Source organism: Perna viridis, chromosome 6, assembly GCF_037379345.1.
Source record: "Perna viridis isolate PV_CMFRI_1.1 ecotype Kerala chromosome 6, ASM3737934v1, whole genome shotgun sequence".
Classification (NCBI taxonomy): Eukaryota; Metazoa; Mollusca; class Bivalvia; order Mytilida; family Mytilidae; genus Perna; species Perna viridis.
The window spans coordinates 45,341,572-45,398,914 of NC_142450.1; the positions used below are offsets into that span (position 1 = coordinate 45,341,572).

General features: G+C 33.4%; 2 protein-coding genes and 2 pseudogenes across 3 annotated transcripts in view; 2 read left to right on the top strand and 2 right to left on the bottom strand.

Annotated features, from left to right (window-relative positions):
- Positions 1-926: 926 nt before the first annotated feature.
- On the bottom strand, positions 927-11,235 carry LOC148615234 (ficolin-1-like). Of its 2 annotated transcripts, none has more exons than XM_088586222.1 (5): positions 10,923-11,235; positions 9,726-9,850; positions 4,463-4,559; positions 2,871-3,026; positions 927-1,207 (listed from the first exon to the last, which is right to left on the bottom strand). In XM_088586222.1, exons 1-5 carry the CDS (start codon positions 11,215-11,217, stop codon positions 954-956), a joined length of 927 nt encoding a protein of 308 aa, XP_088442348.1. In that variant the 5' UTR covers positions 11,218-11,235; the 3' UTR covers positions 927-953. The 2 variants fall into 2 exon arrangements, with proteins under 2 accessions (XP_088442348.1, XP_088442347.1); XM_088586221.1 differs by having other exon boundaries at positions 2,862-3,026.
- A 13,127-nt stretch (positions 11,236-24,362) lies between these two features.
- On the top strand, positions 24,363-25,096 carry LOC148615235 (uncharacterized; annotated as a pseudogene).
- Positions 25,097-25,934: 838 nt separating this feature from the next.
- LOC148615236 (uncharacterized) lies at positions 25,935-26,556 on the top strand (annotated as a pseudogene).
- A 29,306-nt stretch (positions 26,557-55,862) lies between these two features.
- LOC148615237 (fibrinogen C domain-containing protein 1-like) overlaps positions 55,863-57,343 on the bottom strand; it is a 5,616-nt gene continuing 4,135 nt past the window's right edge. The window contains exon 5 of the mRNA XM_088586224.1: positions 55,863-57,002. Coding sequence (XP_088442350.1) covers positions 56,749-57,002 — 254 coding nt within the window. The 3' untranslated portion in view covers positions 55,863-56,748. The remainder of the gene's footprint in view (positions 57,003-57,343) is intronic.

Genomic DNA, 57,343 nt, shown 5'->3' on the forward strand with positions numbered 1-57,343 from the left:
TATTCCTTCTATCTTATGACTGATTGATTGTTGAGGTTTAACGCCTGAGCAGCAATATGTAGTTATATTCAGGCAATGAACATGAAATAGATAATAAAATGAACATGAAATGATGATGATGATGAAATGAAAAATTGAATGGGACATACGGATAATAGGATCGACGAATTTTGATTACAACTAGAAAAAGGGAGGGATGGGTAGGGTCGGGAAATTTAGCCTCCTGTGGCGGAGCGCAAAGGCTCCTACTTCTATCGAATACCACGGCAGAGTTCTTTATCATGCAAGGAACGTGGCATCTTTCCCAACACGGTGCACCACTATGGTTTGCGGTCAGGTTTTCCGTATTATATCCTGACAACCCAAGCATGTAACACGCCAGGGGAAACCCATTTCACCATCTGAGGCACACCATCCAGTTGCTCTCAGTGCAGTTTGAGCACTATTTAGTCGCCTTTTACGACAAGCTTAGTGCTGCTGTGGGCCTATTCTTTTGACATCCGGACCAGCACGGGCCCTTCAATCTTATGAGACTGTATTTATAGCTGATCTGATCCAAATAAGGAATAACTTTTAGCTAGGTCCTTTAATCTCAGTTTCTGATATATAGATGACGTATTATCGTTAAACATTCCTAGTTAAGGGATCGCATATACTTCATAGAACTTGAGATAAGGAATACTACAGACACTGTAAAGTCTGCCCATATCTTGACATACTCTTAGAGATCGACGGAAAAGGAAAACTATTAACCAAATCCTACGACAATCGCGATGATCTTTCATTCCGTACTGTCAACTTGTCTGTCATCAACAACAGATGTTTCACATGGACTGCACATATTGTCATATTACTAAATAAGAAAATACAGACGAGATTAAATGCTAAATATACTTATAATATTTTGTTTGAATTATTTACAATAGTAGTATTTATTCGTTTAGTTTTTAAGTTCATTTTCTATGTATCATCATCCTGCTTGATTTCAGTGAGTAGGAACCACCTTTGAAGCCACTCCAACAGATGCCTGTCCATTCCCGCATATTGTGTGTTCCAGTGTGAATATATTCTCCATTTAAGTTTCCACTATGACATGCATTATACCACCAACCCGATTTCCAATCAGTGGCACAATTCCAGGTTACAAGGTCGTTGTCACTGTCATGAGTAGAGAAGTTCATTTCAGTCAACCAAGCAATGGCGTCTCCTAAAATATAATTTAATTACTAAATACAAAAAACCTGCCGATCATTCTAAGAAACAATTCCATATTCAATCCTGAATATCAAAGATTCCAATAATTCGTAAATATCAATTCAATCTTATTTGTTTAGAAGAAAGATAAATTTATTTCATGCTGATTCTTAATGAAACAGGTAAACAATTCCCGAAATCGCGCATAAATAAAAACAAGATACAAAAGCACAAATATGCTTTGAGTCTATGAACATAAATATTTCCTTACAACTTAGGTTCACAGCTGGGTTGCATCGGTAGGGAAAACGTGCTTTTGCCATTTTGTATCGTGTTGTTTTGGTAAATGATAGACCATAAGAACTGGATCAAATATATCTTCATGTCTGAGGTGGATATATGATGCATCGATAGAAAAGTTTAACGGATAGAATGAACAAGCAATTCATTATTATTTTAACTGGATTCAATGTGTGTCTGCACAATGCATGCAATTATATGTTTATTTGTAAACATAGCTTTTTAGTACTATCTTTTTTTATTAAGGTAGCAAAAATAAATCAAACTTGGACAAAGTAACTTCCAAACAATGTAACTGTTAGTGTCTTATTTTATAATTATCTTTTTTGGTCGTTCCCTTCGCGGGACTCGAACTCGTACTGCTGTGACATCTATGGCATCGCAAATTTGACAGTTCTAACATCGTTGGGAATTTTCAGACCTTTCTATACGTTTATATATCTTCCCTGTATCAATTTGATCCAATGGAGCAGTGTAGCAAATAGAGTCGTCACATTATGAGACGTTGTGTAATATTGATTTGTTGTGACATGCAACATTAATTTGATCCTCTATCCTACATATTAACATCTAAATGAACTGTCCCTTACCACCATACATCGTGTACTAAGTTACAGCCCTAGATTAATCCTACAAGGAGGAATGACCCGGCCAGCGAAAGCTATATTTTCATAGCTGGCCGAGTGGTCTATGGCGCTGGACTTTGTGCAGACGGTGTTGCCATAGATGTCACAGCAGTACGAGTTCGAGTCCCGCGGAGGGAACGACCAAAAAATTGCATCGCAAATTTGACAGTTCTAACATCGTTGGGAATGTTTCAGACTTTCTATATATATATATATATATATATATATATATATATAGCCTAGCTGGCCGAGAGGTCTACGGCGCTAGGCTTTGTGCAGGCGGTGTTGGCATAGATGTCATAGCGTTCGATAAACGAGTTAACCGAGTGATAATTATTCGTAGGTAAATACAGAGCGCAAACATTAGCACATGATGCAACTGAATAGGACAACCTCTGATGATATAGAGTAAGACAATAGAGGATCTGTAACAGTATACAAATAGAGCCACACTAAGTATATAATACAAATAAGAAGTCTAATGGGGTGAGGCAATTCCACCATCTTATTGATAGTACGTTACTATGTAGATACATAGCATGCACGGCGAGGATCAACAAAGTATGTTAATACAAAGATGCATACATCTATAAACTACACCCCAAATCTAGAATCGATGCGAGGTTGCCAATTTGCGATGCAAATTTGGTCGGTAAACTATAATCTACGTTGCCAAATTATCAGGAGTATATGGATAAGTCTTTAAACAATCATACAAAGAAATGACTTTGTAATATATACCTGCAGTACCTGAGTAGCCACCGACAGTTAACTTATACTTGTCGTTTTCCCCTGCTACCACAAAGGTATCGTACAATGCATATCTATGATTTCCGTCAAAATCTTCTAGATCTATCCGAAGCATGTAATTATCGTTGGTTGTCAATGCTGAAATAGCATCATTTCCTACAATAAAAACAGTGACTAGGATATGTATATAGAACAAGCGAGGATTCAGAGTGACGCTACCTTCAATAAGTATTAATTATCTACAACAACAACAAAGAAATGTCGCTTGAACAAAATATAACTTGCCGTACACATTTATCAAAAACCAAACAAAATCATTTACATCAGTAATTTGTTGTTCACAAAGGATTGATATTTTTTTTCAATTTTCCTTTAAGTGTTTGAAACAGTAAACTTGAAAAGTATATTTAAATTTGTTTTTAGGGTCCAGAAGTTCTTTTTTTCTAGGATTTGCTTGAAATTAAGATTAATATTAAGGAAAAAGAAATTTTAAAATATGCTGAAAATACAACGTCTTTATTCAATGTAATGATTTGTATTTTTATTTAGATGTCAAAAATTTGTAGATACATATCGAAAATACCAGTTTAGTTAAGCGACAACAGCCTTTTAACTTCTAGCTTATACTAATATGTTTTGCTCAGTCAATAGACTCAACAGAAATGATTGCAATGCATGATTTATTGGAATATATTTTGATCTGATCCTAAAGAAAAAATATCGTTTAGCTAGATCCTTTAATCTCAGTTTCTGCTATATAGATGACGTATTATCTTTAAACAATCCTAATTTTGGGGATTTGATACATCACATCTACTACAAAAAACTTGAGATAAAGGATACTACAGACACTGTGAAGTCAGCCTCATATCTTGACATACACTTAGATTTTTCATTCAGAATTGTCAACTTTTCTTGCATCTGTGGGAACATCCCTTCAGCACCTGCGTATGGAGTGTTCATATCACAACTCATACGTTATGCCATAGCTTGCCAAAACTACGCAGACGTTTTGTATCGCGCTAGAATTCTAACAAATAGGCTTCCTGAACAGAGTTATGTTGCTACAAGATTGACTTCATCACTACAGAAGTTTTTATTATCGTCATCATGAACTCATGGATTTTTACGGTGTATCCATCTGTGCCATGAAAAGTGATTTGTTGAACGTGTCATAGTTTTCCTTTCCTTTTTCGTCTACCACGAACTTGAATTTTTATGGGCAGCTCGGCGGGTGTTTCTAGAAAAGCAGAGGACGCTTACCTTACCGGTGCACCTGGTCCATGCTCCCAATTCTTAGTGGAGTCCAAGTTGCTCGTTTGCTTTTGTTACTGTGTATGTATGATTTTAGTTACTTTATGTTCTTTGTTGTGTATGTCTGTTTTCCATGTCTAGTCTTTGTCCCTGCACGACATTCTTTTGATTGCGGCTATAACCTTGGTTCTCTTGGTTGCTCGTCGACATCTACATCTTAAATAAAACAATAACTTGTACTACACTTGAGAAACATATTTGCAAGTTTGGTAAACCAGATAATGTTCTTAATGTTTTATCAGTAGGTAGTCTGTCTTTATTTCAACACAATATTATACCTAGCCAACACTCTTCTGGACATGTCCCAAAACCTGATTTGTACGCATTCCAGTCTCTATCAAAATTCTCCGTACCATCTTTTCTTTGCTGTATTACCTGAAAAAAATTTCAACGACACACTCACGTATGTATATAAACTACTCAATTATATCATTTGGATAACAAATATATACATTCTGCAATTAAACGATTTTAATAGTCTATAACATAATTATTGTGGTTTACATTTTTTTGTTATTTGATTATTTGTTCATGATACCAGCTTGTTCTAAATGGAAAATTGAATTTGCATAAAAAATGCCTGTAGCAGCACACTTTATAGTCATGAAATAATTCTATCAACTTGAGAGGCCTGCATTGGTTTTCAAGGTCGTTGAACAGTCCCAATCATCAAATACTATTGCAGTTGCCATTGACTACAGCTTATCTGAACCTTTGACAAAGCCATGTAGTTCATATCTCGATTAATGTGATCTGTCTATAAATTTATGGATTTGAGCATGTTACAGTCATTCCTGGTTTCTTCAATGACAATTTGACATAATTGGGAAAGTGAAAGTAAGTCAATTTTTACCAAGCTAAATTTAATAAGTGGATTACAAAGTGAAATAGCTCAAAATCTAACTGGTGATGCCCATATGAGGAAGGGGTTTTCGAAAGAAAAAGTGCAAACAGTTTCAGGGGATGAAATAAAAATTTAAGATATTTTGCGTGAAATTTGATATTTTTAAACCTGACTTTATGAACTTTTCTGCAAATTTTCGCATATATTTCCATTTCAATTGTAACCCTATTTGCTGTGGGTAATTGTTTTCCGGAAAATTTTTACTGCATCCTGAAAGCCTTGGCTTGAACTATTTCTAGATATATAGATTTACAGCGGTTATAGCGGTAATCAAAAGAATTTAATCCAGGGACAAAGACAAGACATGGAAAACAGACATACTCAACAAAGAACACAAACAACCAAAATCATACTTACAAAGTAACAAAAGCAAATGAGCAACTCGGACTCCACTAAAAACTAGAAGCATGGGCCAGGTGCACCGGTAGGGTAAGCGTCCTCTGCTTTTCTAAAAACACCCGCCGAGTTGCTCATAAAAAGTGAAGTCCGGGGTAGACAAACGAGGAAAGGAAAACTATGACCCGTTGAATAAATCAGTTTTCATGGTGCAGATGGATACACCATAACAATCCACGAGTTCATGATGACGACAATTAAACTAGGCAGTTCTACAATACTGTGGAGTGCTGGCCAAGAGCCTATATATAGGCTTAGCAATGTTGTCTACATATTCAGCAAGTCGATTTTCTACAATAATGTCATTGAAGCCACAGTTCTGAACGCGATGATGCATGTGGTGCTTCACAGTGTAGACTGTACATATTAAAACAACTCCAAAAAAAATTCCTTGCATAATTTTGTTCTTACTTCTACTAGTCGTTATCTATTGATCAAATATTCAAATCTTTTATTTACTTCTCATTGTTTTTACCTTCAGTGAAATCTACTTATATCAACATGTATTCCTCACCTATTTCGTACATGGCAAAACAGAAAAAAAAACGTATAAAAAAGTAACAAAAAAAAAGCAAAACAGAAAAATAATGATAAATTTTAAACAATATAAATATATAATGTCAGCGACATGTATTTATCATTGATAAAATCGCAAATATTGCACAATGATTTCACTCAAAGTTGACATCGATTGCATGGAACATTTTGTCAACTGAACATATGACTACGAAAAATAATCTTCTCACATGTACTAGCGCCAAGTATTCACTAATTAGGGAAAAGAGAACATTGGCATGAAGGTTATTTATTTCCTAGAGGTTTTACAATATTTTTGTGGATTCCTTTCAATGTCCCGAATAAAATAATTAGTTTGTTTATCCATATAGTACGAACATTTTTACTTCTATTTGTTTTTTTTTAAACTGTACTTATTTAAGGAGAATGGATGTGAAATTCAACTTACTTCTTCTTAAATGTTTTAATAGCTTATTATATCCTTTTCAAATAAGTATCAGTGTAAATATGGCGGCTTGTGAAATATTATTGTGTGCTAACTATAGGTTTAAGTATTAAAAAGCTTTAATGTGGTAAATGAGATTATTTAGAAAATCGACAAGTTGAAAACACTTCTCGTGAAATGCCTAATTATATTCTTTTTACGGAACAAGTTCCGCACACTCGTGATCATATTTTTGTTATTCACTCTTTCCAATTAATTATCCCATAAGTAACATTGAAAAAATGTGGTGAGCGTGAACTTCTTGAGCGACAACGAACAAAAATAAATCAACAAAACGAAAGGACCTAATTAGCTGCATAAATTTGGATGAAGAATTCGTGAAAAATTAAGATTTCATGCCAATAAAATTATTCTTGAATTCCCAATTTTTGGGGGAATTGGGCGTTCGCCCGGATTTCCTTGATCCGCTCCTGAATGCATTATCTAACACGTTATACGTTTAGACGTTTTAATCATCTTCAATATGTATATTTAGATATGATACTCATAACTTCATTTTACTTTTTGCTAGTATTCAAAAGGAGATTAGTGTGCTTAAATTAAGCGCATTTTTGATTTAGTTACTTGTTTGCGGACACTTAGCATTCAGAAAGATCGAGGTTTGAAAATAAGAATTTTATTTTGAATTATTTTCGCACAAACATGTAATGTAGGCAGCTAGGAATTTAGACTAACAGACATGAACATGTCGTATTTACAGGACAATAGCAATTGTAAATGAAACGAAACTCTAAAGAGAAAATAGTGTAACAAAAAAAGCGTCCTCAAATCAAATAAAAAAAAACATAGAAAATGTTTTACTATGATCACGTCGATTCTAGGGAGAGCTTTAACTTTGCGCGTTTACTTTGTCGTAATTCAAATTATAATTTATATATATAAAAACGTCTAAATATGTTTGACATCACCAGAAGATTTTACATTTAATATTTCGGATAACTGATATCCTTCTACAGCATAAAACTCATGTAACTTTATGCGCATAAAAATCACAAAACTTTACGAGCATAAAACTCACAAAGTTCAAGATCAAAACAGATTCAGAAGCTGAATCACGTACGCTGTGGGTGATTGTACCTTTATCAAAGGCACACATAAGCAACTGGTAAGGAGCCTGAGTGAAAATAACAAAGGGGGTGTTTTATTGAAATTAAAAGTAAAAACTAACTGTGCAAAACAATTAAAAGTCAAAGTAGTGCGACGTATTGATTTATATCATGTAGTGCTGTACTAGCCTTAGACCAAGACCTAAAAATGAATTATTTTTTCTCGTTTATTCCATCTGGAAAAGTTGTTTGTAATTTCTTCATCCAAAAGCTTTCCCGAGATACTCTTTCACATTTTGACCATTTGTTAGTATGTTCTATGATCGTAACAACAATTTTGTGGAGATCCTGCTGGCCGTGTCCGGCGGATATATATATATACAACGTCTCAGAATGTAACGTATGGAAAGGTCCGAAAAATTCCAAACGATGTTAGAACTGTCAAATTTGCGATGCAAAGTTTTGGTCGTTTCCTCCGCGGGAGTCGAACTCGTACCGCCGTGACACCTATGGCAACACCGCCTGCACGAAGCCCAGCTCCCCAGATCTCTTCTGATGTATAAATTAATTTTCTATTGTCATAACTTGTATATCATTATTATATTCATAACTTGACGCGTCTTTCCATGAAGTTAAAGATTTGTTCTAAAGATGGCGTCTTTTTGGATCTAGCTGAATTTAACTGGATTAAGTTTCTTTCAGTCTTACTTATTTATTGGTCATATCTTGAATGTTCAATTTGTTATTTGTCCTTTTCTTCTAGTTTGTGTTCCTTATGTTTTGTTAACTTTTGAACAAGTTTTGATAAGAGCTCCGTACTATGAAAGCTGCATTATGTTTTTTTTCTTTAATTTTCTCCACGTAATCGGTATATGTATGCTTTCTACCCTATGATCTTCAAGAAAGCGTTTAATGAAAACAAGTCACCTGATCGTAATTATATTATATTCCGATTATCCAAATACTGATATGATAGTGGCGACCAAAAAACGAATATTATCGTCGCGGCTCGTGTATTATTTTTTAAAGAAATTTGAAAAAGTAAGATTAACACTAAAAAGGCCAAACTTTATTGCCTTGAATTTCTTTTTTGTACGATTGTATTCATTTGATTGGTTTATGACGAAGTCGTGATATGATTCCACACGATAGATACAGATACGAGATAACATAAAGGCAAAATGTGTCTTTTTTCATTATGGTCTTAATTGCGATGGAATTGCTCGATTTTTGAGATATCTACCAACATTCAGGACAATTAAGGCACTTAAATGACATTTTGACGCTTTGAATCATGAGGTGATAATGTTTTAACACGTTTAATGGAATTAAAAGCATATAAAAATGTAACGTCTTCACTGGAAAACGTTAAATGCAATTGTTATGACATTGATACCCTAATAACTTATATTTTACATACCAGTTGGAACTTAACTCACTCACATATGATATAAGCGCGTGAAAGTTCCTAATATTTCAAGGTGTTTAAACGAAATTTGACGTTAAAATGTCTCATAATATATTCTCATGGTAACAACCGCTCATCATTGTCCATTACACAAACAACGGACACAAAAAAATGGTTAAACCTAAACACCAATTAACCTTGAATCAGCATGGGGAATAAATGTAAAGTTGTGATAAAGCATTGCCACTGTAATGTGTAATTTATTGCAACATATAATACATAGTATATTCTCCTGATAACAACATTATTGTGTATTACACGAACAAAGGAAACAAAATACTACTTTTAAATAAACAACGATTAACCTAGAATCTGTAAAGGGAATATGAATAAAGTCATGATAAAATGGATAGCCGCACGACAACGCCGCTGTGACGTGTAATTTATTATAACATATAATACATAGTACATTTCAAATGAAACGCTAAAGCCACATACAGTAAAATACCAAATAAAATCTAACATAACCAATCAGTAGGCCAAAAACCCAAAATATTTTATGCGGGAAATTTAAGAACGGATAAAACCGTAACAACCAACCCAACACAAATGATGCAAATACCCAGGAGAAATTAATTTCATTCTAATTCAATACTTCAACCAAATGAATGAGTTTTAGCACGTTTAACAGGTTAGTTTTAATATGAACAGTTGTTCATACAGTTCAACCTCCATTGAGTTGTGTCTAAAATGTCATAATACTTACTGTCCATCCTCCACAGTATTCATCCATAACACAGAACACTGGTCCAACCTGTGTATTCAGCCAAATGGTGTGCGAACCACTGACATTTTCTGTCTCATCACAGTCTGCCGGATTTTGTTTTATTTCTGAAAAGAATAAGAAGTTGTGATTGACCCGAGAATTCATGATAAATGTCAGAAAACGAAGGGTAATAGCAAGTAACCGAACTGATAAAATCTAGTCAGAAGTGAAAAAAATATTCAAAGGGAAAGGCAATATCTGGGTAAAAAACCCGGAAGTTTGACATCATCGCAATAGCTATAGATACTTGATACAATTAAAACGAATATACACTGTACATTTTGTTCTAAATGTTAACTTATACTACAGAGAATGTTACTTTAGGCAATACCGTCAAGGGTGTTGGTATGAAATTAGGACACTGATATGATCCAAGCCAAAGGCAAGGGTCATATCTGTTTCTCTGGTCCATGATATGACCAGCGGACTTACGGAACATTGATGTATCCTTTCTGTTTTTGATGAGTCAGAATACCTGATGCAACTACTACAGTCCTCGTGTTTATCCACTCTGGATGATTCTTTACTAAAATAAGTTGTATCTTATAACTTTTGCTAGCTTACATCCGAAGATTATCACGTTTGAAAATATGGTGTGCAGTCAATATGGCGCACCTGTTAGATATTTGGAAATATGCTTCTAGCTCTTGCTCACATTATGTATTATGTACAAAAAGTAAAAATGCAAAGCAAGAACGATGTACCACTTAAGTACAATGTCTATTAGCGGTAGTTGGGTAAAAGGTGTGAATAATTTACCTATCATGGCCATCGGTTTTATAAATTACTACTTCACACAAGTATATATAATTGATTGGTTAATGGAGGATACAACGCTTCTATAAATTGTCTGATGCCGTGTTTTATAATTTTACTTTCCGTTTATAAATTAATAACTTTGTTTAAATCATTTGCATGATAATAAAACATATAAATAAAGCAAATAGAAGAGAATAGAAATGAAAATGTAGTGTTTCACTGTTGGCATCATTGACGGTGTAATATCTATTTTGTCAGATTTTTTTTTTGGAGTTGACTTAATTATGTATTGAATTAGAATTTTTGTTTGCTGTTACCCTTATTCAATAATCTCATTTAAAACCTGACTAAATTTTAAAAGAAAGATGTTTCTCTTACCTTTATATTTGGCAAATACTACACCGTTAGTATCAACAATCTGATTTGGTCGACAACAAGTGTCGATCATACACTGCTGTGAATCTTTATCGAAATAGCCGGCACAGCAACTTATATCGGAAGCACAAATCGCCGCGCATGCCATCAATGAGTAGGTTTTTACAGTTTTGATAGTTGTGTCTGATGAAAGAAATTTTTTATCCTTGAAAACTTTATAATCCTGTAAAAGTTTACTTTCTGCCTTTATCAAGGCCGATAAAATTAAAACATATATCATGTCTGTAATGCACGCCATGCATTCAATATTTTAACTTTCGAGACTTACTTCGAAATGAAATCAACTTTAAAACATTCTAATTCCTATTATAAATTGTCTCTCTGTGAAACATTTTAATTTTACTGTTCATTTATCGTAAAAGCGTGTTTCAATGATATAGATGAATGATTTGTAAGTTGAATTATAGTACTATCGGTTAATTTTGTAATATAATTGAATTATAAACACAAATTCGCTGTTCTTGAAAGCATATATTGTCTAATAATGTTTTTCGACTGCTTTATTCTACAAGCTATAAAAAACTAGAAAATGTCATGTATTCAAGTTATTAGTCAACATTCTTAGCTTTATCAAAAAATGATTGTTTTCTTTATTATATATATATATATCTACTCGTTAAGACGGATTAATCTGTTATTTTACCTTTGGTTCGTTGAAATCGATATCCTTATCCAAAATTGTATTTAGACTGTTATGCTTTTTATTTGGTTTGCTTTTGTTTGTTTATTTGCTTTGTTTTGTGTTTGAATGCTTTTGTTCATATTTATGTGTTTAAAAAATTAGGCGTTTTCGGAAAATTTATGAATTCTTTTGCATTATTCATCAAAGAGTAATCAAGGGAACCCAGGTTATAGCGGTAATCAAAAGAATGTAATCCAGAGAAAAAGACCAGACATGGAAAACAGACATACACAACAAAGAACATAAAGTAACTAAAATCATACATAGAAAGTAACAAAAGTAAATGAGCAACTCGGACTCCACTGAAAAACGTTCATTTCTACAAAGAATATTTATTTACACAGAATTTTCTGGATACATATAGCAAATTCATTATTAGACTTATCATATATTCTATCAATGCTTGAAATGCTAGATGGGTGATCGTTTTCTGTAGAGTATGACCATGTCTTAAAAAAAACATGTTGGCCAACCTTTCGGCAAACGTTGAGATTTGGTTAAGATGCAACACACTTAATAGTAATAAATTCAAAATTTTACTATTGTAGTATGGCGATGGAAATGATGGAGCACTTGTCCTGGAAAAAAACAAATTCTACAGACATCAGATATTGATCGGGAGGAGTCATTTTGAAGTTTGTACTTTTTGTTTCTGAGAGTGACACATATATTTGATAGTCGAAAGACGAAAATGAATTACAGTTGGATTTGCTATCGTAGACACAATTTGCTAAAAGTCTTGGAGGTATTTCTTAATTCTTTTTTCAATACAAACAACAATATGTATGTAGAATGTTATGGATGGATATGTTATTATTTAACCATTCTTCAGTATAAAAGATGTAAAACATGTTGATAAGATACATGTAACATGATACATAGGATATTTCTTTAAGTAGCAATGAATAATGGTATATTTATTAAATTTTCTTGTAAGCCTAGAGCTAAGAAAGTTATAATTGAAAGGATCTTTTGTGATTCATCAATTAACTTCTCGACTCCTTACACTACGTTGTCACGTGATTAACTGAAATCTCATTTAAAAGGATTTATTCGTTAATCTTTTGCTAATTTTGTTGTTCTAGATTACAAATCCACTTATTTTCCATAAACATCCCAGAAAGGTAAAGTAAGCTGCACTGGTTTACACATGCTTGATTTCCACATTGTTGACATATTTGTCACATTTGGAGGAGCTATTTTTTTAGCAACAAGTTGGCATTTCAATAGGCACTTATCATACTCCTCTACTAGCCGACTTGGTTTTACATCCACACGAAACTGCATTTCTACAAAATCTCGTAAAGAATAAAAATATATAGGATGATAAATAGATATATTGACTATGATGATGGGGTATTGTCCTTTTACAATCCTTCCTTTTTTAAATCGTTATCTTCAATATATCCACCGGAGTTCGTTATAACAAAGACTACAGAAACAGCTTGTTCACCATCTTGTTGGGACCCACATCTCCAAATCGATAACATTGGCCATCGGTCATCCCAGTAATAAGTTTTATGATAGAAGAAAGGATTTTACTCTTGAAATTATAAATTTTCCCTACCTTTGCAGAAATGTGCCTTCAGCACATGGATATGGTGTACATTTCACAATGATTCGCTACGCTTGAGCAAGTACTAACAACTATGATCTTCTTGAACACCGTAAATATCTGTGTATAAGACTCATCAGTCAGGGGTATGAGGAAATGTGCATCAAAAGGTCTCGTACTAAATTCGTTTTTAGATATCAGTCCTTGGTTAAAAATACTCATTTTCTTCTAAACAATGAGTATTGATTGCTTTTTGTAACTTATTCTTTGTGCTGATGAGACCACTAATTTACCGACATCTTAGCACATGTAGCATGCAAATCGATCTGTTGGTAGACACCACAGTAAAAAAAGATTTGTATGCAGTTCACAGACTAATTTCGATATTGAGGCACCAACTTAGTCAACGTCTACGACAAGGACAGTGCTACCGCACGTCGAATCGAATCCAATTGTCAGATTCAGTGAAAGATGGAGTAAAAATGGACGTTTCTTGTGATACAAATTCTGGCGGATCAGAAAGATCGAGGACCCTTACGGACAAGGGTGAGAATCTATATGACAAGAAAGTGACTGATGAATTAACACGCATATCAAAACAACGTGACAGCATCGAAGTGACAATTACTTTAATAGAAGAAAATCAAGCCAATGCAAGTGTGCAAGAATTAATAAACTTTCTTACACGGACAAAACATTGTGAAGTATGGAACAAAGAACAAGTTTTGAATATACACACGACAATTTCATAAATAATGTGCTCAAAGCGATCAAACGATTGAAAACACTTTCAGAAATGCAGAACTCAGGTGAAACAAGTTCACATGTGTCATCAAGATCTTTTAAGAAATTTCGGAGTTCCGAGATCGCCCGGGAAATGGCAAAGGCCTATGCAGCCAAGATGAGCTTAACAAAACAGAAAGCCGAATTGAAAAAGAGACAAACTTTACTTAACCAGCAACATGAGTTAGGAACAGCTTCCGCTAAAGCAAACGCAGCCTTTCAGAAAGTAGAAAAACATGCTGCTCTCGACCTTTTGTCGATACAGCAAAAGGTGACTGAGGCGGAAGCCGAGGCTAATTATCTCAGTTCTTTCGATGGATATTAACATGTGTCATCCCGGAGAAGCTCAATTTCATCTTCGCCAAAGGCCAATATGATGACTCTCCCCGTGCAGGTCCGCGTGTTAAAAGAATAGGCCTGCAGCAGAGCTTGTCGTAAAAGGCGACTAAATAGTGCTCAGAAACCTAGCCGGGGGCTAGGGCGCTCTGCCCACAAAGCAACTGGGATGTGTGCCCCAGGTGGTGGAATTGGGTACTCCTGGCGTGTTACATGCTGGGATTGTCAGGCTATAATACGGAAAACCTGACCGCAAACCATAGTGGTGCACCGTGTTGGGAAAGATGCCACGTTCCTCGCACGTTACAGAACCCAACTGTGGTATTCTCTCGGAGTAGGAACCATAGGGCTCCGCCACAGAAGGCTAAATTACCGACCCTACCCACCTCTCTCTATTTCCAGTGGCAATCAAAATTTGTCGACCCCATTGTCCTTGTGTCCCATCCCTTTTTCATTTCATCATCATTTCATGTTCATTTTATCATCAATTTCATGTTCATCTTCTGAATATAGCTGACATATTGCTGCTCGGACGTTAAACCCCAACAAACAAACAAACAAACATATGATTACTCTTATCAAAAACTGTGTCAATAAAATTCAGGATGTGCACACAAAGAATTCTGAACCCGATTTGAATGTGATCGTTACAAAGGACGATGCAACACAAATGTCTTCCGAACATATTCTGAAACAGACATTCAGAGATCCTAGCACCATCAAACCTTCTTCTGATACTCGTGTGTTTCTCTTGTCTAAATTGAATCCGAATGATCCCCGATATTTACCGTGTAATTCTTCAACTGAACATCTAAACTTGACTTCTGATTTCACCAAATATCTCTTGAAGAAAGATCTTTTGCTTATTTGCCTTCTGAATTTTAATGATAGACCAGGAAACATCTGCTTCATTGAAACAACATTTTCAGACAATAATGAAAGAATTAGATGTGAGCACATGGAAGACATTGATCTTCTTATCTAGTAGATAGGGAAAGATTTACAGAAAGTCGCACAAACTTTGAAAATGTCAAGTGTAAATAATCCGGAAAAAGGACTGCAACGAATCTGGAAACATCTTAATGAAAAATTTCGCCCACCGGAAATGCGCAAAGTTGCCTCATTTTCGAGAAAAGGCAAAAACTACGCAGCTTTGTTAGCCGATATACTTACAGAAATCGAATTCGTGAAGGAAGTCCCGAAATGTCAGCCTCTCTTAGAATACAATGATTCTACATCCAAGTAATTCCGATCGTGAACAAAGTACACGTGTATCTGCAGGAAAAATGGAATACGACGGTGAAGTACACGGACAAAAAATATGTTGAGTATCCACCTTTCAATGCGTTTGTAGGCTTTATCAGGAAACTAAGTAACACACACACAAAATAATCCGTGTTTAACCAACCCATAAGTTATCGAAAGGAAACCTCATTTCAACGAGAAAATGAGAAATCACGTAGGATAACTTCCATGAAGACGCATCTTTCTAGTCCTATTACCTATACAAAACAGGACAAGGCAAAGTTCGTTGATCAATCCGAGGAACAAGTAGTGAATTATCCAATGCACAATTCTAGTCACCCGTTGAGCCAGTGTAGAGCATTTAGACGAAAGACTTCGGAAAATAGAAGAAAATGTATCAAAGAAAAGGGGATATGTTATCGTTGTTGTTCGTCCGATTCCCACTTTCGATGTGCTTATACCATGCACATACTATGCGACATATGTGGAAATGACAAACATTCAACCGCATTTCATGTAGACTCAAATCCGCCATCTTCGGAATTTAACTTCAACTCTGCGACACAGCATGGCGGGGAGTCGCGATATCCAATTGAAACATCTTCAGCAGTGAACGTTAAAAAAATGTGTACTCAGATTTGCAAAGGCAAAATCAATGTAAAAACGTGTTTTAATACTATACATGTAAGGGAGTTCAGACAGGACAGCCCTGGCGAATTCCTCGCTTTATACGTAATAGTCGATGATCAAAGTAACCGCTATCTGGCATCATTGCATTTCCTTGAGTTCTTTGGCATTCGAAATGGATATACCGAATACACGTTGTATGGACAAAGTAGTCACTTCCGGTAGAAGAACGTCAAATTTTGTTGTTGAATTGCTTGATAGCAAAGTTTCAACTTTTGAGTGGAATCAAATTCCTGATTTAAGAAACGAGATACCGACACAATATGTAATCGATCCGGTTAAAAAATGTTAAAATTCAATAGCTGTTCGTTGCTAGTTGTACATGTCTGATTTACAAAATTATAAGTGTCTGACATAATTAACCATTATATCTACGATCAAATTATATCTTCACGAAAGCTTGTAACTCATAGATAACACTTAATGAACGTATCTATGATACTTTTTCTTTCATATATACCTTTTGAAAACGGATCAAAGTTCGTTCCCGTATTGGCCCTTAGCGTTGTTGTTTTCAACAAGAGAAAGTACTCTGCTACAAATACGTACGATGAGTATGCGATAAAATATGGAGTTAAATTACCTGACCGATTACCAATCCATAGAGATGTGAAAGTGACATAACTTCCCTCAAATGTTGATAAACATATACATGTACATTAAATTATTTCCCTTCAATAGGTATACTTTTACCATGCTCTAATAGAAACTAGTTAACTATACTGTATACACTCAGACTGCAGCTTGAGTTTAAAGAAAACTTTCTAAAAATTTGACATGTACAAATGTACATGATGCATATCAAATATTTTTCCAAGTATATTTTTGAAAAAAAATGATACGGTACAGTTACACAAGGACATACATGAATAGTTTCTAGAAAAGACTGTTGAGCATTGATACAAAACCACAACATTTGAATGTATCTTTAGCAATCATGCTTGTTAAACAATTTGCATAAGCTTTGAAAGCAATAATAAATGATGACATATGGTGCTAGTAGTTAAATGTTTATGATCTAAACATGGTGCAGCCTACCTGATTATAATAGGACATGTACATTCACATATAATTTTTAATAGTAAAACATTAAACGTTTGCAGGTTAAGTGGTAGCATAGTTCAGGAGAGACTCTGCATGACATTGCCCAATCTGTCACTGCTTCGTCTAGAAATAACCACAATATACCCGAACTAGTTGAAGATGAGGAATGCCCGGTTAAATTCTATGACTGGAAAAAGTTCTTAATGCAGTTTTTCAAGACACTAAACAGATATCACAATTTTCGTATAGAAAAGGAATTTCATAGGGCTGTGTTTGTAAAAGAGTATTGTGACTCTTTGGAAAAAGAATTCAAGTTGCTGAAGAAAAGAGTAGTCTAAGACTCATCTATGCCACCAGATACCAAAAGAAAGGTTTGGATCCAATGAGCCAGTGGTATCTACCAAGAAATCAGGCCAATTTGTTAAGCCAATTAGGACATTACATTCCAAAACCCACTGCTCCAAAGGTGGAAGTAACAATTACTGACCAATTTGACAGAACTAGGACATACAGTCACTGCAAAGAAACAGGGCACGAAAAGGAAAAATTGTTGTCCAAATGAAGCCCAAGTGACATGAGACAAACAATTTATGCATTTTGATAACTTTTTGAAAATTAAAAAAATGGATATAAATTTTTTGTAATGCAGAATCTAGCAAAACAAACTTTGCACAGTGTTTTGTATTAATTAAGCTGCATGAAAATGCAAAAAAAAGTGATTTTGTCCCAGATGCCTCCATAAACCTGACAATTTCGTGGCTGCTCATATATGATTAACATTCTGACGAGGGATCGGAGCTCGACCTTGAAACGTTGTGTCAACGATTTTTCAGTTAAAGAACGGTACGACTGTTTCACAACCTTAGACAAATCTAAAGGAGAAGTAAATATTTCCAGGAAATCGGTATTCGTGAGAAATGTCGAAGACGAAAAGCTGAGATTATCGGTAGAAGATTATTAATTCATCGCCTCCATGGAGAAAGATTCAGTAGGCTATTGAACAGCACCTCTTCTGTCATTAAACAACAACTACACGACAAGAAAGTTCGGGCAATAACACGTGCTAAAAGTCTTGATATCAATATGAAAAGGCATCCATCCGATAAAAAGTGAACATATGTTTGGATTCATGAAAGATATAATTAGTAACAAATAGGCTGCGATAGCTCCGATGATACCACATAGTATGGAAAAGTGGTATTTACCGATATTCGGAGTCTACCAATCTCGTATTTGCCTCTTCGGCAAAAAAGATGTGGTAAGACTCGTGGATACGCAGTGCCGCGACTTGAACTTTGCACCGCAGTATTAGCCTTGGAATTGACTCAGTACATTTCATATTAGTTAACAATAGATTTGACTAGGTTTCGATTCTATTCAGACAACAATGTTACTCTTAGATATTTAAACAATCAAAAAAGAAGGTTTTATCCCTTCGTCAGCAATAGAGCAGCTTACATTCGACAAGTAACATCACCTCAACAACAAACTTATGTAGCCTCAGACAGGAATAAGACATATGTGGCAACACGATCAATTTTAATATCGAACTTCAAAGGCAGTGCATAACTTTTTGATTCAATAACCGTGCGTCGAAATTATCAGGATCACAGCAATAAAAAACACCTTTTATGAGATAGAAAATGACAAAGAAATTTGGTCTACAGTCAAGTGTATGAAAACTTGAACAACTGGAACCTCTTTGCGTGGCACTCACATATTCAAGAAATTCTCAACATGAAAGCTATTGTTAGACTCAAAAAGTATGTAAAAAATTGAATTTTGAGTACAAAACCAAAAGAGTCTCATTCGGTACCCCGTATTTTCTGGGTGTAATCCATTCGTTTATAGACCAAACTTTCCATTTGTTTACTCAAGTATAATACAATTGTATAGACACCCGAAAATACAATTTTTCTGGAATTGTAATATAGAAACAACAAGTTCACACGATGTTTGTGGATCTGATCTCCATTTTATAAAGAGATGCTACTGGATTTCCGGATAATGATACAACATACAGTATTTTTTTAACTTCAAGAGCTCGCTCATAATTTTGAGTAATTAACATCAATGAATTGATGTGTATCTTACTTTAAGTACGAACATATCAATGGAACTACACCGCTGCAGCTAGCAAGTATCAAGTTCGGTAGGTTGTCAATCCGATAAAACGTTGAATCTAAATGAAGATAACTTGTCTCATGTGTCAGATAGAAACTTCACATAGTTCAATCAAAATTTAATTAAAACGTTGATGTTTTCTGCTTTAGGTGTTTCACAGAAAGAGTTAATAGAAGTTATAATGGTACCATATGAATTCATCGATAGTACGAAGAAGAAAGCCTTCTTGCATAAAAATGTATTTTTAAAACAATTAGTACAGCTCAACTGCAACTGATGACTAGGACGCAAAAAAGTTAACTATGCTTGGAAATTGTCCAACGAACTTATTACAAGTAATTTATCAATTTCTCATTAAGTGCGTAATTATTTCTGCTATCAATTTTATCATACGCGAATTGTTTTAATAATTCAAATAAATGGTAGAATAACAGAATACACTGGGAAGAACATTGTGCAACGTTTGTGGTTATACGGAGACATAATGACCACATCTGATCAAGAAGTTAATGATAAGTGCATCAAAATGTATAAATTTCAATAACATTGGATGTGTCAGTAGATTTTAAAGTTTGATAAATATTATTAAACTTGTTAAATGGTCCACAAGCACGTCCTTCAATACCACTCAGTGAATAAATCTTTCTGTCGGTGCCTAATGGTTTAAATATTCTTTGTTTTATGTCCGGTTCATCTCTTTGGCCAACTCAAAGGTAGCGGCACCCTTTGTCATTTTGAACATATTCTAGTAAGATAACATGAACTAATATAGACATACCTATAACACGGGGGATTTGTTTATACCATCTTATTAAATCATAGAGATGTATGTATTGTTAATCGCTTCATAGTGTTTAAAATGAAAATAATGTTTAAAATATATTTGGAAGACACTTTTGCATGCAATTTTTATGATAACATTACAAATAAAAGTTTCAAAGAAAAGGATATTGATAAGAACATTCTTTCCAAGGGGAGATAGGGGAAATCTTGCTATTGCAATATTCTGGGAATGTTACTCCTTTTTGCAAAACTACGAGAAAAGGTTTTCGTTGACTCTCGATATTTTTTCATGAAAGAGAGTCATATTATGCGTTTCTGTAAAAATAAATTCTTAGTATATACCGCACTTTTAGTAGTTTGTGAAAAAGGAAAATTCATTGTTGGGCTAAATTAGTTTTACCTCAAGAGTATTAAGTATGTTATTCAAGATCATCATTGAGAAACGTATGGAAAATGTAATGATCTACTTTACAAATCCTTTTACTTTCGTAAGTTAAAAAAATTGCGAGCATTTAACTTTTCGAGAAATTTCAGAATTAACTTCATTTGTAATACGTATCTTAATAATCTACACTGAAATATATAAAACTTAAACACATGAAAACATTGATTCTGGAATAATGAATTACTTTGAGAAAAAACCCCGTGAATTAATATTGATATGTAAGACTCAGAAGCATGTCCGGTTCCATAAGGTGTCCAATTTCACATGCATCCTAATATGAGGCAGCCGTAAACGTGTCCAATTTGATCGCTGAATTTGTACGATTTACAATTAATGAATATGGGCAAGATTGTAGAACAAGGCACGTTTGTGAGTTGTTATATATATATAAAGGTCTGAACAACTCCCAACGATGTTAGAACTGTCAAATTTACGATGCAAATTTTTGGTCGTTCCCTCCGCGGGACTAGAACTCGTACCGCTGTGACATCTATGGCAACACCGCCTGCACAAAGTCCAGCGCCCTAGACCACTCGGCCAGCTAGGCGAAAATGTAACGACTCTATTCCCACGAGGAGGAATGACCCGGCCAGCGAAATCTATATTCTTATATAACCTAGCTTGCCGAGTGGTCTAGGGCCCTGGACTTCGTGGGAACGACCAAAAATTTGCTTCGCAAATTTGACAGTTCTAACATCGTTGGGAATTTTTCAGACCTTTCGATACGTTTACATATCTTCCCTGCACCGGAAAATTCCCTAGACCTGGTGTTATAGACCTAAAGTCTAATGTAATATCTACATCAGCAATGCTAATCTTTTATCACTTCAATGATTGCCCTCATTCTTTATACTGATCATCGTTGGTATTTGCATTAGAAAGTTACTGTAGAAATTCTATTATAACCGGCTAGAAGTTTTTTTTTGCAGATATCACCTTAAATGAAGTCGTTATCTTATTCCAGGAACGTTTTTTACCCGAAAATATGGGGTATATTGCGATTTACGCCAATAAGAGCTGTTTTCCTTAAAGACAGCATTTTACAATATAATTAACAAATAGTTTATTTAACAATTGTTTACGTAAATATACTTTTTTTTCATATAAACATGAAAAAAAATCGATGATCATCCACAATGTCCATGTTTTATGTCAATGGTAATAGGTCTCGAAACTTGCTGCTCTCTACAGAAAGATTATAAAGAAAATACAATTTTTTGTTCGTAGTATTTTTTTTATATCTCATGAAAAATAGGAATGTATTTCTATATCATTTTGTTTGAAAAAAAAATTGCGCGTACAATATCAAAATGAAGATACCTTGAAATTAAATCTAATAATATCTTTGCCTTAAATGATCTAGCACAAATTATTAGTTCTGAATCGATAGAATGATATTATTGTGGAATCAATTCGGTGGTTTCGTAATTGTCCCCTGACATAAGATTATCAGTCGTTGGTATTGAATTATTTTGGCTAATTTGTTTTCATATATTGTTTTATTTATTAATTTGTTCTTTTCTTTAATTGATTTCAAAATCGATGAAAAAACAAAAACTGTTTTATATCATTTTTAACTCAGAGATGTCGAATATACGAATGAGGTGCAACTACTATGAAGGAAAAAAAATCATGGGCCTTTATGGAATCATATTTGTATCATTCGCTACGTGGTGTGCAAATATTTTCCGTTTAACTAAGAGATCTCGAATATACGAACGAGGTGCAACTACTATGAAGGAAAAAAAATCATAGGTTTTTATGGAATCATATTTGTATCATTCGCAACGTGGTGCGCAAATATTTTCCGTTTAACTAAGAGATCTCGAATATACGAACGAGGTGCAACTACTATGAAGGAAAAAAAATCATAGGCTTTTATGGAATCATATTTGTATCATTCGCTACGTGGTGTGTAAATATTTTCCTTTTAAAAGTTTGATATTATGACATAGGTTTTATTATGTAAACAATACGACTCTTGATGATCATAATAGCCCATAATTTAAATTTAACATACGTATAGAACAGAAAAAAAACTTGAAATGTACCAAACGCGGTAAGCAGAAACTGTACTCCTCCGATGGATTTTCCTACATAGTAAAACGTCAGAGCAACGACAAAATATGGTGATGGTGTAGTGTCAGAGGTAAAACCAATCGCTGTCCAGCAACAGTAAACCAGATAGATGACCAATTTACACCGGGTAGACGTAACCATCCATCAGCACCAGGCCATGTAGTTGCAGCAACCATTTCAAAACAATTAAATGCACCAATGCATTCACCAGATCATCAGTGATCGTTAAAACAGTCCTGTCAGCCAATCCAAACACAGACTTGCCTGATGCCAGCCGCCCCGCAATCAGCAACTTGAAAAGACAATGTAATCGTAGAAAGACCGTCCACCAGAACCCAGAGACCTTGACTTCGAGTTGGCGGAATACTTCCAAGTCAAAATTTTGGTATATGGACGGCACGTTCAAAGTCACCAAAAAGCCATTCCAGCAGCTATTCACAATCAACTGCTTTTTGTCAAGTGGAATCGCAACAATACACAAATAATTTCTATTGTCTGAAACATAAAATGCATTTTGCTTTAATATATCAGCACTGGCTACGGTCATATTTTTCAAATTATTTAGATGAATCTTAAAAGTAAGAGATAATTTGCCAGAAAATAACTGTGAAGGAGCGAACACTAACGTAGTAATCTACAAGTACCCTCTAAAAAATAACAATGCTGTATGTTAAACAATAGGTATTAAACGTGTCTGTGTGATATAACCCAGGTACGAAACATCCCACTTTGAAATTTACCTAAGTACGAAACGTCTCGATTGAGGTACGAAACGACCTGGTACGAAACTACCAGGTTACGAAACGTCCTGCACCCATCAATTTAATATCATATTCAAAACGATGAAAAGAAAAATATATAAGGATAATGGATAAATAATGGTGAATCTGTCAAAGAGACAACAAATCTACCAGGATGCTAGCTTAAGGTCATCCATCGGTTTTCAACAATGAACAACGAAGAAATCCTTACAGTACTGGGAAGGCTGCAACCGTCCCCAAAGCAACATAATACAAGTTACAGCGAAATATTTGCCTCTATATACTCAAGCAACAAGAGTAAACAGAAAGTGAAAACGAAACAAGATACACAAAAGCCAGAAATTCCTGACTTAGGACAGGTGCAAAAACATGCAATGGGGTAAAAGTACTTTTGGATTATCATCACTATCCCACTTTTAAAACTTGCCACTGTGGATAAAATATAACATAATTAAGCGGACTTAAAAATCAGTTCAAAAGGTCTTTCCGTAGTTAAAACATAAACCAAGAAACTGACCATATGTTACACAAATGCACAAACAAAAAACTACTAGCAATTGACTGACAAGCCAGTTTAAACACACAACAAAATATGTCTCCATCGTATGTAAAATCAATCCGTGTGGAATTGGGAACACAATGCATTATGAGTCATACAATAAATGAATTTATGTGCGGTATGCCGAATGAATTTGAAAGACTTTTAATGGGGATTTTGTATAAGTCGGATAACTATTGCCTATAACCGGTTTGGCTATTAGTATATAAGTTAACTGCACGGATTTTTTTTAGTTATTGAGAACTTGGTAGTGACCACACAATCGCACGTAATATATATGGGTAGAAGTTTATTTTCATCATGTCCGATATTGACCAAAACAATTTATTGAATGATATTGAACCTGAGGTTGCTTCACATGCTGGGGTTCCTGAAGATGAGATTTCCAATGCTGATTTGTTTCTCTGATGAAAAACTACTTTGGTAAACATTGTCGGATATCGAAAGAAATTTTACTGACACTACACGGGATTTAGCCCGTAAAGTCAAGAAGACAGAGAATAGTTTACAATATAAAGGAAATCAGGTACAGTTAAAAATTAATTCAGACAATTTAGACAATGTTAGTGGCGCTTTAGACAACTTGCATCACAATGAATATTCAAAGGCTGTTTCTTTATTGGAGGAGTCGGATAAGGTGCTTAAGGAGAGAAACAAATTTATTCGAATAGCGGAAAGTCAGAGGCAGGGTGAAAAACCGTTGACAAATGTCTTTCTGACGAGGTAGCTAGTAATTCAGAAGATGAGAAGAAGATGAAGGTAACAAAGGGTAGTAGTAGGAGTGGAAAGAAAAGACCTGCTGAACCTGAAGGTGGCCCATCTCCAGTTGCTCATGGAACTGGTTGGGGTGCAGTTGTTTCACAGCCGCCTTTTCGTATTGGCGGGGCATTGGACTCTAATCAAGGTTCGTCAAATCAAAAGCCAGAGACATCTGCTACAAGTGTAGGTTGTATGGGCATTGGGCCAAAGAATGCAAGAACGGAGGAAACAATAACTTCACTGCTTCAAGAGGATCCTTAAAGTGTATTTTTTAAAAACGATAAATCTGTATAATTCAAATTTTGTTGGGAAGGCTATACAGAATTTGTTAGATGCTAATTTGATCGGAGAAGAGTCAAACGCACCTTTTATTGTTAATCCTTTAACGGTATCTATAAGTCCATCAGGTAAAGGTCTTTGAGTTTAGATTTACGGCAAGTAAACAATCAGGTACGTTATTGTAAGGTTAAATTCGAGGATTGAAAAAGCTAGTCAGTTTTTAACTTCAACTTGTTTTGGGTTTGTTTTTTTTATCTTAAATCTGGTTATCATCATATAAGTATCTTTCGTTAGGCGTTAGCAGAGGATGAACAAGTATGCAACAAGCTATACAGGTGAAAGAGGACTTGCTTTTGTCGGAGTTTGTACCCAATAAAGATAAGTGTATTTGGAGGCCTGTATATAATTTAGTTTTGCTTGGATTTATATGGGATTTGAAGCTTTGTTTATTTCAATTGCATCCAGAGAAATTTGCAAATTTGGTAGATTTAGCAGGAGTCATTTTTGATCAACCTCACTGAGTGAAAATACGGTTGATTGCGAAATTTTGTGGTAAAATAATTTCTTTTACTCCGGTTATTTGAAATGTCACTCAGATCATGACTAGATGCACTTTTTCAGTGATTAACATTAGAGATGAGTGGGATCAATTTGTAGATTTGAATTTTTATTCAGGTTCTATACGAGAGATTTTGTTTTGGAGACAAAATATTGTAAGTTTAAAACCTGTGACAATCTTGCGAGAACACTCAGATTTTAAAGTGTTCATTGACACCAGTGATAGTGACAGGTTTTGTAGCTAATTCTGACTTAGTATCAGGAAAGTGTTTACTGATGCAAGTGATAGTGGCAAGTTTTCTAGCTAATTCTGATTATATCATACATAAGCAGTGGTTACAGCATGAAGCTATAAAAAGTTCTACTTGGAGAGAATTGAAAGCTGTTGAACTGTCTATAGATTACTTTAAGCATTTACTATCGAATAGTTTAGTTTTTCACAGATAACCACAATGCTGTGGGTATTATTCAGAAAGGTAGCAAGGTATCAGACTTGCAAACGTTGGCTTTGTCAATATTTAGCATTTGTGTTTCTTTTAACATTTCGTTATATCTACAATGGATCCCGAGAGTAGATAACAAAAAAGCAGATGCTTTGAGTATGATCGTCGATATTGACGATTGGGGTATTTCGTTTGAATTTTTCAACTTCATAGATATGGTATGGGGCCTTCATACAGTTGATAGATTTGCAAATATAAACAAATCGAAACTCGGGAGATTTAATTCTTTATTTTGGAATCCGGGTACGAGTGCAATTGATGCTTTTTACTTGTATTTGGAATGGGGATATTAATTGGTTAGTCCCTCCTGTTAATCTTGTTAGCAAATGCATCAATCATTTAGTAACTGCAAGGCATTAGGAACATTAATCTTTAATTTCAAAAAAAATATATAGAATATGCTTGGTTTGTCAGGGACGTTTTAGATTTTCACGAGATTGATAGAATCTTAGTCGCAAGCAATAATACGAATTCTATGTTCGCTAATGGGACATTTAACGGGATGTTATTAGCTGTTCGTTTGGATGCTTCTCAGATGACTTAATATACTGTTTATTATTTACAGATCGTGGATAAAGATAATTCACCACTGTGTGTTTTTTATGTACTGATACGCTGGACTGCCTTAAAGGTTGCTGGACCGTGGATGTGTTTAGAGGTCACTGAACCATATGTTTTAGTGTCACTGGATGTACATCTTATAACATGTTTTACGTATTTGCATTGTTTAATGTTGGTCACAGGACCATATAGAAATCATAACGGTATGTATTGATTCTACTTTAAATGTGTTATCTGGAGTGTTTATTTAATTACAGAAAATATTTTCAACTGGATTCTGGTCCGAAAACGAAAAAGTGGCACATTCTGAGCTCCGTATGCTTTTACATAATTTGCCAACAATTGTAACCGATGCTAGGGCTAAATCTTCAGTAGACACATATAGTGGTGGTTTTAAAACATTTTCCACATGGAAAGAAAAGTATCGTGAATAAACTTGTATTTTACCATGCAAAGAAATTTATGTTGCTCTTTATTTTAAAATTTAATAGAATGTGCATATCATTTTAGCATAATTGAGTCTGCATTTTATTGTATCAGATGGATGCACAACTTTGCTGGTGTAAACAATCTTGCGATTCAGATTTAATTTCTTCAATAGTTGATTCAGCAAGGAGAACACTTTCTACAGTTATCAAGAAAAAGGAACCTGATGTTATGATTAAAATGTTTGAAAATATAATACGGCCAATAGAACACTCAAAGATTTACGTCTACCTGCTCTCTGTTATTTAGCTTACACATGTTTTTTTACAGTATAATGAATTATGTAACATTAAAGCCAAACATATAAATTTTTTTTTGTGACGTTATATGGATATTTTTGTTGAAAGGAGCAATACAGATTTCTATATAAAGGGCAATCGTGTCTTCATATCAAAGTTAGAAAGTCCGCAATGTCCTGTTGCCTTACTTTCAAAGTATTTAGATATGAAGTCTGAAATGTATATTTTTAGATCGATTTCGTTTTTTAGGAGTCGTAATGTATTTTCATTAAGAAAGAAAGATATTTGTTTGTCGTACACTAGAGCAAGAAAAATCGTATCTATGGCATTAGCTAATTTTGGCTGTAGTATATCTGACTTTGGTTTGCATAGTTTTACAGCTGGAGGGGCAATAGCCGCCGATCAGAATGATATATCTGATAGATTATTTAAAATGCATGGTCGCTGGAAATAGATAGAGCCATAGATGGATATGTTTTAGAAAATTTACAAAAGCGTTTCTAAGAATCTTGGAATTTAGTTACATGTATATTTCTGTCTACTTTCTTTGTGCATCGAGGTGGTCACTGCGCCATTCAGTATCCAAATTTGTGTTTGCTTTATTGTATTTAGAAAGTAAAGGCTAATGTTGAGATGTACATAACATACCTGCATGTGCTGAATTATATACACGTATGTTCAAAAAAGATAAAGCTTCTTAGCACATAAATATTTTATGTTTGGTTAAACAAAGTGCATTAAAACATAAGGTCACAACCCATGTCATGTCGAAAACTGCCTTTAAATATTGTGTGTTAGTTTTTATGTGTAGACCCTATGAGCGAATCAATGTAAATACCATCATAAATATATAATTTATTTTATGATTTGACATCTCTATAATAGCTATATCCTTTACGAAAGAAAACACCCGCGCGTATTAATCGTTTACAGGTACATCTGTATTTGAGAATGAGTTCCCCGAACTACTTGAAAAATTTGTGAATGCTTTTACAAGTTTGTGTTATCGCAAACCTTAATGTAGTTATTGCTAGGTAATTAAAAGATTTCTTTCGTTTAGGTCCAAAACATTGTTACCAATTTGACCAAACAGAACTCATGTAAACACCATATGATAGAGACAAGGGGCAACAATGTAAAGTTAATAATAGAAAATGGAAAATCGTCCCTTTTTGTCGTAAATGTTTGCATCATGTTTAATATTATTGATATAAGAACAAAGAAAAAGAAAAAGACATTCTTTATACCATATTTGCAAAACATCTTGCAATCTTTACTTCAAAAGTAGTTTATTGGCGTTGATTTACCAATGTCATAATTACTGAGCTAAATCAAAAGACAACACACATCTTAAAGCCCTTATATATTGAAAGAAATGCTTTCTCCTCACTAGATTGCTATACTTTACTACAGTTCAGATATTGTTTCCCCATAAATAAATTCCCGATCGTCCCATATTTTAATTTTTGTGATTTATGCTGAGAAAAGATACTAACTCCCTTCCCAACGGCAAAAAATAAATACTTAACGTTTCAAACAGGACAATAAGTCCAAAATGTGGATTAACGTAGTCATGAATCATGAACGTTTCTTAATACACTGGAAAAAATAGTCAAACGGTTACACGTTTTTTGTGGTTTTTTGGTTCTTGTAATTCAATTAGTGTTAGATTTATATTTTATTTTGATGCTGCTAATGAAAGGTCACTCCTTCAGACAATTTCCAATTAATATGATTGATTTTTTTTTAATTTGTTTTTGTGTGTTTAATAACCACTGGGTTGATGCCACTGCTGATGGACCAGAGGTCCCCTAGGGTATTCTCCAATCCAGTATCCACACTTGTCTGAACCCGAAATATTTTAGATTTCATTTATCATATTTATTCAAATTTGCACTATTACAAATTCAAAATACTCGAAACACCGAAGCTTCATTCCTTATATTGCTTATGGTAGAACCTCAAAACACCGAAGTTGCATTCCTTATGTTGCTCATGGTAGAACCTCTCGGTTATAAATTTTGCTTCCTATTTCAATATTGTTGGTTGTAAGTACTTCTTGTAATCCATTGATTTTTGGATTAAGATCTTCCTTTATATTTTATTCTTATGCAGCAGATGAGAGGTGACTCCTTGAAATACGTGTACAACATATTGCAATTTGCAATGTATAAAAGAATAGTATTTTTGTATTTGGTAATGATACAAAATCGAATTCACAAAGGAATGCTACATTTCAACTGTAAATTGTAGTTGAATAATAAGATCAACGACATTAAGAATCCTAGAAATAACCAAGTTTGACAAGCAAAGAAAATTGAAATTTACACAGTATACAAAAATTTTCACTTGATGTGTTTATTTTTTGATTGAAGCCTCAGCTTAGGTATTTGTGTTACATGCTTTATATAAAGCTATCTATTGTCAAATTGTTAATAAAAAGACAATAAATTTCATTTGTTGCATCGAAGAAATTTTACAAAAAAATATTCGAAATACTGGCAATGACTTCTAGAAAAAAAAGAGCCGGTCAAAATGTTTATCGCTTGATTAAATGAACTTTTACTGTATTTTACTGCAATGTTAAAAAAATGTACATATATTTGAATAACATGTTTTTTTTATCTAATTGTTAATCTTACATACACAGCATATATCTATAGATGTATCTTGATTAATGTGTAAATGAAGATTGTATAATCTATTCATTCTAACTCTCTCAAAACTTTCAGACGGTTAAAATAGAAATAAACCATATTATATTGTCAAAGTTAAAGGCTACTGATAATTCTAAAGATTGAAAGTCACATCCTTAATGTTTGGCTATACTTTTGTTTAGATTTTATAGATGTTATATTTCAATTTACTTGTACCCTGAAGGTTATATGCTAGAAAATATCAGCTATCATGATTTTAATTGTGCTTTTGGATTAAAAGCTTTTAATGTTCTCAATATAAATCAAATAAATTTTATTTGTTAATATCTACGTCAATAAAATTTATTTATAGAAAAACATATTGCTTTAATACATTTACATAAAATGTCATAATAAAACATGCATATTAATCGTGAATATATAGAAAAGTGTTATATAATGAATAAACATATATTGCATAGAGAGTTTAAAGTATACACTTCCTTGTTTATTTTGCGTATTTGCGTTTTCTTTTTTAAAGAAGCTGAATCTTTCTCATTTTAATAATCATTAGACATGCCAAAAGGAGCACTTCTAGCGACTACCATTAGTATTATCATCCACATCGTTAATGCAACTGAGACATACAAACAGTGGTCTCCTCAGAATGTAAACAGTACAGACTTATCATGTCCAAGTACGTGTTTTGATATTCACCGTGATCTTGAAGACTGTTGTGTGTGTCTTGCTGTTCCTGCCTGGAAACTTGATATTCAGAACAAAGTTCTTCTAAAGCTTGACTAGTATACTAGACGCGATGGTACAGCATATATTTTGAACGAAGATAAGCCACAATCTAGACTGGTTCACCAAAACGGTTTTCTGTGGAGTTTGCCAAAAAATCTATGTTACTTCAATATTGTAGAAATTGCTTTACAACATAATTTCATTCTTGATATCGGAAACATTTCATGTCTTTCATTTCTAGACGCATTAGATTTAAGTTTTAATTTGATTTCGTTTGTTGGAAATACCACCTTTTTGAACCTTAATAACAATTTCATAACAGTTATAGAACCGTTTACCCTGGCAGGAACTACTTTATCTCTAATAAAAACTGACTTTCGTTTCAACTTATCGACTGAATTAGACATCAGAAATGCTGTTCCAGAACACAATTTTTGTGAATATAATTTGTCTAACAATAAGATAGAAACAATAGTAAACAAAGCAAACTTCAAGCTTGACAAAGAGAAGGTGTATCATGGAGGTGTTGTAGATTTAGATTCAAACTTTCTAACCAAGTTTTTTTATTGGAAAAATCTAGGAATTTCAAATATTCTGACTCTTGGTAAGGTTATGCAATTTGGATTCCTTCTGCGAAATATGAAGTGGAGCTGTGATTGTCTAATGGAACAATTCCTTGAACTATCAGAAGACATCATGAATAGAATATGGCGATATCACTTTAATGTGACATGCTGGAATCCACATGAGTATCGTGGACTTTCTATTCCAGATTATTTCGTGAAAGGTGACCGTTTAGACTTATTGATATGCAATATATCAGCTTTTGATAAATGTCCTAGATATTGTTACTGCTACAATCAACCAAAAAATAAAAGGATAGTTGTGAACTGCACTGCATCAGGCTTGAACACCTTACCTATGTTCCTGACGGAGAAAACCTCACACTTATATTTAGGGATAGCAATATAAATGTGTTAGAGAACAGAGAATATTTCGACAGGGCTTACATGATCGATCTTTCTAATATTTCCATTCGTGAAATTCGTGACAACGCATTTCTGAAAATGAAAAACAACATTTTATTAGATCTTACAAAAAATAAACTCAGCGACTTACTCTGTGTATACAGGAATTTGCACCGTGTAGAACAGCAATAGGGATCATAATCATTAACTGTGACTGTAGTCACACTTGGCTGACGGATTTGGTAAAAACAGAAACGGGAAGAAGTGCAGTAATGTAACTAAGATTGTTTGTAAGATTGGGGACACAAAAACTTCTGTGGTTGACATAACCTGGGATACAACTTGCAAAGACAACGATCATCTCGAATTTCTGTATATATTATTTGTTGTTGTTTTTACTTTGGTTGTTGGCTTGTTCATAATGTCGTACATCTTTCGCTACGAAATATTCATTTTGAATAGAAAATTCACCAAGCGACATAATAAAAGAGTTCATCCAACTAGTCAGTATGAAGTATTTATCTTATAACATAAATTGCAGTAGAAACTACATTATTATTCTCTGTGATAGGTATTCGACTGCTAATGCACATTGGACGTCTATCGAATGGAACAATTACCGAACAAATAAAGAAAAGCAAATTATCATTTTGAATTATGACCAAGTTGGATCGTACCATGTATATGACGACAAAATCAAGCCATTCTTGCATTTAGGATCAGATATTGATTTTTCTAATAGAAATAACCAACTTTTACAAAATGTTCAGAGGAGGTTCTACATTCTAATTACAAACTTACTAATGCAAAATCTCAGTTCATGTTAAAGACGATGAAAAGAAAAGATGTATTTACGATTAATATTTGATGGTACAGAATTGAACGTGTATTTAAAACAATAACAATTTACAAAAATGAATATGTTTTACATGGTTCTGATTTGGACTTGTCCATATGTCTTAATGGCCAAATTACGAATCTGTAAAAGACGTTTTAAGTACAATGAATATCAATATTGTGTATTTTAACCTCTATACTCACAATTGTCAAAGAAGGTCTGCAGTCCTACCACAACACGTTACTCCCGTAGTGGTATTAATTCAATGTGGATCCTGAAAAATTCGAAAGATCTTTTGGAACCAATTAGTTCTAGACCATTATCTGAATATAATAGCATTAAAACCTATGATTTTTCAACACTGTATAATTCTATTCCCCATACTCCCGACTTAAAAAACATTATACATCGTTGTTATTCCAAAAAGATGGTACACCTAGATTCAAATAAATAGTTCTTGGTAGAGATTCCTCATACTTTGTAAGAAATAATTCAAAATCATCTTCCAAATAACAGAGGAAGATGTTTACTAAATGCTGGAATTTTTAATCGACAACGTATTTGTCCAGTGTGGTGGACGTGTTTTTCAACAAACGGTCGGCATTCCAATTAGAACAAATTGTGCTCCTTTACTTGCTGACCTATACTTCACTCTTATAAGGCTGACTTTATAGTTGATCTGATTAGAAAGAAAGAATATCGTTTGGCTAGATCCTTCAATCGCAGTTTCCGCTATATAGATTACGTGTTATCTTATACAAAAGAACTTGAGATAAAGGATACTACAGACATTGTGAAGTCAGCCTCATATCTTGACCTACACTTAGAAATCGATGGTAAAGGAAAACTATTGACCAAACTTAAAGACAAACGTGATGACTTTTCATTCAGAATTGTCAACTTTCCTTTCACATGTGAAAACATCCCTTCAGCACCTGCGTATGGAGTGTTCATATCACCACTCAAACGTTATGCCAGAGCTTGCCGAAACTACGCAGACTTTTTGTATCGCACTAGAACTTTAACAAATAGGATTCTGAAACAGGGTTATCTTTCTACAAGATTGAAGATATCCTACAGAAGTTTTATGGTCGTCATCATGAACTCGTGGATCGTTGTGGTGTATCCATCTGCACCATGAAAACTGATTTATTCAACGGGTCATAGTTTTCCTTTCCTCATTTGTCTACCCCGGACTTGACTATTTATGAGCAACCTCGGCGGGTGTTTCTAGAAAAGCAGAGGACACTTACCCTACCGGTGCACCTGGTCCATGATCCCAGTTTTTAGTGGTGTCCGAGTTGCTCATTTGCTTTTGTTACTTTGTATGTATGATTTTAGTTACTTTCTGTTCTTTGTTGTGTATGTCTGTTTTCCATGTCGGGTCTTTGTTCTTTGATTACATTCTTTTCATTACCGCTATAACCTTGGTTCCCTTGATAACCAGTTGCACTGGTAGGTGAAGCGTCCTCTGCTTTTTCTAGAAACACCTGCCGAGTTGCTCTCATAAAACGTCAAGTCCAGGGTAGACGAAAGAGCAAAGGTAAACTATGACACGTTGAACATATCAGTTTTCATAGTGCAGATGGATTCACCGTAACGATCCATGAATTCGTGATGACGACCATAAGCAATATAACCCTGTTCCAGAAGCCTACCTGTTAGAAGTCTAGCCGATACAAAAAGTCTGCAAGCTCTGGCATAACGTATGAGTTGTGATATGAACAGTCCATACGCAGGTGCTGAAGGGAGGTTGCCACAGATGACAAGAAAGGTGACAATTCTGAATGAGAAGTCATCAGGTTTGTCGTAAAGCTTGGTCAGTAGTTTACCCTTACCATCGATTGTTAAGTGTAGAACTGTTAACTCGTATTTTTTCATTAGAAAGTATAAATTCTAATTTGATTATTCAAAATTTACGCAATTTTGTAAATATGATTTCCTGGTATTGGCCTTATTCTTAGAGGTTTGTTCAAATAGGTACAGTTATCGTTATTCTTGCATTTGTTATTGATGTCACCAGTTAATTTATAAATATTCAGTAACCGCTTCAATCCAGCTAGTTATGGCTGGCTAGACATTCATCATTTAAAGAGGAATAATAAAAGCTGTATATAAAGTCGTATTCGTAACAAAATTGAATTAAAATTTCCATTTTCAATATAAAATAACTTTGTACCATATTGATATGTATTTATATAATCAATCTTAAATTTGTCTCATGTTGAAACCTATAAACATTTATTCACGGATTCGCATGATATTTTTTTTCCATTCAGGTTATTGATGCTTTTGTCGGATATATTTCTTTGAGTTAAGAATAGAATGTATTTTTATCAAACTGCAACTATTTAAAAGAAAATATTTATTACGGATGTCGAGTAACTGTAAATCGTAAATGTAATTTACATAGTAGGATCATTATGGTGAACGTAAAAGTGCAATTTTCCATGTGAAATGAATATGTTTTGTTTGTTTGTTTGTTTTTTTGTTGTTGTTGCTGTTTTGCCTGCTTTTGTCTTATCATGGTAATCATGACTTTATTCTATGGTTCAAATGTATTGTGACGGATGTTTTAAGGATTACACTGTAAGAAAGAAAGAGTACTTTATGATAGCGAAAACAACTTTGTCAATCAAGGTCGACTAATGCAGTCACATATAGTATTTACCTAGTATAAATTATAAATAAAAATAAGATACAGGTAGTGAAGTTCAGATAACATTCGATGCACACCTTTTACATATATGTAATCATTAAAACGACGCCTAATATAGCCATATTTTCATGTGACTTGTTTTGTCTTTGGAACATATACGTTTGAAATAGTACATGAGTATATTTTCACGAAGAATATTTATACGAACAAGGATTCTTAAATATATGATCGAAAGAGTTTATTTCAAGGATAAAGACTAAACGGAAAAAATATACACACAAACTACAAAAGACATGCAATAACCGAAATAACGTGTAAAAGCAAACTTTGGTAAGTAAGCAAAACGGACTCCACTAAAAACTGGAATTATGGACCAGGCGCATTGAACAACTATTTTTAAAGGCAGAATGGCAAATTACACTGTATACAAGTATCACCTCACTCTGATAACAGTTTAATCCCTTAACATTTCAATACTTTCATTCACATGATCCAGTTATATTTTTAGCATTCTCTAAAAAACTCTAAAAAATTGGATATATGGTTTAATAATTTAATTTCAGAAGTAAAACGGTTTCTTATACGGTTATCATCTCAAAGACCAAAATTTGTAAAGACTGTGACGTCATCATTTTTTATGATTTACTTGTTGAATTTTGGTACTTAAATCAAATTATAAGGAATATTTTTTTTTTCGTTTTCTAAAGTTATCACCCTTTTGTCTTTCTCCTTCTTCTTATTCGTAGAATGTGAAATATTTTTACCCCAGATCATTACATTAAGCGTTTCCCAAAGTAACTGGTCTGATGTATTTCTTTTGCAAATACATTCCATCTGAGAGTTTAAATGTGCCATTGAAATAAAAAGGCATTAATCCTTAACAGCCAGAATGTCCCTAATGTTTAAAATATAACGAGAATGGGTCTGGATATGGTGAATATCTAAAAAAGACAACAACTCCATCGGATAAACAAAACATCAGGTTAAGGACACTAATGGGTAGTTAATGAACGACGAGGAACCCTCACATCACAGGGTAGGCTACAGCCGGTCCCAAAACATCTTAAACTGGTACAGCGAAATAGTTTCACTTATAGACTCCAGTGACATAAGGGTCTTGACTTGGGTCAAGCGTAAAAATGATCCTCCCCTATTATATCTCACCACTGTTGAAAAAAATATTGCACAATTAAACACTCCAAAAATTCAGTTGAAAAAAGTTTTAATCACTTTATAATAACGATTTAGTCACACAGGAAATCATTAAAATTACAATTCAAAGTGAAACTTTTGTTTTATCTCATGTTATACCTACATTAGAATTATTTAAAAACTTGTTGTATCAATACAATTTCTTGATGTTGGTACATAGGATAAACAATTCTAATAATTTTCAAAGGACCTTCATGTATGCAATCTTAAAAAAATACTTTTTATGAGAGCAACTCGGCGGGTGTTTATAGAAAAAGCAGAGGACGCTTCACCTACCAGTGCACCTGGTCCATGCTCCAAAGTTTTTAGTAGAGTCCGAGTTGCTCATTTGCTTTTGTTACTTTGTATGTATGATTTTGCTTACTTTATGTTCTTTGTTGTGTATGTATGTTTTCCATGTCTGGTCTTTGTCCCTGGGTTGCATTCTTTCGATTGTCTCTATAACCTTGGTTCCATTGATTACTCTTTCTATTGTATTTTCCTTGCAAGTCTGAATCTTTTTAACAACTGCATTTCATTTATAGAACCACTTATCCTGACAGATAATACCTATACAATATCTGACCTTGGTTTTAACACACTGACTGCGTCAGTAATGCTGTTCCAAAACACATTGCCGTGAATATGATTTATCAAACAACCAAAATCGTAGTAATAGTAAAACCAAGCAAACATCAAGTTTATCTTAAAAATGTGTATAATGGTACTGTTGTGGAATTTCGTCTCTTGAATTGCTTAAAAACATAAAAAAATAAAGCATGGCAGGATTACTGAAATGTAACATGTTGGAATCTGCCCCAGTATCGTGGACTTTCTATTGATTATTTCTTGACCGATTGGATATGTTGATATACAATATATAATATATCAACTACAAATTAATGTCATAGATATTGTTAAAGCTACTATCAACCGAGAAATTAAGGGGTAGTTGTTAACTGTACCGCGCCATGCCCGAAGTCATTACCTGACTATGTTCTTGAGGGGGAAAACCTTACCTGAGTATATTCCTGACAGGGAAAATCTTATCCTTTTATTCAAGGTCAAATATATCAGACTGTTAAAGTACAGAGAATGCTTCGGTAGGTCTTCATTCAATATATTTCTGACAGAGGCTTCCTTAAAATGAACAACAACGTTTTACTAAATATTTCCAAAAAATGGACTCAAACACTTGTCACATGCAATTCAGAAATTTGATCCATGCATAACAGTAGCAGGAGACTTAATCATTATTTGTGATTGGAATCACATTTGGATGGCATATTACATCAGAACCGAAAAAGAGAACAAAGAAGGGCAGTAATGTAACAAAATGTTAATGACAGATTGAGAACACAACAATTACAGTCATTGGCATTAGTTCGGATACACATTTCGACGAATATCTACAAGTTCTGTAATGTTTTTACTTTCATTTCAAGTTGTTTTTTATCAACGTATAAATTAGGCATTCTTAGTAGAAAAAAATACAAGGACACAATGAAAGAACTCCTCAACAAACAGGACGGTATGATGTTTTATATACTTCATTGAAGATAACGACATAATGTACAAATTGGCAATGCGATTTCTAAACCATTTTCTATGTTCGATGGGATATAAATCATGTATACCATGCACTGACAAAGCAGTTTGGAGTCAAAAGCGTTGACTTACAAAATAAGTTGCAGTAGAAACATCGTAATATAATGTGACTAAGAATGCACTAATGCACAACGGACGTCTATCGAATGGAGAAATATTTAGAACAGTTGCTGTGATGGAGACATACTTGGAAGAATTCTGTGATGCAGACATATTTGGAATAGTGCCTGTGATGGAGACATATTTGTAAGAGTGATCAAGGGAACCAATATTCAAAAGAATGTACGAATAATCAAGGGAACCAAGGTTATAGTGGTAATAAAAAGAATGTAATCCAGGGACAAAGAACAGACATGGAAAACAGACATGCACAACAAAGGACATGAAGTAACTAAAATCATACATACAAAATAACAAATGCAAATGAGCAACTCGGACTCCACTAAAAACTGGGAGCCCCGGTAGGACAAGCGACCTCTTTTTTTTATAGAAACACACGCCGAGATGCTTATAATGAGTCAAGTCCGGGGTAGACAAAAGAGGAAAGGGAAACTATGACACTTTGAACAGTAAAGGTTTTTTTCAGCATCTATGTGTTTGGTGCAGTATCTAACGATTTGTTTTGTAAAGTTGTATCATAAATGCAGCTCTGAAACAACTTAAAAAAAACATAGTTGAACAGTGATATTTACTGCCATTCTTGTTTTTTTATTATCACATCTTTAAATTATCGAGTCTCACATAAAGTCTTATATTTTTACGAAATCAATCCAATCAGGGGTTAAATTCATTTTTTTTTATTTTCAACTCCTTCAACATCTTAACTGGTATATTTTAAATAGGTTTAAAACTTTTTTCAAATCAATTTAAACTAATTCCCAATCTTCCCCATTCAAAACCCGAATCCCTCATACAATATACCCATTCTCCACCCCCATTCCCTTCTCCTCATATACAAAAGTATGGGGAGTTTTTGTTTTTTGAAACAAAACTATTTTTATGATGCATTGTCAATTAACAACCCATTTTGGCAAATGGTTACCTTCAATATATCCAATAGAGCGTGTGATAAAGGAGATAACAGAAACAGCTTGTTCATCTTCTTTTTTTCTTTTTTTGAACCTATATCCCTTTTTCATCAGCGGTCATCTCAACACTAAGATTTATGATGAAAAATGACGCCCTTATTTTTAATTTGACGAATTTTTCTTACCCGTGCAGCAATATATCTTCATCTCCTGTATATGGTTTTTTAAATTTCAAATTTGATTCGCTACGCCAAAGAAAGTACTAATTACTCTTATTTCCTAAACGCCATAAATATCTGCGTAATAGACTACATAATTAATGGGGTATACGGAAATACGTCTCAAAAGGTCTCTTACCATCTCTTTAGATATCAAACCTTGGTTCCTCAGTTTCTTCTAAATTAATGAGTAATGAGTAATGAGTAATGAGCATGTAAATGCGTTTTAATAATTACCGGTATATTCACCCCGCAAATGAAGAGGTAGGTTAAGCACACAGTAAAACGTGGATTTAACCCACCATTTTATTTGTAATGCCTGTTCCATATCAGGACCACTGCCGTACCAGTTGCTCCGCCGGTGGTGTAATATCTATTTTGTCAGATTTGCTTTGAACTTGATTTGGTGGATCGGGTGAATGTTCGGTAATTTTGTTGTTGTCCTTATTCAGTAGTTAATGTAGTTAATTCTGATTTTACATTCATTATGTCGTCATTAATTTTCGCATCATAGTATTTGATATCTTTATGAATACTAAAATATACAGCGTCATTTCTCCGAGTATTGTACAAATTTCAATAAGCCGCCTGTAGTCAATGAACAACATTTTAATGAAAACAATTTGAGGCATAATACATATTGAAACACGTCTTGACCAAACCTCTATTTGACACGATATTTGTTAAGGTTTAACCTAGTGAATCTGGTGTGAAATGTCTTCAAAATATGTCTGGTTTGCAAAGGCTATCGGTTTTAACATATTTCGTTCTATAGCAGTAATTTGATTCCTATAACAGATTAATAATTGTTATCACATATTAGCTTACTTGCGATTGGGATATCAAACTATCTTAAACGTTATAACTGAAAACGATATCAACCGAGTTCCTCACCAAAACTATCTATTAACCGGCTTCCTTACAAAAACTTAAAACGATATCAACTGATTTCCGTACAAAATTATCTGTGATATAATTCGGCTTTCTTATCTATATCACCAACCTATATAAACCGATTTCTTTATTAAAACAACATGCGATATCAAGCGGCTTCCTTACAAAAATATACTACGATATCAACCGGCTTTCTTACTAATTTACTAACGATATTAATCGGCTTCCTTACAAAAAGCTACCTATGATATCAACCGACTTCCTTAAAAAATAATACCTACGATATCAACCGACTTCCTTAAAAAAATAATACCTACGATATCAATATACTTCCCTACAAAAACTACCGACGATATCAATCGGCTCATTTACAATAATTACAAACGATATCAAACGATATCAACGAACTTCCTTACAAATATTGAAGAGATCAATCTGTTTCCCTACAAAAACCAACATTATTAATTGACATCCTTACAAAATCTACCTACGATACTAAACGGCTATCTTACAAAAATTACAAACGATATATACTAACTTCCCTACAAAACTACCTACGATATCAACCGGTTTTCTTAACAAAAACTACTAACGATATCAATCGGCTTCCTTTAAAAAACTACCTACGATACTAACCTGTTTCCTTACAAAAACTAATAACGATATCAATTGGCTTCCTTAAAGAAACTGCGTACGATATCAAACGGTTTACATACAAAAACTACTATCGATATTAACCGGCGTCCTTTAAAAAACTACCTACGATATCAACCGGTTTCCTTACAAAGACTACTAATGATATCAATCATCTTCCTTAGAAAAACTACCGACGATATCAACCTGCTTCCTTACGAAAACTACAAACGATATCAATCGGCTTCCTTACAAAAACCACGAACGATATTGATCGGTTTCCTTGAAAAAATACCTACGATACCAATTGGTTCCTTTTGATTTTTAAACACGATATCAACCGGCTTCCTTACAAAATTTACAAACGATATCAATCGAATTCCTTACAAAAACTACTAAATCTGTCACTTGGCTTCTTTTCATATATTACGCTCAATTCCAAACAGTTTCCTTACAAAAATACTTACGATATCAGTCGGCTTATTCACAGAAATTACAAACGATATCAATCCCTTTCCTTACACAAAACTACTTACGAGACCAATTGTCTTCCTTACAAAGACTAAATAAGATATTAATCGGCTACTTTCAATAATGTAGTAATGTGATTCATTATCCCGCCGATATTCAAATTCAAAGTTAATGCATTAATGTCTTCCGTTGAAACAAAACTAGTTATTTGTGACTATGAGATTTTGAACCGTAAATCGAACATACTTTCTGTTTAGAATAATCAAGGGAACCAATGTTATTGCGGTAATAAAAGGAATGTAATCCAGGTACAAAGACCAGACATAGAAAATAGACATACACAACAAAGAAGATAAAGTAACTAAAATCATACATATAAAGTAACAAAAGTATGAATGAGCAACTCGAACTCCACTAAAAGGATTATATTACTTTAAATATGTCCAAACGCTCCGGAATAGACATTTGTAACAGAAAATGTGCTTCCTACTTATGTTTCTTCTAAAAATGATGAAGAAATAACTTGATTGTTAATAGATACCAGAGTTTAACATAAATCTTTCATAACAATTTTCGATTCTGCACAAACACACTGGATCTCTGTTCAAACGTCTACCAGGGAAACCGTCCATAAATTCCTTACCTAGCCATGTATTGAAGCATTAGTAACATATACTAGGAAGAAATGGCCATGAAGTTAACTTTAAAACATATCTATGATTGGCAGTATTGCTTGTCTTGACCGGGTGATTCTCAATAAGCTTTTAACAACAATCGTACACACGCATATCAAAGTTCTCCAATCGCATTTTTTTAAGAACTTTAGTTATTCGGAAAACACGAAACTCACTAATTAAGATATCGCGAATTTCAGTATCCTGTGCAGATTTTTCTCAAGGAGCAACATATCATCAGAAGCATTAGAACCATATATAAAGGAATATCTTAATCCAAAAATAAATTGTATACAAGAAGTATTCATAGCAAAACAAAAACGCAAACAAAAAAATGAAAACAGCATTGAGAAGTATTAATAAGTGAAGCGTTCATCCTTTTTTTTAATGCTCGTTTTCACTTTTACTGACCTAACTGATATATTATTTGTAACGAAAGAAATAAGCAATTACGAAACAAACTAAGACACCACAGTTTTAAATTAAAGGTTTTGTAATGAGGAACTGTTGAGTAAGAAAGCATATTATACTTCAGAATTGTCTTGCCCTCCCACAGTTTTACCAAAATATAGTCTTTATCGAAAATTTTTTCAAGCAAAATCCTAAAAAATTATCAAATACCATTAATAGATTTATTCTACAGATATGATTTTGAAATTATCTATTTTTCGATCCTTGTTTTCACGAATATAGATACATGTAGTCGACCCCAATTGAATTCATACGTAAAAACTAGTCATTTGCAGTATATCAAAGTTTGCTTATTTAGTATTTGATGTTACTATTAAAAATATTCGGTCAACTGGAATTGTAGTGTATTGGTGTTGTGTTATGCTTTACATCTCTTTTGAAAATTGTCACTAATGCAAAGCTTACACTAGCGACGCCCGTATTGTATTTGATAAAGTGAAATTCGAACATATAAAGAATTTAAAAATTGCTTAATACGGCTAATCTGCAACCGAAGACACCAGTTCTAGTTTATAAATACTGAATTATTTTCATAAATCGAAGAGCATCTTCACTAATCTTCTTAATCATCAGATTATTGCAAGACAGTGTTGGACGAAAAATATTAAAAATATTAACTTCACGCCATAATATTATGATCAGCACTGCATTATTGAGCGATGAAATGACAATATCATCAATACTGGAAAAAATATTCAACTATTTAAGAACATTATATGACCTTATATAGTTGTCAAGCCTCCAACATCTTTGCCTATTATAATGTTAGTAAAAGACCTTATCAACATTGATTTTGGCACAATGACAGTTTCAAGACAGCTTTTGATACTGGTCATGATAATGTTTGATGGAATAGATGGAAATAAAACTCCACAGAACTATTATATTTTTAAGGGTATGACATTAAACTTCACGAGTATAACAATTAAAACGGTAAACACTCGATCATTTTTTGTCATGTGCCATGATTGGTGCTAACGACAACTGTTGTGCAGGAAGTTTTGATGACAGTTTAAAAAGATGTATGATAGACGCTGATTGTTGCCCAAACAGGATGTGGATGGTAATTCAACTTGTATTTAGTAAAGCTTTCGGTAAGAAATTATGTATTCAATATTACAATTGTTATTCTTTTACATGAACAATTAAAAGGCAAGAAGGAGAACGGTTTAACGTAAAAGAAAAATAATATGAATTTCAACTTTGTTTTGTAGAGGATTGTTCTTTGACCGGATGTGAAAGCGGTGAGCGACAAATCTGGCTAGGAAAGACATGCATGACTGTTTATTGCGTGATGGATGAATACGGAGGAGGCTGGACTGTAAGATAAGCTACTATGATTTTAATCATGCTTGTTTCTTTTAACGAACTCGAACAACAACAAAGGTCAACATTTTTTTATACATTCAAAATGTCAACAAAACAGGGTCTTTCTTGGAAAATTACCAAACCTTCAATAAAACATGTAATTTTTGTAGTAAATATGGTAGCCGCATACAGGAAAATGATTTCGAAATCAAATTAGGTAGGTGTGACATACACGAGTTCCACTTGAAAGTCGTTAGAAGCGGTTGTAGGGTGGTACTCTATTGTATCGCTGAATCTCCAACTTTTTATATGGTACATCGTCAGATTTCAACCCGACATATCAATATCCAAATAAAAAAGAGGAGTGTTGCAGGGTCAGAGGAAATTAGAACTAGGGTTATATGAAAAATGTTAATTTCTGTTTACTATGGCAATTCAAACAAAATGTAAGAAATAAAAGTCTGTAGGCTTTTCAGCCATGAATCACACTTTGCATGATGGTTGTCTGGCGTCCTACTTAATTCTTACAATATAAAAATACATGCGTGTAATACAATGCTTGTATAGTCATAATCAAGAGATTGTTGTTATCTTCCCACGCTTAAGATTGAATTTGTTCATAACATTAAATTACAATTGTATAGTCAATGTTGAACAGTTTTAGTGATTAATAGATGAAGTTTCCAATTTCATACTTCAAAAATAAGGAACAACAGACCCTTTTATATGATACATCTTCAATGTAAGCTAGTATGCAGCAAACTAGAGTTAGGTTTTCATAGCCTGTTCACATTGTTCTATATTCTACATGCAATTAAGTAGCAGTGTTAATAAAAATCAAACAAGAGGTGATTCATGCATGCCAAAAACCCACCGAATTCAGTTTTATTTCTTGTGAAGAAACAGTTACTGATCACATAATAAGTCTAAGTTTTTCATTTAGTTGTTACACTTTTGAGATAAAAATACATGTATATAGATTACACATGACTTTGGCACTTTGCAAGAGTTATCGTTCTTGATCTGGTTGGATTTGGTTGATTTAAGTGGAAGATAAATATATGATTTTCTCAAAAGTTCAGATCTGGATACAGAAATAACTATCGTTATCTGAAAATATAGAATATCTAGACTGAAAAAACATCGTTTATTTGGTGGGTTTTGCTACACCATGAATCACTTTACCATTGGCCGCGTCTGAATTTTATGTGGACTGGTACTTAAAGATAACAATTGTTTAACAGCCTTATTCAGCGTCGCTTCGATGGATCTGTAGATTTTAATAAGGACTAGAATGCTTACAAAACAGGATTTGGTACTTGCCCTGGAGAGTGTTGGCTAGGTAATAGTTCATATAAATACACTGTATTCAAAAATCACGCTGTCATTTTTTTTCTGATTTAACAACAATATTTGCAACTTGTAGTAAAAAATTAAGACATACCCCGACCTAATCCAATGACATAGTAACTAAATATTTAGGTTCATTGGCGTTGTTTAAAAGCTTTATTTTTGCCCCTTTTTCATTATTAAGTGTTGGCAACGCGTGAGTCTATTTCTAAACGTGTGGGTTTTTTTTTTATTTTTAATATGTCTGGTTTCGTAGGTTTGTTTATGGGGTGTAAAAGAAGATTGATATTAAACAATAACAGTGTTGACCCATTTGATAACAGCTAATGTATTACTCCGCCAATAAAACGATATACGACATGTTTGACTAAATGACAAGGATAGCCATTATACACTGAAGCATTTAATTACTTTTTAAGGGTTAGAAAATATTATCACATATTAATCATTGGGTTTTATTTAGAAAATACGATTTTGTCATACATGACCTCTGAAAGAGTTTACCTGCTGCGTATAGATTTAGAGGACTTTATTGGAAATAAGAAGAACGCAGTGTACACATTTTTTTTCTGTTGCTAGTGAAGATAAAAACTTCCGGTTGACAATCGGTGGTTATTCCGAAGGAACGGCAGGTAAAATTGTAAAACCCTAATGATTACTGTGCATATCATATAGAAACCACTTATTTTATGAATAGTCGGTTTTACACGTGACGAACTATACATATAGGTAACGCCAAAAATTATGTGTATGAAATGTAATTAAAAAAATGAATGCTTCATTTTTTTTATGTTTCAAAGTTTCATGAGTATATAATAGTGCTTACCGGCCGCACATTTTGGACACGAAGCAGTAGCGCACATCTTTAAAAAATGTGCTACGTTCAACCCTTTTACACGCCGATGAAACATCAAAACTTAAATATTCAATTCTTAAATGAGGCCTGAATAAATAATAATTATCAAATTGAAACCAGCAATATTGTGTAACCTAGTATCGTTGAAGATACGTAAGAATGTCATATATATGTGAATATGTTCTTCATACGTTCTTTACTTATTGGTCATATGGTCATATTTTCATAGGGGGCATGCACGCTCTTTTTTTTCAAAAGAAGAATATGGCGACATTGTATAATTTTAATCCTTTATTATCTAATAACGTGTCTCAAAATTATAATCTTATGAATAAAAAGACTAAATATTATATTTTATTAATAAAAGTAGACTTTCTAAAACTTGCAAAACTTGAACATAACAAGCTATATACGGCTACGTGTATAGTTATAAAAAAATAGGTACAGATACGTCTATACTTATACCAATCTAGGTCCGGCTACAAATTTAGTTGTAGCAATCTAGGCGCGGCTACGCCTATAGTTATACCGATATAGGTACGGCTACGTCTATAGTTATAACGATCTAGGTACTTCTACGCCTATTGTTATAACGTTCTAGGTACGGCTACATATTTAGTTAAAACAATCTAAGTACGGCTACGCCTATAGTAATAACAATCCAGGTATGGCTTTGCCTATAGTTATAACAATTTTGAAACGGCTATGTCTATAGTTATGTCAAGGGAGGTACGGCTACCTATTCAGTTATAGTAATCTAGGTACGGCTACGCCTATAGTTATAAAAATCTAGGTACGTCTGCGTTTATAGTTATACCAATCTAGGTTTGGCTACATATTTAGTTTTAACAATCCAGGTACGGTTACGCCTACAGTTATAACAATCTAGGTACAACTACGCCTATAGTTATACAAATTTCATTATGGCTGCATATTTAGTTATACCAATCTAGGTGCGGCTACGTCTATAGTTATACCAATCTAGGTACGGCTACGCCTATAAAAATAACGATCTCGGTACAGCTACGACTATTGTAATAACGATCTAGTTACAGCTACGTCTAAAGTCATACCAATCGAGATGCAGCTAAGTCTACAGTTATAACAATCTAGGTACGGCTACATATTTAGTTATAACAATCTAAGTACTATAACGCCTATAGTTATACAAATCTAGGAACGGCTACGCCTATAGTTATAACAATTTAGGCACGGCTTCGTCTATAGCTACACCCATCTAGGTATGAGTATATATTTAGTTAGTTGTAACAATGTAGGTATGGCTACGTATATAGTTATAACAATCTAGATACGACTACGTCTATAGTTATAACAATCTAGATACGGCTACGTCTATAGTTATAACAATCTAGGTACGTCTACGTCTATAGTTATAACAATCTAGGTACGGCTGCGTCTATAGTTATAACAACCATTGCAAAACTACGTCTATAATTAGAACGATAGTAAAATGAATATTTGAATTGATAACAACTATATGACAAATGAAGTTTTCAGTTTTACCTGTTGTAAGAACGACACATTTCGACATCCTTTTAGAGAACTCACCGTACGTTTTAGTTTGCACAGTTCAAAAAATATATTCTTTTTTATAGTACAGTATATGTTCTCTGTTTAGCAAAGATGTTTAAAAATGATTATTTCAGGGGATGGCCTAAGGTGCTACGGATAAAAATTTTCGACGCCTGACAAAGATGATGTACAACGAGTAATCAAGGGAACCAAGGTTATAGGGTAATCAAAAGAATGTAATTCAGGGACAAAGACTCGACATGGAAAACTGACATACACAATAAAGAACATAAAGTAACTAAAATCAAACATACAAAGTAACAAAAGCAAATGAGTAACTCGGACTCCACTAAAAACTGCTCTAAGCAATATGAGTCTGGTTGGTGGTTCGCAAACATATTTCTCTGCCTTGATGGAGATCTGAATGTTAAATATTACAGTGGACTATTCGGTAATGGGTACACTTGTGTTTATGGAAAGGGTATTGATATCCTTTCAGAAGTCCTACGGTAGCATTAAAAATAAGCAGAATGACGATTCGTAGGAAATGACACAATTATTTGATTATGGTTTGAAATATGAATATGTCCTCTACAGTTAGTTGTAATATTCTCCTAAGATCATTTATTTATTCGTTTGTTTTGTTGGGTCAATTTATTGTATATATCATCCATTGTTAATAGTTTCCTGATATGAACGAGTAGTTTAGCTTAAAAATCAAACATGCATGTGGTGAAATACCATCACACTAGTCTCCTACAAGAAAGCAATTAAAACATTCCAGCGTTTTATATGATGCATTGTATAATCTTAACAACGTGATGTTCACAACTTCGAATTTTTTTCTTTCATTTGGAGTAGAAAATGCAGTCATGAAGAAAACAAATTATCAATATCAACAAAATTGTACCTTGATGTTTGAGTCTCTATTAAAAGCAATTTGCATTGGGAAATGGTCCATATGAAATTTTCAAAACATTTATGAGAAACTTTGAACTTCTAAATATTTGGAGTGTTCAGGAAAAAACAGAAAAAAAAAACATGATATACTTGTTTGAGTCAATCTTCGTTACTTTCGATCCTTCCCCAGAGTATAACATTGTACTGAAATATATATATGATGGAGCAGAGTATATAATAGAGTCGTCACATTCTGAGACGTTGTATAATATTGATAGAGTAATCAAGGGAACCAAGGTTATAGTGGTAATCAAAAGAATGTAATCCAGGGACAAAAACCAGTCATGGAAAACAGATATACACAACAAAGAACATAAAGTAACTAAAATCATACATACAAAGTAACAAAAGTAAATGAGCAACTCGGACTCCTCTAAAAACTGGGAGCATGGACCAGGTGCACCGGTAGGATTTGTTGTTATATGTATCGTTAATTTGATCCTCTATCCTACATAATAACATCAAAAAAAGGAACTGTCCCGTACTATCACATACTGTGTACTAAGTTACAGCCCTAGATTAATCCTACGAGGAGTAATGACTTAGCCAGCGAAAGCTATACATTTATATATTTATATAGCCTAGCTGGCCGAGTAGTCTAGGGCGCTGGATTTCGTGCAGGTGATGTTGCCACAGATGTTACAGCGGTACGAGTTCGAGTCCCGCCGAGGGAACGACCACATTTGCTTTGCAAATTTGACAATTCTAACATCGTTGGGAATTTTTCATATCATAATATATATACAAAAATAGTAATGTTAAAGTTGTTTAATACAGACTGCCATATCATTATAGATATAATCGTCTAAATAATAGTCAACAATCACTCTTATGGGGTGATGAATCGTTAAAAACGATGCGAAACATAACAATAAATAAAATAAACGTCTAAATATATTTAACTTCACCAGAAGATGGTAAAATTTAAATTGAATATTTCAGATAAAGGTACAATCACCCAGAGCGTACGCGATTCAACTTCTGAATCTGTTTTGATCTTGAACTTTGTGCTCGTTAAGTTTTGTGAGTTTTATGCTCATAAAGATTTATGAGTTTTATGCTGAGGAAGGCTATCTGTTATCCGAAATATTCAATTTAAATTTTACCATCTTCTGGTGATGTTACACATATTTAAACGTTTATATATATATAAATTCCCAACGATGTTAGAACTGTCAAATTTGCGATGCAAATTTTTGGTCGTTCCCTCCGCGGGAATCGAACTTGTACCGCTGTGACATCTATGGCAACACCGCCTGCACAAAGTCCAGCGCCCAAGACCACTCGGCCAGCTAGGCTATATAAAAAATATAGCTTTCGCTGGCCGGGTAATTCCTCCTCGTAGGATTAATCTAGGGTTGTAACTTAGTACACGATGTATGGTAGTACGGGACAGTTCATTTAGATTTTATTATGTAGGATAGGGGATCAAATTAATGATGCATGTCACAACAAATCAATATTATACAACGTCTCAGAATGTGACGACTCTATTCGCTACACTGCTCCATCGGATCAAATTGATACAGGGAAGATATGTAAACGTATAGAAAGGTCTGAAAAATTCCCAACGATGTTAGAACTGTCAAATTTGCGATATATATAATGATATGGCAGTCTGTATTAAACAACTTTAACCTTACTATTACTCTATAACAGCGCACCAGCGCTACAAAACAAAACAGATGAGTTTCATTTCTACACCACAACAAAAATAAGCTTGCGACATGAACTGCTGTTTATTTGTCAAATATTTCACGGTTCATAATATTGCCTGCGTGGTCATTTTTCTCAAAGTTTTATGGAGGTCGCTGTTTTTGACGTAACAATACATGTAAAGTAGAGTAAAGTTATGTAACACGTGATATCTAGTCATATAGTTTAGTTTACTTGAAGGCTGAAAATGGGTAAGCACAATCACACATATAAACTAATCGAAAATGTTTCCTTATACAGTAGGGCTCCGACTATTGAACTGTGTTGCAGACTATATTTTATCTTCAAGTTATAAAGACAAAGCCAAGTTAAACATTATGATTGTTGTGTCCTAAATACAAAATCAATCAGCATTGGAAATTTCAAAAAGATTCGAAGCGGAAACAAGTTAAAATTGGTGACCTGTTAATAAGTGTATCCTTGCTCGATTAAATTTACTATCTACAGCATACATTGTTGAATACACGTTTTTATAGCATCTGATTACATATAGTGTAGTTATTCGACTTATAATTACGGGTGATTATGTACATACACAAAATACAGCAAATTAATCTTTGACACCACATATTTGTATAGGAAGACGATAATTGCATAAAAAACGAACTTCTTGTAATTCTATTGTAAGAACATTGATTGTTTACAGACGTTTTGGGTAATTGCGGAAAAGATGCTGGTTCAATTTTAGAAACCTTGAAGACAAGTAATAGTTTGATCCCACTTTATAGTGAAAAGCTGTGAAGATGACAAACATAAGCGAAACTATGGAGATTTCATAATGTAAAGTAGAAATTGTGTAAAATAATTACAAAGGCATTGCAACACACAAAAAAAGGTTTTTCGTCGAATATTTGAAGTTACTTGTAATCGTTACAAAAGTACTTTGGTTAATTTTTTTTTTCGGTTAATCAAAGGAAAGTACGTATGTACGTTTGTATGATAGATCCTCGTTAACATGGATTGTAAGCTTAGAATTAAAGTAAAGTTTCGTTATAGAAGCAAATACTTTTAAGTTGAAGGATTTATATATTGTACTAAATCGACTAAACATTAATTCTTTATCCATCTTTTTTTTGTCAGTGTTTTGTTCTTATCTTTTGATACTGCAGTTCTTACATAACTAGGTAAACAGGGATATTAAGGGTGAAATTGTTGATAGGATTGCACTTTATGGTTTCCTTGATTTCACAGTTAATATAAAAGATATACAAGCAGAAAAATCGATAAAAAAAACTAATTTACTATTGTTATAAAGTTAGCACGTATGTTAACACAATAAGTTGGAGCATGAGATAAAAACCAGTAAAGATGGATACACAATAAGGTCCACATATTTTAAATAAAATATGAAATTCAATAATGTTATGATTACTTTTTTAAGAAAATCTTTTTTTTATATTCATGTAGAAGTTGTGCGTCAGGTGAATTAGTAAAAAGCTCTGAAGTAACAAAAAAAGGATACATTTGTTTTTCATTAACACATTGTAATAAAAAATAATTTCATTCTAATCATCTAGTATAAGTACGGGCACAAATCCTCATTTTCCGCTGAAATTTATTACATATGAAATAAAAACCTATATGAATGAACGTTTAATCAAGGAGAACAATATTCTTTGTAAGGATGTGTTTCAAGCCGCATTTAGTTTGTAAATTTCTGTATTATCTTGAGGCAATATAATGTGTCTGTCTTTCGTGCTTTGGTACGATACTTAATGTCAAATTAAATGTCCTATGTGCAGCTGAGAATGATAATAAAGTGGTATTCAGAACGGAACACACAAATTTTCATTAATTATACTTAATTTTATCATCCTTGTTATGTACATTGACCTTTTTGAGAAATATTACACTCGAACGAAACTCATGGTAAAAAAAAAATACTTTTGATTTCATGCAGCATATGACACTTTAATGCAATTTCTGTCCAATGTAAAATACAACGAAAAGTATCGTAAGGCCGTCGTTTCATCTCACCAATATGTTGTCTATCGAAATAAAATTGCAATAAAAACATTCAACTGAATAGTGAAACAACATGCATCTACGATCATTGCTATGAAAAGACCAGCAATATGTTTTTATTACTCCAGTGACGAAAAAACACTTTGCTATCGATGACATTGCAATTAGTGATATAAACAATTTGTTTTGCGAATTTAGAATAATCTTAACAAAGACGATGGAGAAAAATTCAGAATATAACGAGAATGGGTATGATGAATATGTCGCAGAGACAACAACCCCATGAAAAAAATGTCAGTTCAAGGCCATCAATAGGTCTTCATAGAAAAACGAGGAAACCTTCACACCATAGGGCAAGCTGCAGCCGGCTCCAAAACAACATTATACATAAGTACAGCGAAATAGTTCCCCTATACCCTGCAACATAAAAACAAACTGAATGTGAAATACAAATTAAGATGCTAGAATTTCCTGACTTGAGACAGGCGCACAAAAAATGAGGCGGGGTTAAAGTACTTTGGTGTGATCACAATTCTCCTCTTTTATTTGCCACTGTGAAAAAATAAAACACAATTAAACACACCTCAATATCAGTTCAATATGATCTAAGTCCCTTGGTAAAACATAACCAAGAAACTTATTTACGTTACACAAATGCACCAACAAAGACTACCAGCAGACATCTGAAATGCCAGCTGAGACAAGTATAAACCTACACAAGTAATATCCCCATCGTACGTATACTACTTTTTGAAGTCCCTTTAGTTCAGCTTGATAAGGCAAGCAAGAAAATATGTGTTATGCTATACGCATGGCATGGTTTAGAGCGTTGAAAGTTTGTTTTGACCAGTAGAACATAAAATAGAGAATTTCCATCTAAAGGTTTGGAACCAATTTAAAAAATGATGGCATAATCAGTATAACAAGAATCATTGCATGTAAAAAGCACCACAAATAAACTACTCCCACTATTGCTCAGAATCAACTGTCAAACAAGCTGTGCTACTATTTGAAATGCAAAAGTCCATAATGATTCTCCCTTTGTTTTGACAAATGGAAGAAAGTTTTGTAAAATCAACAAATTTCATTAACATTTAGTTATTGAATAAAACCAAATGAAGAGAATGTACATCTAAATACTTACCTAATTGAAACCATGTGCGTACGAACGCTCATCTTTTGTATTCTAATCTTACTTTGTTAAATTGTAATCACAGTCTCTTTTAATGTCACCTCGAGGTAGCGTAGTTGAATTTACTGACTAGCTGACTATATAAATGTAGCTGGCATTTATAATGTTAAGTCTACCAGGTATAGGAACTTTTGACAATCGGAAAGCAACACGGGTACCACCAAAGTAATGGAACTTGCTTTTAAACTTTTGAATATTATAATTCACTAAGCAATCAAATAATAATTATGTAAACAGCATAGAACAACACAAAAGGAGATGATACCATTATCATATATTTCATAGTTATAAGAAAGATTAAATAGAATCGATCCTCGAAGCATTCCATGTAAAAAGTACAACTAATGAACAACGCCCACTATGGCTCAGAATCAACTAGCAAACTAGCTGTGCCTCCATTTGAAATAGTAATATGTGGATGTACCAAATTATGGAAGGTTGAAAAAAGGATAAACTTAGACTTGTAAAGACAGATTTTTCCACAAAGCCAAGCATAGCAAATACGCAGAGTGGAGCAATGGCAGTTACGTTACGGTGTATTCATCTGCACCATGAAAACTGATTTGTTTAACGTGTCAATTTTCCCTCAGCCTTTCGTCTACTCAGGATTTGACTATTTATGAGCAGCTCGATGTGTGCTTCTAGAAAAGCAGAGGACGCTTACCCTACCGGTACACCTGGTACATGTTCCTAGCTTTTAGTGGAGTCCGAGTTTTACTTTTGTTACTTTCTATATATTATTTCGTTTTTTTTTTATGTTCTTTGTTGTATATGTCTGTTCTCCATGTCTGGTCTTTGTCTCTGGATTACACTTTTGATTTCCGCTGGAATCTTGATTTCCTTGATTACTCTTCCATGAAACGGTATCAGGATTGCAGTGGTACGACCATATTAAAATAACTACTACATAAAATAATCAAACAGAATGTAATGATATATGTTATAGACCGACCAAAACGATGCAAGAACATAGATCAGTGATCGACACAAAATATGGAACTGTAAGGACTAATGAATCTGTAAATTATTGTATTAGCTTTGGCTAACATAACCCTTTTTTTTTTTTTAAATTATGCCAAAACTCACAAGCATAATCAAACGGTTTTTTTTTACAAAACATGTAATTTGTTATCACATTTCTCGCGTTGTAGTTTTGAGGATTTCATTCAAACATTCCACAATACCATTTATTGTAAGAGTAATCAAGGGAACCAAGGTTAATGAAAAGAATGTAATCCAGGGACAAAGACCAGACATGGAAAAAAGACATACACAACAAAGAACATAAAGTAATTAAAATCATACATTCGAAGTAACAAAAGTAAATGAGCAACTCGGACTCCACTGAAATCTCAGAAATCTCAGAAAAAATATTATAGTTCATGACATCTCAGAAGAAAACAACATTATAGTTAATGACATCTCAAAATAGAGCTACATCATAGTTAATGACATCTCAGAACAAAGCAACATCATAGTTAATGCAAATCATCAAAATTTATCTTAAAAGAAAGTTTATTATACTATACATATGTGAATAAATTGTAGCTATAATGTAAAAACTCATAAATATGCACATGTTGCCTGGATATGAATCAGGAAAACATCCGCATACCGAAGTGTACTTATATGAGCGAGACGATTTATATTAATTTAGCAGACATATTTTCGTTTATCTACAATCTTTATATTCTTTATATCATTGTTCTTACTGCCTAAATCATCTTGATACTAAAAATATCGACATTCTATAAATATAACTTTACTTCAAATCGTTCCTAGGATCGGCCTTAAATGTTTATACTATCCTTTAAACACTTCAAACAAGTCATACATATACATTTAAGATAAAACTTTTCTTTGTATATATTTACATTGATCGTTGAAATTCCTTGTTACATCTCTCTAAAGTTACTGTTTTTTGTAATAGAAGCAATGACTTGCAAAGAAAAAGGTGACATAATGGTCAAATATCAGCAAAGCGGAATTATGAATAGACTCGCTTCCTAACTTTATTTGGTTAATGTTAAAAATATTTATTTCAAATAATCCACACTACTGCTTTAGCATCTGTTACTTTTGATGTCACATTGAGAGTAGCATAATGTTACTGCTGCTCTTAATAGTCTTTTATTGGTAATTTATTATTAATCCAAAACGATAAAATAAGAACGGAACCTTTTTAAATAAAAAAAAACGTATTTAACTTATGTGTTTTCAGGCGTATATGCGTATTTACAAACACATTTTTATATAATGTTTCCTTAAAATAATAAAAACAAATTACGATTTTAATCAAGTGCAATATTTCTAACAATTCTAGAGGAGAAGGTATTGAGATGTTTTTTTTATTTTTCTATTATTCTACTTATTCATTTATTTTTTTTTTCATTGTAACACGTTCTGCGAAAAGTGAGAAAACTCGAAAAAAAACTTTGCTTTATTGTAAAATGCATCAAGCAAACAATTTATAATAACAAAACAGAATGCTCTGAATATCTTAGACTATTACTGTTAATATGAATTTATCATATTTGTTTCATATAAATAATATACTTACACGTAGTTACAACAACAAATATCCGGATTACATCAAATTAGATAGACTCTTTCAGGTTTTTACATTTAAAAGTTCATGGGCATACAATATTAACTTGTTTATGAAATATTATGATGTCTTGTAAGTTAACATTATCGTAACGTCTTTCTTCTGGTTAATGATAGATTAATTTCTAAAGACACATGCGCCATTTAGTTAGTTTCAATTTCACTTTATTTTTGTACGTTTGTATTTTTGTATTATAAATATTTTCTCTATTTCAATTCATTTGAACACAAATATATGTTTAAGATTTTAAGATTTGCACTTAAAAATTGGCAAGTTCAGAGTGTGTTTTGGTTTCTGTGTTAAGTACCATTATGGGTAAATAGTACTATCTTTAACAAAAGAAAGCCAACGCGGTAAAATTTAGCTTTTCCTACTTTTAATCATCTGTAACAAAGATATTTTACTGCTTATATAGGGAAAATGTGCAGAAAATTTTAAATATTAAAAAAGGCAAACTTTACACGCACTTTGATGGTTATTCCTGGAGTTTAAGATGTATAAATATTTAAACAATGCAAGAAAATCACTGTGTTTCTTAGTCTGTCACACCTTATATATATTTTGCATGATTCTTAGTTAGAGAATTACTGAATGCTTTATCTCCTTTCTGACTGTATCATTTTTGTTTTATTGACAATTACGTCATAGGAAGAAAAAAAACTAAACATTTATATGGACACATTTTCTTCTTTTTCTAAGTTGTAATGATAGATTTGATAGCATGATCGCAAACAAAAATTATAATATGGACTTTTCTATTATATAACTAAATCAGACTTATTTTCTGCGTATCATCATTCTACTAGACTTCAAGGAGTAACTAGAACTACCCCCGACATCAACTGTCCATGTTAAACCAGTAAATTGTCTATTGTCTTGTCCGAAGAGATATTCGCCATTGAGGTTTCCGCTGTGACATGCATTGAACCACCAACCAGAATTGTATAAAGCTGCACAGTCCCAATCAGCATTGTCGTTGTCATTACCTGGGGTAGAGAATGCTGAACCAGATAACCATCCTAAAGCATCTTCTTCAAAAGAAGTCATCACATACACATTTAATAAGGAATGAACCCATCAGCTTGTAGAATAGTTCTGCGTTTTGTAAATTTGTCATATGTGAAATATAGAGCTCTGCATTGATAAAGAACATATCTCGATTTTTAGTTATGTACATATATGATTTATTCAAAACTGTAGCGATCATGAAGTAGGATATGTTTACCCATCTCTCGAAAGTCAATACAATACACATAATTGTATGCAAACTTTATCAAAGTTACTACTCTCAAGATGTTATCTATACGTTCATAGATTACCTTGAAATTGGTTTTCAAATTTAAAAAATTAAATAGATAATGGAGTAGCAATG

Coding starts and splice junctions, on each gene's coding strand:
- LOC148615234 (XM_088586221.1), bottom strand. CDS start 11,217: ATGGCGTGCATTACAGACATGATATATGTTTTAATTTTATCGGCCTTG. Junction 4,560..9,725: donor AATACTGTGGAGGATGGACA/GTAAGTATTATG, acceptor AATTTTTTTCAG/GTAATACAGCAAAGAAAAGA. Junction 1,208..2,861: donor TGGCTACTCAGGTACTGCAG/GTATATATTACA, acceptor ATTATATTTTAG/GAGACGCCATTGCTTGGTTG.